This window comes from Elaeis guineensis, chromosome 13 (genome assembly GCF_000442705.2).
Source record: "Elaeis guineensis isolate ETL-2024a chromosome 13, EG11, whole genome shotgun sequence".
Classification (NCBI taxonomy): domain Eukaryota; kingdom Viridiplantae; phylum Streptophyta; class Magnoliopsida; order Arecales; family Arecaceae; genus Elaeis; species Elaeis guineensis.
The window spans coordinates 70,365,995-70,438,083 of record NC_026005.2 but is presented as its reverse complement, the minus strand read 5'-3'; the positions used below and the strand labels follow the sequence as shown (position 1 = coordinate 70,438,083).

At 36.4% G+C, this 72,089-nt stretch overlaps 3 protein-coding genes and 1 pseudogene across 3 annotated transcripts; all 4 read left to right on the top strand.

Annotated features, from left to right (window-relative positions):
• The first annotated feature begins 16,781 nt into the window (after positions 1 to 16,781).
• On the top strand, positions 16,782 to 19,464 carry LOC105056019 (uncharacterized; annotated as a pseudogene).
• A 29,240-nt stretch (positions 19,465 to 48,704) lies between these two features.
• On the top strand, positions 48,705 to 60,259 carry LOC105056020 (uncharacterized). The gene is given in 5 exon segments (XM_010938083.4): positions 48,705 to 49,197; positions 54,757 to 54,983; positions 55,305 to 56,121; positions 57,981 to 59,510; positions 59,513 to 60,259. Coding segments are annotated over 4 exon segments (3,135 nt in total). The 5' UTR covers positions 48,705 to 49,197; positions 54,757 to 54,758; the 3' UTR covers positions 60,076 to 60,259.
• A 3,546-nt stretch (positions 60,260 to 63,805) lies between these two features.
• On the top strand, positions 63,806 to 64,508 carry LOC105056021 (uncharacterized). The gene has a single exon (XM_010938084.4). It carries the CDS (start codon positions 63,826 to 63,828, stop codon positions 64,321 to 64,323), a length of 498 nt encoding a protein of 165 aa, XP_010936386.2. The 5' UTR covers positions 63,806 to 63,825; the 3' UTR covers positions 64,324 to 64,508.
• A 144-nt stretch (positions 64,509 to 64,652) lies between these two features.
• On the top strand, positions 64,653 to 67,409 carry LOC105056034 (pentatricopeptide repeat-containing protein At4g21300-like). The gene has a single exon (XM_010938096.4). The coding sequence runs from the start codon at positions 64,691 to 64,693 to the stop codon at positions 67,097 to 67,099; it is 2,409 nt and encodes an 802-aa protein (XP_010936398.3). The 5' UTR covers positions 64,653 to 64,690; the 3' UTR covers positions 67,100 to 67,409.
• The last annotated feature ends 4,680 nt before the right edge of the window (positions 67,410 to 72,089 follow it).

The window sequence follows — 72,089 nt, the reverse complement described above, 5'->3', positions numbered from 1 at the left end:
ACATGTTGTATTCTTGAAATTCTTTTAGTGGATTGAATTTTCAAGTAGGTACTTGGAGAGTGGATGTAGGTGCAAGATTGGCATCAAACTACTATAAATCTCTTATGTTTGTTGTACTTACATTCTTTACTTATTCTTTTTACTTTATACTTGCTTACTATCATTTATGATTGATTTTATTTATAGCTAATCAATTCACTCCACTTAACAAGTATAATACATTACTTGAGTGCACTAATCATAAAAATTTTAAAAAGATTCAATTCACCCCTCCTCTTGGGCTCCATATTTGGGCAACAAATTTGTCCGAACAAGTCTGCAGAAATGCAAAGTGCCAGAGTTTCTCCTTCGAACAGTAGAAGCAGTGAAAAAGAGGAGTTGCCATGGTCCTTTTATAGGACTCCAGAATGGCTTCGATCTACTGATGATTTACCTCCTTCATCCGATGTTCGACAAATATCACCCAGTAATTGGTCAAAGCATGGCTCCCACAGATCCAAGGAATTGGTGCTTCAGATTCAGAGATGGTTCACCTCAACCATCCAATTTTTGACATGTGTCCTCCACGAACAGTTCGATCCTCTTATGCCTCAACCTCGGATCAAGTACTCTCTTCGGCTGACCTATTAGCAGCTCAACCTCAAGAGTGGAGGTATCTGTTATAGATCTGTACCTTATCTCAATCCCAACAATTTTGCTATCGCTGACCTAGTCATACCGAGCTGTCGGAGATGGATATCAACTTCACAGGATAGGATCTTACTCTTGACATCAATAGGTCATCCTGAACGACCTACAAGTTATCCGTTACGATCAACTTGATCGACTATAATTGAGCTATGCAAAATTAATCTTCAAATTGAGAATGTTCAGATAAGAAAGAACTTCTTTTGTAGTCCAGTCTCCCATAAAAGGAAAGTCCTTCTCTGAATGTATCTCTGCGATAATTTCAGAATCTGTTAGGACTCCGAGATGGATATGTCTCTAACTCCTCTCCTATAAATAAAGTTCGAAGAACCTCCAAAGGTATGCAATCAATCGACTCCTAACTCTCTCCTCTCACCGTTCTCCATCTTCTGACTTGAGCATCATAGGGTCTACACCGAAGTCATCCCTCCTAGTGTGGACTTGTTTTGCAGGTGCTCGAACGAAGCCCCAGCGGTGGATTCACCATGGCCACATCCACCTCAGCATCTGACCTCAGGTGAGGAGATCGGCAGTAATAGTTTCCTAAGTATGATTTATATTTTTTGTGATTTTGATTGGATTTGATGGATTTTTGAATTTATGTTGGTAATTTACTTCCTAATCGCTTAAGATTTTTAGGCACGATTTTGAAGTCATTTGTGGTGTACTTCAAATAATCTCATTTGCTACATTGTTTGATGCTATAGTGCATTAAGTACCAGCACTGATGCATCTTTATGAACTCTTGTTATGTTCCATATGAGTTGATAATTTATTGCTTTCATTCTTTTTAATATGAGGAAAGATCAAAAGATAACAAAATAGAAAGACACAAGCAAAGGGAAGAGAAAGCTAGCAATCTGTCAAGTATTTAGTTGGATTACTTGCAGATATATATTTGATTCAAGAAACTCCCCGATTCAACTTCTAAATTCAATTGTTCTTAGGAGAAAGCCAGTAATTTGTCATCTTACTTTCTTTCTGATTCAAGTTCTAAATTCAATTGTTCTTAGGAGAAAGTCAGTAACTTATCATCTTACTTTTTTTCCTAATAGTTAAATCAAAGATTCGAAGAAAGAAGCAATTTTAGCATAAATCTTCTAACTAAGTGTTTGATAAAAAATTCATACCCCTACTATCACCCAAAATGAATCTTTGATCAATTTTCTCGAAAAAAATTTGACAAGAAATCCCATTGATTTTTTTCTATATATAAAAGAATATAATTTCTGAAACACAAGCAAAATATTCTATATAAATCTTCTAATCAAGTGTTTGACGAAAAATTCACGCCCCTACTATCACCCAAAATGAATCTTCCGCCACATTTTTCGAAATAAATTTGACAAGAGATCCCCTTGATTTTCTTCTGTTTCTAAAAGAATACAATTTCATAAACACAAGCAAAACATTCTATATAAATCTTCTAACCAAGTATTTGGTAAAAAATTTATGCCTCCACTATCACCCAAAATAAACCTTCCACCAACTTTCTTGAAATAATTGGCTTAATTACTTTAAAAATCTTAAATTTTTTGAGGATTTTCATTTTTATCATAAACTTTAATTCATTGCAATTAGGTCCTCAAATTTTTATAATATTATAATTTCTCTCCTGACTGTTATTTCTATCAAACGATCGTGATAAAAATGTTATGTGCTATCATATGACCCAGTGAAAATTGATGTGACATAGAATTAGCTGATATGGAACCATAAACTTTTTCTTCTTCTTTCCCATATTTTCTTCTAGTTATAGTTTTTTCTTTCCATTTCATTATTTGTCCTTCATTTTTTTAGAGCATGACCCAGCTGAGAAGAAGAAGATGGAAGAACAAAGCATGAAGGATTATGATTGATTGTTCTTATCTTCTTGGTTTTTTTTTAAATTTAAATTATCTAAGGTTAGCTTTGTGAGTTTACAAGATTAGCTACAAATCAAACGAATCAATAATACAAATCATTACAAATCTAGAAATCCTAGCAATTATATAATTTTCAAGCAAATATAAATAACAAAAAAAGAAGACAACTAAGATCTCTATGACCTTAAAGTTTGAATTTTTCAACACTTGATTAAAAGGGGTGATGAAAGCAGCCTTGGTAATGGTTTGTGGCCTCCATAGAGAAGAGTTTAGAGATGGTGATGGTATAGATGGAGATGACCATAGTGGTGTAGGAGGTGGTGGAGTTTTAGAAGAGGTAGCCAGAGAGAGAAAATGATGAAATTAAAAGTAGAAATCTAACTAAAAGGAAAAATAAGAAATAAGATATTTAGGATTCTATATCAACTTCCATTATGTATCACATGATAGCATGTGACATTTTCATCATGGTCGTCAGATGAAAATAGTAATCAGGTTAGAAATTGCAATATTATAAAAGTTTAAGGATCTAATTATAACGAATCGAAGTTCAGGATAAAAATAAAAACCCCTCAAAAAGTCTAAAATTTTTAAAGTAATTAAACCAAATAAGTTTGACAAAGAATCCCTTCAATTTTTTTCTGTTTACAAAAGTATATAATTTCAGAAACATAAGCAAAACATTCCATATTGTTCCTTCCTCTGTTGAAGGCTGATTAATGCCATCCTATCAAGGTATCAATAATCGTAGATAATCTATTTGAAAGCACATTAATGAATATCTTTAACAAGCAGTACAGAAGACTAATAGGTTGAAATCTTTGATAGTGGAGCAGACATTGTTATCCTAAAGGAAGTTCATCACATCATCTGTTAAAATTTTCTAGAAAGAATAAAAAAAAATGCATTTGAAAGGCATCTAAGTCCTGTTAATTTTCTTAAGCCAGGCCCAACATAGCCTCTTTTTCACTCCTTCCTCAAAAAATTTCTCATTAAGATGAATCAATTATCTAAATGCCCAAATGCAGGCCAGATATTCAGACCAAATAAGTTTAGCATAAGAGTCATAAAAAATCTTCTCTATATCACTATTCATTAATCTTAGGTTGCATTTGGTAGCTGGCAATCTATCCAGATTGTTGGTAATTTAAAATAGGCTTACCAGATTACTATATTTGGTATGCTTTTTGGATAGTAATCTAGATTGTCTTGGGGATCGGAGAAGTAGCTATCTAGATTACCACTTATTTGGCAATGTACAAAAAAATTTTGAGCAAAATTATTTTCAAAAAAAAATTAAACAAAATCCATCCCTCCACCCCTCCCCCACGGCTCTCACCCTCTCTTTATTATATATAATAATATGATATAATATATTATAATATAATATATCATTATATATCATTATTATATTTTTATAGTAACTATATTATATTACAATAATATAGTATATGATAATATATTATAATATATATTATATAAATCTTATTATATATAATAATAAATTCTATTATATTATATTATATTATTACAATATTATACTACTATATATTATTATATTATTATTATAATATTTTATGATAATGTATATTATATTATATTAATATCTTATATTAATATAATATAGTAAATAATATAATATTATTATATAATATAATGTAGTATATTATATTATATGATAATAATTTATTATTATATTATCATATAATATTATATACTATATTTATATATTGTAATATATATTATATAAATATTATTCTATGTAACAATATATTAATTTTATTGTTATATTATTATATTAGAATATATTGTAATATATTAATATATGAATATTATAATATATTATAATAATATATTTTATTAATATAACAAAATATATAATATAATATTATATATAATAATATAGTATAATATATTATATTAGTATATTATCTTATATTATATTATAATAATTTATTATAACATCATAATATTATATTATAATATACTATATTAAAATATATTATATTATATTATATTAATTATATAAATATCATTAATATTATATTATTATATTATTATTATAATATATTATAATAATAAATATTATATTATATTAATATCTTATATTAATATAATATTGTATAGAATATAATTTTATTATATATAATAATATGATATATTATATAATATTATAATAATTTATTATTATATTATCATATAATATTACATATTATATTAATATATTATAATATATGTTATATAAATATTATTCTATATAATAATATATTAATTATATTGGTATACTATTATATTATAATATATTAATATTATAATATTTATAATAATATCTTTTATTAATATAACATAATATATAATGTAATATTATTATATATAATAATATAGTATAATATAATATATTATTATATTATTAAAATAATATAATATATAAATATTATTATATATAATAATATAATATATTATTATTATAAGGTTAAGAAGATATTTTAGGAATTTGATTTCATATTAAAGTAATCTGATTGTCATACCAAACATATCAATCAAGATTTTCAGTAATTTTACTGCAATTGCCTACATATACCAAACACAATAATCAACATTACTGATAATTTAATGATGGTAATCTATCTTGAAGACAATCTAGATTATCTTTCAAGATTATCTGCGATCAATGCACCAAACACAACCTTGGAGTGCCAGGATGAAATGAATAGGATGTATTGTATGTTTTTTATTTTATTTTTACAAAATGAAGGCTTTAATATCCAACGGGAACTGGTTTCTATAGAACCTGGATCTCTCCTGCAATAACTTCTCCGACAAGTTTCTAGCGAGCCTCGACCGCCTCACCGACTTCAGCAAGTTCAACATCTCCGTCAACTATTCCTTAATTTCCAGCATCATTCCAATCACGGACTAATCGTCACCTACGACAATGACTCCTTTCTCGACGACCCACTCATCTCCTTCTCTAAAGGCCACACCAACCCCTTACTGACGACCGGCGGCTCGATCTCTGGCCACCAGAAAGATTCTCCATGGATGTTGGCATTCTACGTCTTCCTCGCCCTTACCATCTTCTTTTAATGGAATTGCTACAGTGGATTTTCCTTTCTTTTTTAGAATAAAAGTGATCAAACATAGTTGTTGATAATCTAGGGCTACACCGCAATGCTCGCCCCTCCCTCCCCACCCCTAGATCATACAGTCATGCCTTCTGCCCCCTATTTCCGGTTTGCCGTAATGCCACCCTCCTCCCTCTCTCTCTCTCTCTCTGATTCCTCCCCCGACGACCTCATTGAAAAAATTTATTTTTTTTGAATAAAAAATTTATTTTATTTAATTTTGAGACATACTATTGAGTTATCTTCTTCTCTATATTCTTTCCTCTTTTCTCTCTTCTATTGTCCCATCTTCTTCTCTTCTCTTCTTGTTCTGTCCTTTGGCATAGAGCTTGTTTTGTCCTATGTCTCCTTAATCCCATCCCCCTCCCTCTCTCTCCAATCCTGTCCTGGCGATGTCACTTTTTGCTTCCTCCCCCAATGCCCCTTACTCATTTTTTTTTTTTGGATAGAAGTGGGTGGTTCCCTAGATTTATTATTAACTGTCAACCTGATTACAAACGTCTTACTTGATAAGAAACTAGTTTTGAATCCATACGTTACGCACGGATCTTAAATCTGATCATATTAAAAAAAATTATATAAAAATAATAAAATAATATTCATTCAAATTTTAGTATCATTTCATATTTTCAACATATATATAAACAGATTTTAATTATAAGAATACAATAATATCATATATTAATAATATAATTTAATTATATAAATAAAATTTAATGTAGTTTTTTATTAATCCAAGAGTTGAATTTAATGCTTGAAAGATTGTTAAGTAGAAGGACACATGGTATAGAAAAATTTTTTATGTGGACAATCTCAAATGTAAGGACCGGTGGCTAGCGGGTTAAGAGTTGGTGGATCGACGATATTTTAGGCTCCCAAGTCAGCTAGTGGTCTTGTGTTGCGCCACAGGCGATGGATATCTTCAAATTCTTCTCCTTAAAGTCGCATAGACGTCCAAACTAGTAACAGAGGTATTGTTTTTTTCTCCTAGTGGTTTTGGTGTGATGGCTTCAAAGAGAAAGATTCGTTGGTTCCATACCTTCCATAAGCACTAGCTTACTGTTGAGAATAAGCAATCCCATGCTGTCCTCTTTACTTGAATTGTTGCTCTCCATTTTTGCCAGCATTCGTGTAGTGTTTACGGCAGTGGTGCAATGCATGATCTGCTTCGGTGAATTTGCCACACGGTAGTGCTGAAGGAGCATAGGAGAAGGAGGTGATCGATTGTCTCTTCTTTTTCCCCACATATGCCCCTCTCTCAATCTCACGCATTAATTCAACATCCCAAATCCTCCATCGCTCTCTTGCGTTCAACATCCCTGATGCCCCGTCTCTCTCTTGACTCTATCTCCCTGACCTCACCTCAAATCTGAGACCCCCCTGTACACTGATACAAATCAATGCAAGTCCTCACCTCTCCCCCGCCAGAAGCATGAGCAACTCCTAAAACACTGATTGCTCGGAAAACAGATTCTCTGCCAAACCCCCCCACCCCACTCCCTAAAAAAACACAGAACCTTGCTCGAGAAACAAACCACAAAACGAAAAAAAAAAAAAAGAAAAACTGACGCGAGGACCTTCGTCTTCCGACTTGGCTCGAGAACGAACAGACTGCCGCTGTCGCCGTCGGAGAAGAAGCGGAGAGCCTCCTCGAGGCGCTTGAGGACGGAGAGGTAGCCGGGGAGCCGGGGAGGTCGGCGTCGGGGTCGGAGAGGAGGGGCCGCAGCAGCCGCTCGAGGCCGTGGACGGCGTCATTGCATCAAACACCTTGAGAACGGCGGCAGCGGGACTGACGGCGCGGTCGATATGGCCGCCGACGGCAGCGAGGGCGTCGCGGTGGGCGCGGATCGGGCGGACGGAGGCCTCGAGGGAGGGGAGGCGCTGGTGGATCTCGTCGAGGCGGGGGCCGACGCGGGCCAGCGCTGCCGAGTGCCGACAGGCGGCCGGAGGCGGAGCTGCGGTCCCGCGGAGACATGGAGGCGGAGCCGCGGAGCGCCGGAGGCCTGGAGGGTGGCTCAGGCGGGACCAGGACGCCGGAGGCGGAGGCGGGGGGCCTCCTGGGGGCGGGGGCCTAAGGCAAGGGCTTCGGTGGCCTTACCCTTCAGCCGCCCCTGCGCGCCTACGAGTTGGGATGGATACATCTGTGCAAACTGTATTATCATATAAATCCTATGTAGTATAATACTATTGGTAACTTGGTTTAGTATATTATATTCAAAATATGTGCACAATTTTCATGATAACATGTGATAAAAGTTCGCAATTCAAAGGGTTTTACTTTATAGTCTTCTGTTCATGATTTTTTTTTTTTTTCTTCCCACAACATTCTTAAACTAGATCACATTATTTTCGTCTTGTTGCTCCAAATCCCATTGACGCTGTTTTCATTCAAGGTCGGCTTCCTACCAGGAACTGGTTTTTCTTGGTTACTACGTCACAGATGATGCGAATTATGTCGGCTAAAAATTTATTAATTGACATTGTATAACAGAAACCAGTCAATAGATATATTCAAGATAAACTGACTAGTATGATCAAAGCTGTATGTTGACCCTTCTCAATTTTACTAGGTGCACTATTACTTTGAAAGGTAAACCAAAATAGCCTTAGTTACGAGAGTAGCAAAATATGACCCGATCCGTATTCGAATTGCCATAATCAAATTTGGGTTTAGGCTAAATAGGGTCGTAAACAGGTTGACCAATTTAATCTATTTATTATTTGAATTGAATTTAAATTTTAGTCGTCCAACTTGCTTAGTCTGTTTAACCCATATAGTCTTTAGGTTGGGCAGGTTAGACCATATAGTCTTTAGGTTGGGCAGGTTAGACGGTCTAACAGGTTATTTAAATGGATTGAGTAATGGATCGATTAAAATCCATCGCTCCTACCACTAGACCTATGCTGCGTGCTGTATCTTTTTCCCAATTCCTTCGGTCCCATCCATCCCATACCCATCATGGACCATGGTTAAGATTTTCTCTGTTAGGATTTGATGTCTCGAGATTCGATTTACATTGAGCCCACAACGAGATCCGCGATGACGAACGAAGTCCAATGAGCTCAAGATCAGTCCAAATGGAGATCGGATGAAGGAGATACGCTCGATAGAAGATAACAAGAAATCAAAGTGGTGGAGGCTGGCGGAGCGGGCGTGCGGCGTCACGCGGGATGACCGCGAGCATGCAGCCCAGTGTGCAGATGCATGGGTGCACACGATGCATGGCCCAGGCCCGAGCGGGCGCATGTGCAGGCGAGGCCCAGGCCCAAGCGGGTGCATGCTGCGCGGTCTATGCGATATTCCTCACACGGTCTACACACAGTGCGTGGACTGACGGTCCACGAGGACCCACATGAATCAGGTGGGCATTTTCCCTTGGTTTCGCATAGTCCACCATGGACTGAAGGTTGTTTCGGGCTAGTTTCTCACGGTCTGCAAGGGTTTTTCATGGATCGAGGACTCCTTGCACGATCGGATGGCTTGGAGCATTGTTGGTCTTGATCTGACGGCTGGAGAGACACTTTGACTCAAATAGGAGTTGGTTTCCGATCCTGTTGGGTTCAGAAGGCTATAAAAATTACTGTGGCAACAGAGCGACATATGGCGGCTTTGGTTGTTCAGCAGAAGACCCACAGCAGTAGCAGAGCGAGAGGCGCTTACAGAGAGTAGGAGCAGAGTGCTTCAGACAGACTGTCAGGCAGCGAATAGCGGTTACTTCAAGAGTTTAGAGGGTCTTCTTAGAGAGTGCTTTTGTGAGGAAGTGTTCTTGTGAGTGGGAGATTGGGTGTACAAGAGTTGAGGGTGAAATCTCCTCTTGTAATTTTTTCTTTTTCATAGTGAAGCTTGCATGCCCTATAGAGACGAGCCTTTTGGCTGATCCACGTATTTGATTATGTTTCTGTTTTATTTCTTCTTTCTTTCTGCTATGATGTGTGGTATCAAAAAGATCCTGTGGATGTGGGGTCCTGGCCAGACATCTCCAACAAGTGATATCAGAGTAAGGTGGTACCAGAATGCAGACTACGGCAGTGGTGAGCAAGATTGAAGATGGAGAAGATAGGATCAATCAAGATGGAGATCAATAGATTTGATAGAAAGAGCAATTTCTACTTATGGCAGGCAAAGGTGAAGGACGTGCTCATCCAACAAGGGTTGATTAATATTCTCTTGCGCGAGGAGAAGCTGACTACCATGGAGGTGCAGAATTGGAGGTGGCTCTAAATGCAGACGGTGAGTATGATCTACTTGTATCTAGCAGATGAGGTGGTGATCCATGTGCTTGGCGAGACTTCTCCAACGATACTGTAGTCGAAGCTCGAGAAGTTGTACATAGCGAAGCCTCTTACTAACACTCTCTTCCTCTGGAGGCAGTTCTACTAACTACGGATGATTGATGGACAGAGCGTGTAGGAACATCTCAACCACTTTCAGAAGATCCTCACCGATCTCTTTAGCATTGGTGAGAAAGTTGAGGAGAAGATCAGGGCACCGGTCTTACTAGCATCGCTTCTTCCTTCGTATAAGTCTTTGGTGACTGCTCTTCTAGTGAGAAAGAGCACCATCAAGATGGACGAGGTCACCATAGCGATTCTTCAGAAAGAGACTCTCAAAAAGGAGAACTCAACTTTGAGCTCAGGTGACAGCTCAGCTTTGGTGGTTTCTAGAGGAGTAGAAGGCGGTAAACGGAGCGACAGAAGATCGCGATGAGGGCGGTCTAAGTCCAAGATGAGGGACTTAAGCAAAGTCAGATTTATCGATGTAACGAGTTGGGACATCTAGCCCAGTAGCGAGTTAGAGGGTGATGCCCTGGATATATCTGATAAGGTATCTACTTCTTTCCAACAGTGAATTTTAGATTATGTATGTACCTATCATGTATGTTGTAAAGAGGAGCAGTTTGACTCCATGGAGAGCAATGAAGGTACTATTATCTGTTAGATGGATCGAGCTGTGCGATCAGAGGCATCAAGACAGTCAGCTGGAGGACACATGATGGTGCAGTAAGGAGATTGAGGAAGATCCGATACATATCCGATTTTAGATAGAATCTTATCTCACTGAGCAGACTGGATTCGAGAGGCTACAGGACGGTAGCTGGTAGAGAAATCCTAAAGGTGTTGCACGATAATAGAATTATTCTGGAGGAAAAAAAGAGAATGAGACGATATTACTACCTGATGGGGAGTCCAGTGTGAGGTGGAGCTTCAGGAGCCAAGAGGAGCTCAGAGCGAGGTGGAGCTCCAAGTGGAGGTAGATCAGGCATGAGATCCAAGATTCGGAAGGATGAGACGCGATATCGCAATGTGAGATTTCTATTGTCGCAGGATAATATCCCGAGCAGGTCTTAGATCAGGAGGAGCACAGTATACAATGAAGATGGGATCGAGCGATCTGGCTCGACTCCCATGTCTGTCCATCCATGATCAGCAGGCAATTATCCCAGGGCATGAGGGCGAGGAGATCCAAAAGCTCTCAAAATTAGGAGGAGACAGAATGTCGAGTCGAGATGGAGATTGTTAAGATTTGATACCTCAAGATTTGATTCATATTGAGTTCACAGTGAGGTCCGCGATGACGAACGGAGTCCAACGAGCTCAAGATCAGTCCAAATGGAGATCGGATGAAGGAGATACACTCAATAGAAAATGGCACAAAAATTGGAGCGACAGAGGTTGGCGATGGTCGGTGGAGCGGGCGCGCATAGTGGCGCATGGGATGGCCACGAGCGCACGGCCTAGTGTGAGGATGTGCGGGGGTGTGCGGTGTGTGGCCCAGGCCCGAGCGGGTGCATGCTGCGTGGCCCGTACGATATTCCTCACGCCGTCCACACGCAGTGTGTGGACTGACGGTCCACGGGGACCCGCATGCACCGAGCCGATGTTTGCCCTTAGTTTTGCACGGTCCACCATGGATCTAAGATCGTTTCGGACTAGTTTCTCACGGTCTACAGGGGTTTTTCATGTATCGGAGACTCCTTATGCGATCGAATGGCTTGGAGCATTGCTAATCTTGATCCAACGGCTAAAGAGGCACTTTGACTCAAACAGAAGTTGGTTTCTGATCCTGTTTGAGTTCAGAGGCCCATAAAAATCATCCTGTGGCAACAGAGCGACGTACGGTGGCTTTGCTTGTTTGGCAAAAGACCTACAACGGCAACAGAGCGAGAGGCGCTTACAGAGAATAGGAGCAGAGTGTTTCAGACAGACTATCAGACAGCAGACAGCAGTCGCTTCAGGGGTTCAGGAGGATCTTTCTAGAGAGAGCTTTTATAAAGGAGAGCTTATTGTGAGAAAGAAATTGGGTGTACGAAAGTTGATGGTATAATCTCCTCTTGTAATTTTTTTTTCATAATGAAGCTTGCATGCCCCGTAGAGGCGAGCCTTTTAGCTGATCTACATATTTGATTATGTTTCTGTTTTATTTCTTCTTTCTTCCTGCTGCGATATGTAGTGTCGAAAAGATCATGTGGAGATGGTGTCTTGGCTAGGCATCCCTAACATTCTCCTTTCCTCCCTTTCCTTCTTCTTTGCGTCACTACCATTCTGAAAACATTGCTAAGGCCATGGAGCTCAACTATAAGAGCGGACGATAGAGATCGTCCGAACCCTCACGATCTGAAGGCAATAGAGATCGTTTAAGCCCTCACAATCTGAAGGCGAAAGAGGCAGTGTGGCATTTACCGTAGGTCTAGAGCCCAGAGATGATGAAGGTCCGAAGTCCTCTTCTCTTCTCTCATCACCCTCAAGACTCAAACTGCTCTGCCCTTGAGGGCATGGTCAAGGGAGGTGGTTGAGAGCTCTGATTGGAGCAAAGCCGGAGATGATGAGAGCATGGATTGATGGAGAGGCTACCAAGAGCATGTCTAGGGCAAAGATGCAGTGATGGCAAAGATTGGAGAGGTTTTTAATTTTTTTTTTCTCTCTTTATTTTTTTTTTAAACAAGGAACGCAAATGGGTCGGGATCCGTTTTGACTGAACCACCTTACATGTACAATAAGTAGTTTGGATCGTTGAAAGGTGACCTGTTACTACTATATGCATGGATAGATACCCACATTTACATTTATATACAGGTACCTATCTACATGTATACATACATACACACAAATTTGCAGAGCATGCATATATAAACACTAGAATTTATAAACTAAAAAATTACAAAAGTTAGAGAAAATAGGAAATTTGAAATCAACTCTGAGCTATCACCTGAGCATTAAAGATAAATGGGAGCAACGCTTCTCCCATTAGAATGATGGATTATATGGTGAATTAGAATGATGGATTATATGGTTGTTTTTGAAAAACCATTTTTGTCCTCGTTGGAAGTGAAACTCAACCACATTGTATATCCTATATTTGAATTTCAAAACTTAAATACATTATTTGAAATTATCTGCATTATATCTTAGAGATGCCCATGCCTCCGTACATGGTATTTTCAAATTATATGTGGAAGTTATAATGTATGTTGTATCATTCCACGTACATTTATGGTACATAGTATCAACCTCATGGAAGGGAATTGTATGAAGAAAGGCAAGGCACCCATTGATTGCCATGATGAAGCAATGCATTTTTTTTTTTGGTAAATAAAATGAAAGTTGGAGGGGGGCGATCTAGCACAACTATCTCTTCTGAACGTGACCATGGAGCTCCAACCCCTGCTGGAAAATGTTCGATTCAGAATCGAATTTGGATGAATAGACGGCCTCCTCCCCACTATATGGACGAATCTACCACACCGAGGGTTAGAAGACCAGCAGCCACTTTCAGTGTACATCCTGGCATTTAATTGAAGTCCGCATCTACCGTGACTCGAACTTGGATCACTTGGTTGGTAGTAAGTGGCCCATTCTATTAAGTTGCCACCTCGGTGGCAAGCAATGCATTTAAAATCCACGGACACAATAGCTTACCTTTGAGAGATAATATTGACAACCTTTTTCTTTGAGAAAGGAGGATATGAATTTTTCAATAAATATGCAAAGTATTATGGGTCTAGTATCGGGAGAGATACGGTAAAACAAAACACAGAGAACGGTGCAATCATTGACCAACCCTTTGTTTGCTCAAGGGAGGGCATATGAGAAGAGAAGCATGTGGGTAGGGTAGATGGGAAAAGAAAAAGACCTGCTCACACTTGATGTGATTGCCCCATACATTTCACTATTCATCTTGATTCTCATGCAAGCAAATGTTTTGTACATGACTTTGAAGAAAAGCATAATCATCAACTAGCTGGACCAGATGAGATCCTATTTCTCCTATCACATCGCCAGATGGACAATGTTTAGAAAGCCCATATTTTAAGCTTAGCAGTTGTCCGTATTTGAAAAAGTAAAATTTTGAATTTTTTGGAACATAGAGGGGGTAGGAATGAGAATATAGGGTTCACATCAAAAAATCTATACAACCTTCACTACTAGAGTGCTAGGAAGAAGATTTAGAAATTGATGCTAAGGAGGTGTTGAAATACATGAAGGAGATTGTGAGAAAGATGCACAATTTTTTTATAGCTATGAAACAAATGCTGAAGGCACATGGCCAATTTATTTTGGTCTAACATGCAGTATTGCCTGGATTATAATGCTTTTAGTGATATTTTTCATCTTTGATATTACTCGTTGCACCAACCAATGCTTCATGCTCTCCATTCTCTTTATTGAAATAAACCATCGTCATAAAATTATTATTTTTGGATGTCATGTTGTTTCGAATGACACTATAAATAGTTATAAATGGTTACTACGAATATTTCTAAGAGCAATGTACCAAAGTCACCGACAATTTATCACCACTACTAATGATCGTGCAATACACAAAGCATTGTTCATATAGTTGTTAATATGCTGAAACAAATATCCAATCATATAAAAAGCCATGATCTACTAAACGATGTTAGGGCTTAACGTTTGAAGAATGCACTCCATATCAGGTTGAGTGTAAATGGAAGGGGCTCCTTATTAAACATAATATTGCAGAAGATCATGAGTATATAAATAATTTATATAAAATAAAGAAATATTTGGCAAAAGTATATCTTTATGGATAAGTTATTCTTGGATATACAATATACAAATAATCAATAAAGTGAAAGCTTCAATTTGAGCGTGCGTAGATATTTTGATCAAAAGATACATCTAAAGGACCTAATTGCCCACTATAATCTGTGTGTTACTCATATGCTTCAGAATGAGGCCAGAGATAACTGTAAAGTCTCACAATCAGTCCCTTGTTGTTTCATTGATTTGTAATAGTTAGAAATGGATGTTGCAAAGATGTACACTCTCGTCATTTTTAAGCTTGAGACAGCAAAACATAATGTGATTGTCTGATTGTATTATGACATGAAAAGAAATTTCACATCTAAGTCCAATTCGGAGCAGAAAAAATTCGGGGCATGCAAGGGTAAACACTATCCATTCACTTTTGTCGAGCATCTTCAGACTGTTAAGGGGTTATCTCCATGTGTATTAGACACATGTATCAGAAGGTGAATATTGTAGTAGATTGAGTTGCCTCTCTTTGGTTAAGCATTTTGGAGAAGTACTTTGGACTAACACAAGAATTGCTTCAAATCTGCTTCGTGATATTTTATTTTTTGATATTTTAAATTATATTCATATCAAATATGTATGAGTGCTCTATCTTGTTAAAAAGAAAAGAAGAAAGAAACAATTTCCAAGCCCGGCTCGTGCAGACTGTGGCTTGGACCAGGCCTGCCAGTCCTAATACAGGCTGTCCGGCCAGATTGAACCGGGAGTTGAATAGAAATTTTGGGTCTAAATGTGGTCCGAAGCCTAAAAATATTTAGACCCAACTTGCGCAGGCTGTAGGCGGGTCCAGTCCGGCCGGTTCCAGTCCTACTTGGAGCTACGCACCTTTGGAGTAGTAACGGCGTAACAACTTTGAGGGCCATCCATAGTAATTAAATAACGGCGTTATTCAAACGATACTGGTTAATACTAACGGCGAACGAGCAATTCATTTCTCCTCCTTTTCCAGTCCTCCCAAGTTTGCTTCCCAGAAGAGCACTTCTTCCTCTTTTATGCCTCTAGTGTTAGGGTTAGGGTTTCTTTAGGCCTTGGGAGCTCGGCCTTTCTGGCTCTTCGGTGGCTAATTCTTCATCACGATCCAAATCATCTCAAGATGATTCCTTGGAATGGCTCGGCTCCGAAATCTAGGTATAACTCGGCCCTTGCTTCGTTTCTATATCCTTTCACTGCCTTTATTTGCAGCGATGTTGCTTTAACTCTTTGCAGATTAAATGCTCTTTGTTGCCTAATTGATGTGACAATCTGGTTCTAGGGTTCAAATCTCTCGTTGGCTGTTGCATTTAGTTCGAAACTTGGACGTTTTCTAACTATTCATCCCAAGTGGATTTGATTTCGGGGGATATTTGTAGATTTTCCTTGTAGTTTCAAAGTGTTGCATGATTTTATGTTTTGATTGTTCTTATATTATGAAGCATTGCTGGTCTGGAGATCAAAGTTCTGGACTTTGGTGCATTGACTTATTGTAGCTTATTCTTCATGACTTTGTATGTTCTTGATGTCATTTATTTCGAACGTTTCTAAGGTTTAGCAGTGATTGCGAAGGCTAGATTGACAGATCATGTGGTTTTATGGAATACTAAGTTTCTGATATATTCCTTGTTTGCCTAATTTCAACATGCTTAAAGTCAGCTCACTGTGCTGTTGTTTCCTTTAATGGAATTTTTTTTCCCGTTGTTTGAGCTTGCTTTATTCATTGAATGCGGATCAACTTTTAAATATCATAAGGCATGTCTGATTGTATGCTCCTTTAGGTTTTGGTATTGTTTTGCATATCTCCGATTCTTCTTAGTAAAGCTGTTTGAATGAAGAAATGAATTATACATAAGATATCTTAGCTTACTTTGTGCAGCATAGGCAATTTGCCCAACCTATGATGGTTCTGTAGGGAGTTCTTATGAGATTTCTAATTTCTGAATTGTTCTTCTGTTCCTCCTATTAGCTGCAGGGCAGTGCTTTTGATCTTATGTCATTTAGATGGATAGTGAAGTTGGAGGAAGTATATAGGTTCATTTGGATGGTCATTTTTGCAGCAGTTTATAATGTGATGGGTCTTCTTGAGAAACACAGTTATCCTACATTTACCCAATCCTGATCACTCAGATATAATATCAGCTATGCTACTTGAGAAGGAGGTTGCACACGAATTAGCTGAAAATGAACAGGCAACAAATGGTTTGATGGAGGCAGCCCTTAGCTAAGAGGAAGTGCTTAAAAGAGAGCTAGATGATCATAAACGAATGGAAATGGTTCTTTTGCAGTCTTCTATAGACTCTGGTTTACTCAATGCAACGTCTCAAGTAAGAACCTGTTTCTTCTTTAATATAGTTTAGTCATAAATAATGTAAGTCTGTACTTGTATTTACATAAATGCAATGGAAGTTTTGAAGGCATTTTTTTGTTTCTGCTGGCATTAGAGTAGTAGGCTTAATATATTGTATTTATTAACATGGCCATCCACATGAACTTATTAGTTGCAATCATTAGCCTTTCTGTTTTGTTTTGTTTATTTTTATAAATTATTTCTATTCATTTTGTTTGAGTTTTCCATTTACATCTGGTATCCAACTTCAGGGGATATTTTCCACTGTTGTGATAATATAGAGCTGTAACAATTTCTCTGTGAAGGAACAGGGTAATCCTCCACAGGTTTTGTGAGAAACCATGGTTAATGAACAGCTGCAGAAAGAAAAGAATTTCTTTTAATCTCTAACCTTTTCAGGACCAGATGCTACTGACTGCCTGCTGGGGTAATTGGAATAAGAAAAATGGAAGGATCTTCCTTAATGAATATTTGAAATGCTGAAGCGATTTATCTGAAGATGGTTGGAATGCTGAATGACTAGAGATATCCGGTTCATAGGAAGCAGGTTTTTAACAGAGTGGTCGATCTTTTGTAGAACCTTGTATTTGTTGCTTCCCAATTTTCTTTTTCCTTATCCTTTGACTCCTTTTATCTGTATTCTTTACTCTATTAATTACTGGTTGGATTACCCTCCCTTTTCCATCAACAAAAAGGAGTCACATGATGATCGCTTTGGGTTTTCTCCTTCATTCAGCTCAAGGATATTTTAAGTATTTCATAATTTATAATATTCTTGTGCTCTGAGTTTCGTTCCCTCCTCTCCACCCACTTTTGGCATCACTTCTTTCTTGTTCACCGAATATCATGCCATCTTTGTATTACATTTCTATCTTTCTTATGATACTAATTACTTGTTAGATGTCATGTCCGCCCTTAGATTTTTATCTCTTGAAAACTTGGTGAATTACGGATTGTATTTTGAGATCCCATTATGTACCCAAGGCAAGTGCTATTGAGACCATCATTTTGTGTTATGAAGTTCAGTTAGTTGATATATTTCAGGCCTCTTTAGCATTCTTTCATTAACCATGACTTTGACCAATAAGCCATGCTCATCCAGCCATCTGTTTGCCATCATGTGAGTGGGAGCATGTTTGGTGGTTGTGGTCACATGAAGGTCTGGGCTCGCTCTCATCTCATTTTCTTTTCTTTTTCCGTACATTGTTATAATTGAAACATAGCCTTTAAGAACTGAAATTTGTTTAACTTCCCCTCGCTTTCTGTGCAACCAATCACAGCTTAAATTATTGAATATTTCACTTTGAGTTGCATGTTTTCCTTCGTTTTGGAATGTTTTATAACCTGTATTTTGTTCAATTGCTTATGTTACTGGGCAGTCCTCTCTCATTTTTGGAAGTATGCCAGTTTGCATATCTAACCTAGATTCTGATTTTAAGCAATTTCCTATACCTTCAAAGCATTCCTAGGTGTTAACCGCATTGTTTCTTTGAAATGCTTGTGAAGAACCAACTAGAAACATGCATGTATCTTATGCCTGATTGCACATTAATTGTTCTTTTTTGTCCTAGGAAATGCCTCCAAAACAAAGCCTTATAGGGATAAAGCGAAAAGCAGTATCTGAAAATCTACCAGACCAAGCACCCCAAGGAAACCATGATCAATTGCCTTTCCTAGAGCATTCACAGAATCGACAACTTGTTCTCAGACATTCACCGGGTCAACAACCATTGTTGCAACAGTCTGACAGTCAGCGACCACCACCAAACCAGATCGGATCCTTTTGGTGCAATATTTGCAAGATGAATTGTGGTAATGCTTTTAATCTCAACTGTCACTTCCAAGGAAAAAAACACCAGGCAAAATGGATTGAGGTCTCTCAATGCATGTCCTCTGAACCAAGTGGGAATGAGGTTAAACGAAGGAAGAATACCAGAAAGCATGCAAGCAACAATTCCACACCTTCAAACCAGGTAGCATACTTTTGGTGCAATCTCTGCAAAGTGAACTGTGGTAATGCTTTTAACCTTGAGTGCCACTCTCAAGGAAAAAAACACAAGGCCAAATTGAATGAGGTCTTTGGAAGCAAGAAGACCATACCAGATGGGAAAAAGGTCAAGAGAAGCAAGAAAACCAAACCTCCAAAGCCAAGTTTATTGGGATAAAACAAGAAACAGTGTCTGGAAATCTTACAGAAGGAAAGCTCTACGGAAGTCAGGATAAAAGACTGCTGCTGAAACAACTTCAAGATTTGCGGGCCCTACTGCAAGTTGCTATTAAGATGGCCTTCAAAGCACCAAGTCCAGAATCCCTGAACCTTAATGCAACAGTTACAGGTTGCTCGTCAGGATAACTACCAGATTAATTATGTATATACTTGGAAGGGATCTAAACCCACGGTTTCAAGCGACCTTTGCTATGATACAATCGAAAAATAATCTCTTGGCTCAAAAGCTTAAGCTGCTAGGGAATTGATGAAGTGTGTATTAGGTTTTTAGTTAACAAGTTCTTTGGAAGTAAGGTCACTGTGCTGAATGCAAATGAGGTCTGGAGGGCATGAATGGCAAAGCTACATGGGAGTTAGACTGTTTGGTGGAAGGAATGCAAAACGAGTGCTGGTGGCTCAGCATTTTGCTGATAGAATCATGCTGTTCCTTGCCTGGCTTTATGATAGAAGGAACAAAGAAGTGATGGTGCCTATGGTTCTTTGTTGCTGGGGAGTGCAAAATCTGAGTGTATACTTGGATCTAAATATCTGGAATCTTTCAAGAGGAATCGTGAGTCTCTGAATGATGGCCTGCTATGAAAAAAGGGATTTGATGCATGGAGTGATTTATTGAATGGAGGATCATAGCCATTAGCCAACTTCAAGAAGGGGAGGCAGAGGGACTGGGGGCTGGCGGAGTTATTCAGGTTGCTAATGGTGGGATGAAGTGCTTGGTGGAGGCGCTGTATCCAAGGCTGGATGCGAGGGACATGCTGATCATGCTACTTATTATCTCTGTAGATGATGGTGGTGGTGGAAGCAGGGATGGTGCGGTGGTGGTGGCCGATGTGATGGTGTATGAGAGTTGCTTTGATACCAGAAATTAAACAATTCTGAATGTAGATCCATACTGTTGTTTATTTCTATACATCAAGCATTCGTACTCATATTTTGCTGCTTGGATAATATTTCATTGTTAATCGGGTCTTGTTAATCCTGAGAGTTAAAGGTTAAAACAGTATACAATTCTCACAAAACCCTGAAGAAATAGGTTAGGGCCTAAACAAAATCGGGAGTTCTTTGTTTGTTTCTTTGTTATTTCAGCATTGATTGTTTTTCTTTAGCCACTTAACAGGTTTTTGAAGAAAATTTTGAGTTTAATCATAGCAATGACATCTTCAAACTTGACGAAGAAAACTAGCAAATTCTTGGGAACGTGTTATTCACCTATATGATTCTCCATGCTTTTCTTGGTTAATTGAATTAATCAAGAGTCTTTCAATGATTCACAATTTTCAAAATTTTGTTCATCAATCATCCATGATTCATCCAGGAATCAAACACATTGTTCCCGTTATCTAGTTTAAATGAGGATAAGGGGCATAGGTGTCTTTGCTCATTTTTTTAACAAATCAACGGAGCGTCCGTTAAAACCTCAAACTTGGGGTGCAAGTATATCGATCGGATAACGAGTGATCCTAATCTGGTTCATTTTTTTGATTGGATCTGAATATTGGATCAAATCAAACCTCAAAGAAGATCGGATTAGGTCGATTTATGATCAAATTTTTTGACCCAATGAATCATTCAGATCAGATCCATGTATAATCTGTCCTGATCTATAAAGTACAAGTTTGGTTTAAGTCTGAATTCGAATCGGTTCAGATCTAGGTTATAAATAATAAAATCAATAAGTAAAAAATCTATAAGCAATCTTATTTGCACTACTGTCGGACTTAACTAATTTTTTTTGTTAATAAATCAGTCCTTCTTTCATTTATAGGAAATAAGTAGTTAAAAATTTGTTGTATTCAATTACAAATGATACCAGTTTCAAGAAGAAGAATTGTGCATAAATTGCAAGTAAATATTAAAAACTATAAGAAAGGATAATAAAAAAATTTATGTAAGTAATGGTATGGGGTTCACTTCTCATCCAAACTTCTTTTTATGAGTCTATATGTCTTAAACTTTCAAGCGGCACAATGAAGATTGTCTTCTTATAGTCTTGACATATCATCCTAAAAAATCTAGCTTCAGAAAAGTTCATCAAATCTTATAATTAGGGAATTGATCATGAATATTTAAGATACACCTATAACTGAGAGATCCAATTCAATTTTGTTTACATATGTGAAAAAATTCAAGAATGTCAATAAAAATTGAAATTACTGATAAAAATGGTTGAATTTGTAAGTTTTTGAAAAAAAAATTATAATAAATAAAATAAAAAAATATAGATTTGAAACCATAAGATAAAAATATCTGAATTAAGATCAAAGAAATCAATTAAACAGATTAGAAGAAGAAATCTATAAAGTAAAATGTAATAAAACCTATAGCTAAGTAATATGTCAAATTATTTTTATCTTATTATTTTTGTATCCAGATATTAAAAATTTTATTTTTCAATACTATGATTTTAATAAAACGGCAATAAATATCATTGGTGTAGAAATTTGCCTTTTGAGAAGGAAGATTGATCACAAACGAGAAGAAGCTTGGAAGACGGAGAGGAGCGATTAGGAATGGAAAGTGAGCATTATCTTATTTTAAGAGAGTATCTAAAAGGCTGAGAGAGAGACTTAGGATGGGTTCGGATTCAACCATTCAAGTGAGTGTTCGGATCTCATATTGGGTTCAGGTCGGATTATATTAGATCAGATCACTTATCTTAAGATTCAAATCAACCCAAAAATTTCTACGGATTTGGTTGGATCAAATTTCAGTAAATCTAGATCTGATCTGAAAAATGGAATGGGTTTAAATTTAGAATTCTATTCGAATCCGTAAATCCTTTAAAATGGTTCGGGTCAGATCTACGTAAATCTGATCGGGTCGGGTCATGGGTCAACTTGACCCACTTGCAGCCTTACCTCAAATTTTTCATTCCCATTCTTCAGGCATGGTATACCTCAGCATAAACAATTTTTTTTTGCAATCTAGTTTCCTAAGTTGTCCATGTCCATTTAGCTAGTGGGGAGTTCATATTAGATAAGATTTCACATATAACCCTCCTTTTTTTTCTCTTTACACACCATTTTCTTGTAGTTTTTTTTTTTTTTCTTTGGATAAGATGGAGCACTCATACAACACTATTGCAAATACATTCAAAAAGATCATTAAAAAAAAAATCTCAAAAGGACAGTAATATTAGTTCAAAAGATTTCTCGTAAATGCTCGATCACATGGCAACTCAATTGACAGTACTGTTCACCTCATAATAGATATGTCTGATGTCCACAGAGATACATCCTCCCTCATGCCTTCTCAGGCCACTTGCAACTCCATCTAGAAACGATGGTCTCAAAAATGAATCCCACCAGCAGCAATAAATCTAGAGTCAGAACTATGAATTACAAATTCGGCACTACCATTGATGCACTACAGAACCGCAAAGAGAGTCCTAGATGTCCCAAGTCAATAGGGTCGAACTCATGGATGATAGACTCTCTCCAAATGAACCTGTCGGTTGCCACCTCGTCTCAAAGACACTGCTGTTCTAAGCTAGCCACATTTGACAGATGATATAGACGGCCTTGATGCTAAATAATCTGGAGGCCTCTGCTCCCATGCTCCATCGTAACACCTCTAGAAAAGCATGAACCGGCCTCCATCCCCATGCTCTGTCCTGATAGTTCACTAGGCAACTAAAACCACGGACTTCTTCCTTTCCTCTCCAAAGCAAAACCCTGTGCCAACCATTAATTCTTGTTTGCACCCAATTCAGCAGCTTTATTATTGACATGTAATAGCTTGGTAAGGCTGAAATGAATGTGTCGACCAGTGTTAATCTACCACGATGTGATAGAAACTTGCTTTTCTAGGATGCTAATCTTTCTCTCCATTTTTTCCAAGAGCGTATACCAATGCTTAGTAGTCTTTTGCGAGGAGTAAATCCAAGTAGCTAGAGGGGAAGTTGCAAACGTTTCAATTCAAGCACCTAGAAGCAGCCAACTTTTTCTCCTTGCTCATGTTTATACATGTTTTATTGAAACACTCAAACACTCTTATGCAAGTTAATCATCAAGCTTGATTCACCCTCGAAGCCAAGAAGAATAGCTTTTATAAATTTGATTCAGAGACCAAGTGTAGCTCATCATTTTCTCCTCATCTCTTATCTCTCAGAAGCCATCTGTCATCTCACCACACGGAAAACTTACCATCCCTAGAACCAACGGTCACCTACAGCCATGAATCTTACGATTCTCAGAGCATCATCTCGCCTACAGTGGCTAGTCTTCAAGGAAAAGCTCGCAGCCTCCTGAAGAGAAGTGCAAGGCTCTAAAAAAGAAGGCAAAGTTCTTAGGTTTGGAGGAAAATTTGCTAGGAATGGAGGACATCTTCTTCCTCAACTCCCTCATTACAAAAGACATGAAAGAGCTGGGACACAAATGTGGAATTCTGTTCCCTTCAACCACAGCATCTGAAATCAGCAAGCTGAAGAGTATGGAAATGGCATGCTGCAGCCGTCGCGTAGATTTATCTCTCATCAGTCAAGAAGCAGATATAGCTAAATAGTTAAGTGTTTTGTTATGATAGAAGTCATGAAACTTATGTACCACACCTTCTTTTGCTTACAGAGCCACACACAAGTGGAACCCTCTGTATCAAATGACAAATCTGAGTGTTCCATTATCAAGGCTTTGCAATGTTTTACATCTTTGATCAATTGGAAACATATCCATTAATACTTCTCCACGACAAAAGAGCGGATCCCCACCTAGATAATAGTTTGGTAATAGTGTCTTGATAACATGGAATGTACGAGGCCTAGGCCTCAAGAAAAAGAAATGAATGGTGCAGGACACCATTTTATCCTCCTAGTCCAAATAGTATGCGTGCAGGAAACCAAACTTAAAGATGTGGCTCAGAATATCATTTCAGAAATTTATGGGCGTCGGTTTGATACATGGGAAGCTAAAAATTCAAACGGGGCCTCTGGAGGTATTCTCACATACTGGAACTCAAAAGTGATGCATGGTGAATTATTCTATGAGGGGTCCTTCTCCCTATCCACCACCCACTGGCTGCACACCAGAGCACTACACAAGGATGGCTCCTGACCAACGTATACAGGCTGAATGAATCCACTCAAGGAAGCATTTCCTACTGGAACTTCATTTCATCAGGAGCACATGGAAAGGCCTTTGGGTTATCATGGGTGACTTCAACCATTTCAATCGGAAAGAAAGGGACCACCATCAGACCTCAACGATTTCATTGATGGTCTCTACCTAATCGAGGTAAAACTCAACTAACTTTTATATACATGGTCTAACCGTAGAGAGAACCCCACTTAGGTTCCTCTACTTTTAGACGTAGGTAGACCGAAAAAAATCAGCAAGATATTTGGTTTTGAAGAATTTGGGTTCAAGATAGATGGTTTCAAGGATCTGGTTGTCAAATGGTGGAGAGAAGCACCCTCTGCTGACGATGCTGCAAAGAATATCAATATAAAACTACGGTTTCTGAAGAATAATCTCAAATAGTGGAACAAAAGGACGAATGGGAACATTCTCAAAAAGAAAAGAAGTGATCAAATCTAGACTCCAATACTTGGATAGCAAAGAAGAAACCAGCAATCTACAATGCAAGGAAATTGAGGAAAGAAACAATTTAAAAAATCAATTACATAATATTTTGCTCGGAAGAAATAATCTGGAAACAAAGATCACGAGTATCCTAACTAAAATATGGGGATCAAAATACAAGATTCTTCCATGCCATGGCAAGCATGAGAAAATGAAAAAATACTATCACATTTTTGGGCTTGAGAGGGAGGTAACCCATGAATCAAGCCGTATACAAAGAGCGCTCATTAGATATTTCTCGGATCTTCTGGGAACAGCAATGGAGAGTGAATTGAACATTGAATGGGACAAAATCTATCAAGAAAACATCACAAATTTTGAGCACCTTAGAGGAGCCCTTCTCAGAACAGGATATTAAGGAGGCTATATTCGAACTACCAAAAATAAATCCTCGGGACCAGACGGCTTCACTTCAACCTTCTTCCAAAAATTTTGGACTGTCACAAGAGAGGATATTTGCAAACTCTTCAATGCAATACATTCAAACACTGCAGATTTTGGTAGGCTCAACTACACCATATAGTTTTGATCCTAAAGAAAAATAACTGCAAATCTATGAGGGACTACAGACCTGTTAGCTTAATAAATGGTGTGATGAAAGTTTTTTCAAAGGTTCTTTCCAAAAGGCTATCAAAATACATTGCCACACTTATTGCTGAATCCCAATCCGCATTTATTCAGGATAGGCAGATTACTGATGGCTATGCCTCAGCAATGGAATTAGTCTCATTTTAGAAAAAATCAAAACAAAGAGGTGTGCTTCTGAAGATAGATTTTCAGAAGGCATTTGATAATATACGATGAGATTTCCTCTTAACATTACTAAAAATGAGAGGTTTCGGATCAAAATGGTGCTCCTGGATTAAAGCAATCTTGCACAGAAACAAAGTAGCACAAATTGTTAATGGGGAACCTCCATATTGGATTCAAACTAGGAGAGGTCTCAAACAAGGAGACCATCTCTCCCCTCTCCTTTTTATTCTGATTTTAGACATGCTCATCCGGATCCTTAAAACAGCTGTGACCAAAGATCTTATTGTAAGGATTGGCCATCCTCACTCATCTAGAGAAATTCATTGCATTCAATATGGGGATAACACACTCATCCTCAGTGATACCTTTAAGGTACACTCATGCAACATTAAATTTATCCTATACTGCTATGAATATTATACAGGACTGAAGATCAATTTTAAAAAAAGCTCAATAATCGAAATAGGAATACATCAGCAGCAATGCCAGTATTTTGCCAAACTACTCGACCGCTCTCATTCTTCATTTCCAACTAAGTACCTCAGCTTCCCGCTTCAAACAGCCAAACCGAAGACCACATACTGGAATTTTTTGATTGAAAAAATTGACGAAAAGCTATAATCTTGGAAGGGGAGACTATAATCAATTGGGAGAAGGCTGACTCTGATCAATGCTGTTCTAAGCTGCATCCCAATATACTGGATGTCCTCATTCATGCTACCTGTCACGCCCCAACCCGAGATTGTGAATCAAGGGTCATGGCAACCGCCGCATACTCATAGAAAACTCTTCCCATAAGCATGCAAGGCTTCTTATCATGTTATCTTAAAACAACAGCGGAATAATTAGTCAATAATTTAAATTCAAAACATAACGACCTAAATTTTTTTTTCTTTAATGTCTCAATAAATTCAACAATGATTATAGGCTTACATCAAATTCAATAAGACTTTCAACCTAAAATAAAAGTATAGGGATTCTGCTTCTGATCACTCTTCTATTTATATCTTGTATCGTCTTAATTCCTCAACATCTGTAAAAACAATAAAAATATGAGGTAATGAGCTAGACAGCCCAGTAAGCAATGATCACTTTTCAACAGATTTCATCAGGCATTTAAGTAAATCATCATTTATAGAAAATAAGTATATAGAGTTCATCAATTCGAAATCAATTTCAATTATGCAACATAATTCATGCCAAATTCATTTCTTTTTCAAAATTCAAGTTTCTTTCCAAATTTCAATTTCTTTCATTCTTAAATTCTTTTCGTCAACCATGAGCTATGACCATATTTTTTCTGTCGCAGAGTCATAATACCGCGTATCTGCTTGCGGTAGACTGCGAATCATCTGGCAGCCATGTCCTTTGGAACCGCTGGTCTCGCTGGCGGTTTGTCGCTGGTCTCTTTGGCGACATGTCGCTGGTCTCGCTGGCGACATAAACCCTCAGACAATCAATTGCCAACGTATATGCCTCCATTGGCGGAATCCTTTACATAGTCAGATTGTCAATTCATAATGTTTCTTATATCATAATTCTTCATAAATCATATTTCATATTCAAATTTCGATAATAAAACATATAATCATGTAGTATCGAAATCAATCAATATAATGCATCATGAAATCAATATGTTCAATCATGCTTCATCATAACATTTCAAATAACATGTTTTCATAACAAAATACCATTCATCCAATTCATGCATCGTTTCACAAATCATGTCAGAAAAATACATTATAATTTATCGATAAATCTAAAAAAAGTGAAACATTACTTACCTCGAACGCATTCCAATAAATCCACATAATTCTATAAATTTTTCTTCCAAAAATTCTGTTCGTAGATCATATTGCGATATCCCATGGTCAAACATCCACAATCCTATACAGAATCATATTCAATAATTAGAAAGAATACGAATATCATATTTCAACGGTTTAGACTAGGTCTGATCATCTAATTTATCTAATCAAAATCTAATTAGGACATAAACGATCCAAAGTTTGACTATCGAATCAAATCGGATAAGAAGTGATAGGATCGAGATTTCTTCATCGATTTTATAAAATCAAGTAGAGAGAGAAAATCAGAGGAGAGAAAATTCATGAGGTACAATTCGAATTGATCAGATAACACAATCCAACATTACGATTGGTCCAATATCTCGATTAATGAAATCAACATGATCAAATCAAGTCATGGCTAGATCGGAATCATGGATGATCAAATCTAAAGATTCATGGTCTGATTAAGATGGGTGCCAGTACGCTGTCTGACAATCATGGATCAGGATTCTTCATTAGAATCAGATCAGGACTATTAAAAAAAATTCTTCATTCACTAACCTTTTTAGAGAGAGAATCAATCAAGAGAGAGAATATTTCAAAGAGAAAAAATTTTAGAGAGAGAAAATTCTAGAGACAGAAAGCTCATCTTGAATTCTTCAGATAATATGATTCAACAAATTCGATCGATCAGATCAAATCATGCTAAGATTATCATGTGAATAATTTAATAAAATTATAAAAATTAAAATCTTAAAAATACCTGATCTGATCAAAGTGGATGTTGGTGTACCGTCCGACGATCACAGATAAAAAATCCATCACTAGGATCATTTAAATTCATCATCATTCTTCTCAAAATTCTAGAAATCTTAGGAGAGAGAAATAATCTAGAGAGAGGAAGTAGAGAGAGAATGTTCAATTCTAGAGAGAGAAAATACTAGTTCAGGCTGAAGGAGAGAGGAAGAGAGAGAAACTTCTTTCTCATATTTTATTATTTATAAATTAATTTATTTTATTTTTTTCTTTCTTCTTTTCTTTCTTTCTCTTTTTTTTTTCTTTTTCCTTCACGGAAGAGAGAGGAGAAAAATCCTATTTATTATTATTATTATATTATTATTATTTTATTTTTCTTCTTTCTTTTTTTTCCTTTTTTTTTCTTTTTCTTTTCTTTTTCTTCTTTTTTTCTTTTCTTTTTCTTCTTCTTCTTTTCTTTTTCTTTTTCTTTTTCTTTTCCTTCTTCTTCTTCTTCTTTTCTTCTTCTTTTCCCGTGGGTTTCTTTTGGACCGAAACAGGGGACCGTGAGGTCCCCTCGTTGGTGTTCCGACTGGCGGCACTGTCGATGTGGGGCGGCCATCGGCGGAGGGGAGCACCCAACGATGAGAAGAGGGCCAAAATCGGTGGTCGGCAGTGACCACCGGCGTCGGAAAAATGGCAAAAAAGAAAGGTTCTTCCGCAACAAAATCCGTGACTCCGGTCGCCGGCGAGCTGCACATCGCACGGAAAGGAAGGAGGAGAAGAGAGGAAGGGGAGGAGGCTTACCTCCGACACCGGCGAGGTTTTTCCGGCGAGCAAAGTGGATGGGCACAGGTCGGTCTTCCGCGGGAATTTTCGATGATTGCCGTCGATCGGGCTTAGAATCTTCGATGGAAGGAAGAGAGGAGGGATCTCCTCCTTAAATAGGACCGGAGGGAGCTCGTCTCCGACTCCGATTGGGAGCCGACGAGAGGAGGAAGAAGACTCCCTTCGGGAGTCTTCTCCCTTGTTTTTCTGTTTTTTTTTTTTTGGGCTTTGTTACATGGGCTGGGATTTGTTATCGGACCGGGCATCACATTCTTCCCTCTAAAAAAAATTTCGTCTTCGAAATTTTTCTTGTCTGAGTCTTCATAGTTTTTACTTGAATCTCATCCACAAATATTTCAATATTCTAATTCTTGATATAAATTCATTCTTAAATCATTTCATAAGGAAAAAGTCGGTACATCAAATATCGATCTGAAATAGAACCATTCATTTTCTTATTTATCAAGATCAACATCTCAAAGATTTTCAACATTTCAAGATTTTGAAATTATGATCTCATTTTCTATAAAATTAATGTTCAATATCTCATGACTCAAATTAAAATCAAATCTATCTCTTATAAATAGAAGAAGGTCAATGTCTCTATTCTTGCATAAGAACTTCATTCATCATTATTCATTTTTTTTTATTTCAAAATATTAACCACTCTTAATTTCAACCCATCATAAATAGGAAAACATACTTCTATGAATCATATGATGACATCCCAATCAATCAAAATTTAAAAATATTTTCTCTTATTCGTACTTTCAAAGGTTGAAGATTTATTATTTCAATCTCATTCTCGAACTTTTGATATTTTATTTCTTGATGCAACTTCATCATTAAGTCATTTCATAAAGATCAATATCACCATTGTTGATTGAATCAATATCACTATTTTAGTCATCAAAATTTTTTACTCAAACTCTCAAACTCTTAAATATTCTAATTCTTGAAGCAAATTTTATCATTAAGTCATTCCATAATAAAAATCAATAACTCAAAAATTGATCTAAATCAAAACTATATTTTTTCTTATAATTAAAATCAATGTCTCTATTCTAAGTAAGTATATCAATTTTTTTATCTAAATATTAACAACTCTTAATTAATCGATTCATTATCAAATTATGAATAACTCCAATCCATCTTTTATAGAACAATCGTCAATATCAATAGATAACCTCAATCTTTTCTATTCAGTCAGAAAAATAATAATGATCAAAAGAGTCCAAACTTCAAATTTTATTATATCATGGAGATAAATATTTGAGTATAATAATCTAAGATCGAAATCATCATTCATTAAACAATCTCAAATTCTTCCTAATAAATAGAGAATTATAAAATTTAATTCTAGGATAGAGAAAATCTAAAATCTAAAATCAAAAATCAAGGATCCACTCATCCTAGAATTAAGATGCTAAATATTTTTGTAGCATAGTAGGTGGAAGCACTACTTTTAAAAATCACATTAGGATATCTAAAATAATTCAAAATTTTAAAATATTATTCTTTCTAATATCAATAAATTTTTTGTATCAAACTATATCATCTATCATAATTCTTTGACTCAAAGAATCAACATTCCTGACTTACTCAAAGTAGTCAGATTACCATGCTTTCGCTGCGCACTCTGATCTAACAATCAAAATTTCTTAGGTTCGTCAAAAATTTTTTTGATCAAATTATTTTTTATCTTATTAATAAAAAGATCTAAAATTTTAAATTTCAATTGAAGTCAAAGATTAACTTTCGATTCTCATTCATACTTTTACTGGTATGCAATAATCTTGATTAACCCTTGAGTCCAATATCATATTTAAAACCATTATATAGATTTACTATAATCAATATGAATCAAATCTTAATTCTCATATCAATTCAATTCGATAATTTTCAAATCAAAATCTTTATAAGTCAAATCAACGAGAAAATCTTTCGATGCTCCACCAAATTTGGACATAATCAGAATATATAAGAATTTCAAATCATTATTTTTTTTCTAAAATTTTTATAATCAAAATCTTTAATATCTATCACGTATCTTTTCACAACGATCATACAAGCCTCAAAAATAAATCTCCATTTAATAGTAGATTCAATTAGGGACCTCGTTAACAAAAGCAAAGGAACTCCATACCAATTCCTAAATCTAAAATTTTTAAATTATAAATTCACATGGATCCCTTAACCTAAAATAAATATAAATCAGATCTTTTATCTTAATCTGAAGATATCAATTTTTTTCATTAACAACCTCAACAATAATATCAGAAAATCTCTTGATCAACTTAGATACGAAATCTTTAAATTAAAATTTCATACACATCATGTAGTCTCCAAGAGACATAATAAGATCCATTATTTAGATCTAAGGATAATGATTAAAGATTCCAGTATGATGAATATCCTTCAACCTCATAATCAATTTCATCAATAAGAAATAGGTTTCTTTGCAATATCCTTAAATATGCATTCATCCTAATATGCCACTTTATATATGATCCACATACCAAGTTAACTTTCGATAAATATTCCAATCAAGCATCATAAAAAAAAAAAATTCTTAGCCCATTCTGGAACAACATTTTATTATCAAATCTTTATCTTTCCAATAATAGTCAACTTCTCAACTAGAAGTAATATCATAGTATTATTCTCACATCGAATTTGAACTAACGATTCACTTGAATAACCAATGATCAAATTAATAACTATAATGCACAATAAAATTTTATATCAATCCTTTTGGGATTACTTTCGATCAAGATCTAACTAATCATATCATGATCCATAGATTATCCATCATATTTTAAACTCCATATGTCATAATCTCTTGCAATCTTTTTATACATAATCTCAATATTTAATCAAAATTTATAAATATTTCTCCCACTACAATCATCAAAGATCTACACTATAATGTTCCTGGTGTCCATCCACTTACACCCATTCTATATCTGATTCTATGTTTCATAATTCATCCACTTATGCTCTGATACCACTTTAATTATCACGCCTCCGATCCGAGATTGTGAATCGAGGGTCATGGCAACCGCCGCATACTCATTTAAAACTCTTCCATAAGCATGCAAGGCATCTTATCATGTATCTTAAAACAACAGGGAATAATTAGTCAATAATTTAAATTCAAAACATAACAACCTAAATTTTTTTTTCTTTAATGTCTCAATAAATTCAACAATGATTCATAGGCCTTACATCAAATTCAATAAACTTTCAACCTAAAATAAAAGTATAGGATTCTGCTTCTGATCACTCTTCCATTTATATCTTGTATCGTCTTAATTCCTCAACATCTGTAAAAACAATAAAAATAGGAGGTAATGAGCTAGACAGCCCAGTAAGCAATGATCACTTTTCAACAGATTTCATCAGGCATTTAAGTAAATCATCATTTATAGAAAATAAGCATATAGAGTTCATCAATTCAAAATCAATTTCAATTATGCAACATAATTCATGCCAAATTCATTTCTTTTTTGAAAATTAAGTTTCTTTTCAAATTTCAATTTCTTTCATTCTTAAATTCTTTTCGTCAACCATGAGCTATGACCATATTTTTCTATGGCAGGGTCATAATACCGCATATCTGCTTGCGGTAGGCTGCGAATCATCTGGCAGCCATGTCCTTTGGAACCGCTGGTCTCACTTGCGGTTTGTGCTGGTATCTCTGGCGACATGTCGCTGGTCTCGCTGGCGACATAAACCCTCAGGACAATCAATTGCCAACATATATACCCCATTGGCGGGGTCCTTTACGTAGTCAGGTTGTCAATTCATAATGTTTCTTATATCATAATTTTCATAAATCATATTTCATATTCAAATTTCGATAATAAAACATATAATCATGTAGTATCGAAATCAATCAATATAATGCATCATGAAATCAATATGTTCAATCATGCTTCATCATAACATTTCAAATAAGATGTTTTCATAACAAAATACCATTCATCCAATTCATGCATCGTTTTACAAATCATGTCAGAAAAATATATTATAATTTATCGATAAATCTAAAAAAAGTGAAGCATTACTTACCTCGAACGATTCCAATAAATCCACATAATTCTATAAATTTTTCTTTCAAAAATTCTGTTCGTAGATCATATTGCGATATCCCATGGTCAAACATCCATAATCCTATACAGAATCATATTCAATAATTAGAAAGAATACGAATACCATATTTCAACGGTTTAGACTGGGTCTGATCATCTAATTTCATCTAATCAAAATCTAATTAGGACCTAAACGATCCAAAGTTTGACTATCGGATCAAATCGGATAAGAAGTGATAGGATCGAGGTTTCTTCATCGATTTCATAAAATCAAGTAGAGAGAGAAAATCAGAGGAGAGAGAATTCATGAGGTACAATTCGAATTGATCAGATGACACAATCCAACATTACGATTGGTCTAATATCTCGATTGGTGAAATCAACATGATCAAATCAAGTCATGGCTAGATCGAAATCATGGATGATCAAATCTAAAGATTCATGGTCTGATTAAGGTGGGTGCCAGTACGCTGTCTGACAATCATGGATCAGGATTCTTCATTAGAATCAGATCAGGACTATTAAAAGAAATTTCTTCATTCACTAACCTTTTTAGAGAGAGAATCAATCAAGAGAGAGAATATTTTAGAGAGAAAAAATTCTAGAGAGAGAAAGCTCATCTTGAATTCTTCAGACAATATGATTCAACAAATCCGATCGATCAGATCAAATCATGCTAAGATTATCATGTGGATAATTTAATAAAATTATAAAATTAAAATCTTAAAAATACCTGATCTGATCAAAGTGGATGTCGGTGTACCGTCCGACGATCAAAATCAAAAATCCATCACTAGGATCATTTAAATTCATCATCATTCTTCTCAAAATTTTAGAAAATCTTAGGAGAGAGAAATAATCTAGAGAAAGAATTCTAGAGAGAGAGTCCAATTCTAGAGAGAGAAAATACTAGTTCAGGCTGAAGGAAGAGAGGGAAGAGAGAAACTCTCTTTCTCATATTTTATTATTTATAAATTAATTTATTTTATTTTTTTTCTTTCTTCTTTTCTTTCTTTCTCTTTTTTTTTCTTTTTCCTTCACGGAAGAGAGAGGAGAGAAAATCCTATTTATTATTATTATTATATTATTATTATTATTTTATTTTTCTTCTTTCTTTTTTTTTTCTTTTTCTTTTCTTTTTCTTTTCTTTTTCTTCTTTTTTTCTTTTCTTTTTCTTCTTCTTCTTTTCTTTTTCTTTTTCTTTTCCTTCTTCTTCTTCTTCTTCTCTTCTTCTTTTCCCATGGGTTTCTTTTGGGCCGAAACAGGGGACCGTGAGGTCCCCTCGTTGGTGTTCCGACTGGCGGCGCAGTCGGCGTGGGGCGGCCGTCAGCAGGAGGGGAGCGACCCAACGATGAGAAGAGGCCAAAATCGGTGGTCGGCGGTGACCACCGGCATCGAAAAAATGGCAAAAAAGAAAGGTTCTTCCGCAACAAAATCTGGCGACTCCGGTCGCCGGCGAGCGTGCACATCGGCACGGGAAGGAAGGGGAGAAGAGAGGAAGGGGAGGAGGCTTACCTTCGACGCCGGCGAGGTTTTTCCGACGAGCAAATTGGATGGGCACAGGTCGGTCTTCTACGGAAATTTTTCGGCGATTGCCGCCGATCGGGCTTAGAATCTTCGATGGAAAGAGGAGAGGAGGGATCTCCTCCTTAAATAGGGCCGGAGGGAGCTCGTCTCCAACTCCGATTGGGAGCCGGCGAAAGGAGGAAGAAGACTCCCTTCGGGAGTCTTCTCTCCTGTTTTTCTGTTTTTTTTTTTTTTTTTGGGCTTTGTTACATGGGCTGGAATTTGTTATCGGGCCGGGCCATCACACTACCACAAGAGATCATTCAAAAAATAGATCGGAAAAGAAGTGAATTCCTATGAAGAGGAGATAAGCATTGCACTGGAATTCATTGTTTGGTGAGATGGAAAAAAGTTTGCAGACCAAAATACCTAGGGGGGTTGGGGATTATCAATTTAAGAATCTTCAACCAAAATTGTCTGATGAAAAGATGGTGGCACTTATTCACTGAACACACAAAGCCTTGGCAGAGCCTAGTATTGAACCTACACTATAGAAACTGCCCATCGAATGGCATAAATCCAAACCAAAGTAAATATGGCTCTATAAGATGGAAGAGTGTACTGAAGGTGAAAGATTTTTTTTCCACAAAAGTTGTCGTTTCGGGGTGGGTGATGGAAAGTTAGTTTCATTTTGGAGGGATCAGTGGATGGCTGATTCACCACTTCAAGAAACATTTTCAGAACTCTTCATGTTGACATCGGAACTAGATATCTCGGTTGCAAATTTTTTCAATCACAGCGATAAGAGGACACTTTTTAGGGATACATTAAACAGATTCATTGAAGCTAAAGTAAATCAGCTTGCAAACCTCTTACTCGAGGTGACTTTAATAGCCTCACTTGATAAAGTAATATAGAAATAGGATGAGAGAGGGAGAGACTCGACTAGAAATTGCTATAATCAGCTCTCACATGAGGGAATAACGTCCTATATCACATCGATATTACGGAAAATACTTCTTCCATCAAAACTAAAAATCTTCAACTGGCTCTTTTTGAAAACAAAATCCTGATAGCGAAGAATCTACGAACTCAGCGCTTTGTGCAGAAGAGGAGGAAACAGTAGATCACCTATTTGCAGCATGCATCTTCGCCAAGCAAATCTGGACCGTATCAGACGAAGCTTAACATTAATCTTAACTTCAACACCATCGACAATTTTTGGAGAGAGCAAAGACACTCACTTCCAAGCCAAATCAAATCAAAAATATGGGATACCATAGTAGGGACAGTGTGCTGGATGATATGGAAGGAACGGAACAAGAGCCTATTCCATTTTGAAGCCCACCTCCAAAGTGCCATCTTCAGTCGATTAGTCATCTCGGCACAAGAAGGGACGCTGGCTTGCTGCGGAACAAGCGCTATCTTGAGATAGTAGTTTCGATATTAAAGAGGGATAGAAATGGATAAAGGAAAGAAAGCCAGAAGGCTGAAAGAATAGCTTGACAGATGCTCATTCTCTCTCTTTGCTTTCATGTAGAAGGGTAATTGACCCATAACCCAACAGCAATGCGTTGTAAAAGAACCTCATATAAATATCAATTCACAATGATACATCGGATGGACCTCCCTTCCATTTTCCATCAAAAAAAAAAAATGATTCAGAGGTTGAAAATGGAGGGAACTGTAGATTTCTTAAGTGTCCAAGAAGGATTTTTTTCATTCTTTTTATTTTTATTTTTATTATTCCTGAATGGTGAGGGATTCTAAACTTACATCCTACCCTATGCCTGCTCCCTAGATTTTTATTTTTTTAAGAAGTTGGACTCAAATTCTTGTGGTATAGCTTTTATGTATTTGTCCTTGTATAAATTCATAGCTCCCCATCCTTCTTTATCCTTGATCACGCAAACTTGTATCAGAGTTCATTGCCTAGCAGCAAGGGAGGTATCCTGTTTCCTCACTTCTAAATCCTTTAACAAAACCCTAGACTAGGTTCCAACCTCAAGCCCAAACTGCTCCTCTTCCATAAGAAAGGTTCGGCTGAGGGCTCCATAGAACCGTTGGAGGTCATTCTTCTGCTATAACCTGATCAAATCTTCATTTTTAATAGGAATAAAAAATTTTTGATAAAATATTAATTTGTGACCTAACAAAAGAACAGCTTGATATTTTTTGTAAACTTTTTGTTTTGTTTTTTCTTGTATTTGTCTTTTCGGATAATAGGTTATGCTTTTCTTTAAGAGCTTAGGTCCTCTCGGTTTTTTCTTAAGAACCATTAAATATCTGCTCTTAAACACTTTCCTGCACCAACCGCATATCTGTTTCTTGACTTGGTGAGATCAGCTTGTGTAGAATTATTCGGGATTAATTAGTTTCGTAAGACGCTGCATTTATGTTAATAAAAAATAAGCCATGTTGTTCGATGTGGTCAATATCTACAGAATAGTCTATAATCAGGCTCAACAAAATATAAAAATTAAAGCACTATTTGTAATCAATAGTTATTATGAGTTAACCCTTGATGGATTAAATATGGTCAAATATATATATTTATTAGTAATGTTGGTTTTAGATTGTATTAAATGAAGCATGCTTAGTCTATTGGAATCAGCCAGTCTGAAGTAAGTATAAACAAAAGAAAAAAAAAAAAAGGCTCGCACAATTCTCGGTAAATTAAAATACATTATTGAGTTTCTTTAGGGAAATGCCCACAGACTTTGACCCCATAATGATTGAGGGAAATTCTTTGTACACCGCTCGCGGTGTAGAACATCCATCGTAAAACGCATCATTTTATTCTATCGAGTCACGTGATAATTAATTTTTAACATGTATTTAATATTTATATTTTATTTTTTCATTTAAAATTTTGAATAACGAAAATATTTTTTTCTTTCAAAAAAATTATGATATCCTGTATAAATATTATGCCATCTTGCATTGAAATTATGACTTCCTATAAAGGATGTCATAATTTTTTTATGGAATGTCAAAAAGAAGAAAGAATATTTTCATCGCTAAACGAGGTGGTGTGTTCCACGTTGGATTTTTTATACCGCAGGCGGTGTACAAAGAATTCCTCTAATAATTGATAAGTAGTATCAATTCATTGGGCTTCATAGTCTAATAGGGCCAAGTTCACATGTCTGAAGCCCATCTCTTGAGCATGGTAAGTAGTGTTTCTTCTCCGTTAATTTAGAGTTCTAACATCTGCTGGTAACTGCAAACTAACAGGTTGCAATCTCAGATCACAGTCACTGGATGATGTTGCCAAGCCATTAATCAGCTCCCCGAGCTTCCACTCTAATTAAAGAGGTAAGTGGGATGACTATTATTCCAAACTGCTTCATGGCGCTTCACACTTGCATGGTTTGCCAAGAAATGAGCAACTTGACTTGCTTTCTCCATAATATAGTGATAACAGATATTAGGCACCATAGCACAAAGAGTCCTTATATTTCAAAGTATCGTATGCTAAGAAGGATCATGACAATTTATCCAGGATATCTATCACAATTGTTAAGTCTCCTTCCAAGATGATTCTGTCACTCTCCTCATTGCCACTGGGAAGCTCGATGATTGTTTGTATATTCGAGAGGATCGTCATCGACGGGCCCATTGGGGCTGATCGGTGTCATATTCAACTGGTCACATCTCATGTCCATCAAGGAGGCCCAGACAACGAATTTGGACATCGATGCGGGTATTATTGGACCGGCCCTGATCCTTCAGTGGGTCATTGGAGGAGGGTCTTTTCTTGGTGGGCCCCAAAGGTGGGGAGCAGCGGGGTCTTTGAGGAGGTGGTGAAGGAGATTGTATTGTGCTGCTGAGATGGTCAAGAGGAATGTAGTTGGGATGGGTAACTTGAGGTTATTTTATGGGTGCTGTGGTTGGGAGAGCGAGCAAGTTGAAGGAGGAAATAAAAGAGGGATTTTTGGAGGGAGTGTTGGGATGTGGGAGCGGGCCTTTGGCCTTGCTGGGGAACAGAGGGTGTGTGGTGACTCTAAAGGGAGGAAGATCTCCTATACCCTTGGAATCAAGAGAGAAGTGTGGCTCTTAGCATAAAGTGCCTTGGAAGTAATTCTTGAAAAGAATGGTCCCTGGGCTCTTGATCTGCTTACCTAACATGGGGTCAAATGAGACACTTGACCATCTCACTGGATGTAGTTCATTTATTCTTTTCATTTGGTTATTAGATTCCTGCAATTGACCGCAATTGTACATCAAGAGTGAGGACCATGCTGGTATCTGAGGCCAATGATCTTAGTTCATGAGAAGAAGGGCAACCTAACCTCTGGTCATGGTTTGCCAACCATTTAACAATTGGGGCATGTTGATCGAGATAATTCAACAACCGATCCCTCATTTCTATGGTAGCTGAATTTTAAATTTTTTTTTTTTTCACTAGTGTTCAAAAATATTTGTGTGTGTGAAACAAGGCACAAATGTGTTTAGAATTAATCTATTGTTGATTAAAATGAAAAGTAATTGGCTCTAATAGTTAAAAGGACAGTCAAACAAGGGATGTGGAATTAATTTTCTCTTAAAATATGATAGTGTCACCAAATTCAGCTGATCTTCATGCATCTTTTATGGAAATGCATGTTTCAATGTTCTTATGAAATGTTTTTTTTTTTTTTTTCCATTCATAATCAAAGTCATTGGTCACCTATATTTTATGGAATTCCTGTGGGGGGTGCTATTGGATTATGTCATATGTAATTACTTTGTGCTTCCTTATTGGAAGACTAGAGCTCCTATCTATGTTGAACTAGATTTGAATTTGTACAAGACAACTTGGATCTGACCCACATATTGAAATCCAAACCCCAGGAATTGTGACTTGATTTTTGCTTGAGTTGGGTATGGATGCAACAAAAATTTGGAGAAATATATGGAGGGGAAAAATGATCTAACCCAATTAGTCCTGAACAAACCCAACACAACTTATGGGTCTCCTCTATTTCTCAGGCATACATGGTAGGTTATTTGCAAAATAAAACCCTTTCTTTAACCCTAACGAGGTGCCAAACTTCCACCTGGGATCCAAGGGTTGCGTCTCAGTAGATGAAAGCCATGTCATATCCCATTTGAGGACTGAAAGTTTGATCCAACTTTTGAAATTTATATTTTCTAAGCAAATTGAAATTTTCTCTTGTGGCAATTTTAAAAAAAGGATTTAATGGAATATGAAAATTTTGGAATCTTAAAAGTAGCATGGAAAAGCAATGTGAAGATAATAATGAAAACTGAAAAGTATGCCACTTGGCCTCCCAAGCAGAAGAAAAAAAGTTTCCAACAGAAGCATCCTAGTAACTAAGGGAGACCAAACTACCAATAAGGCATGTCAAGCCATCTGCCTTTAAACCTAACTTCCAAACATAGGAATGTGGGGTTCCTCTGTAGCAATGGTTTTAATAGCAAATATCAGGTCTGATAACCCTTAAAATAACTCTGGATGCCTATTATAATAAAGGGAATTTATTCCATCCTCTGGAACAGGGTCCTTTCAAGCCTTGGCTAGCCATCTATATGTGGTCCAATTATTTCAGTTGGCACAAGCTCAATACATTGTACACATATACTCCAAGGCTCAGCACAAATCTTCCAGCTCATATTTCTCGAAGAAAATGTACCATGAATTTTGATGCTACAAAAAGTAATTTTCGTAAACATAGTCTAGGAGAGATCTAATGGTTGGCTTTTTAATGGAATTCACAATCTATGGGGAGCTTAGTCTCCAGTTGAAAAAAAAGAGAAGGAGGAATATCTAGCTCGACCATCCACTAACTCCTAAATGGTGAGGGAGAACAAGACATACTCCAACACTGACAGCAGATTTAGAGTGACATCTAGTCATGGATGAGAACAAGGGAGACATGCACCTTTTGTTCATGTCCTCACATCATTTCCATTTGAAAGGAGCATCCAAGTGCTCCACTGGACAAACGCAATACACTAGGAAAGATCCATAAGCCATTGCCATTCCTCTCTAAAATCTCTCTCTTACCATTTTTATTTCTACTACATATGTTGGAGAGGTTGGAGAGTTTTCTGAGATATTCCAATGGAAGTGTGAGGTTGCAAAGGGGCTCCCTGATTGGACTTCTTATGATAAGGAGCACCTCGAGGAGGAGCTCTAAATAAAGCTGCTCTACCTCATTCAACTAGCAGATGTGTGTGGGCTTGATCTTGGTGAAGCAGTGTTCATGAAACTTGTTGAGAATGCAAGGAAGTAACCAGTTAGAAAGCCACCATCTTTGTCGATGCAACACTGAATTGCTTACCCTTTTGGTTGTAAATTGAGTGTTTTGTGTGTTGCAAGTTTCTTTTCTTATTATTCTATCCTATTTTTCTTGTTCCATGATTGGTTGGCCGTTTTCAGATATGACTTGAGGCCTTACAGTTGTTAGGGGCTGTAAATTATAAATGGGAGTTCAGTATGGAAGTTTTTGATTAGATAATCTATTTGACAGACTATGGTAAAGTGTTAATATGTGGTCACATCTCTTGTGATCAGTAATTATTTCATTTAATTAGATGTTTTCATGAACAAACCTAATGCACATGCTTTCTATTTTTTACCGAAAAAATTCCAAAAACCAATGCTTTGAGTTGAAGCATTACAAGCAAAACTAGCATACCATGTCGCCATTCAATGTTAAATACATAAGACTATGAGAGATGAAAATCTTGAAGGTGGTTGGTACTAGGAAAGTGACAGCATTTACGGCAATCTTGTGAGCCCAGATGTTTTGCCTCAAGGGAAGAAGGGGACCATATGTTGGAATGCATCTACATCATACCTGAGTTATCTAGAAATAAACCCTTCATAAACTTTGAGTATATAATTACAAACATTGGTATGCCCATGTTCATCCATGCATGCGCTCGACATACCGATTACTTTCAAACTAGGTTGGATGTGAATTTCATACAACCAGCACTGCAGCCTCATAGCAGCTGGAATTTTTTAAAGCAAATGCCATATTGAAGCTTGAGGAAAAGCAATTTAATGCAAGTGTGACATAATAAATGCAACAATGAAACCTTACACATGACAAGAACTATATCTCCAGACAAAGATATGAAACCAGGATATGCAGAAACATGAAAACATAAATGAAATCAAGATTAAAGAGATCCCAAAAGAAGATCAGAACCACCTGTGTGTATTTATTTGCGACCATCATAACCTCAAAGATACAGCCAAGGTTAAGGGTCTGAATTGAAATAGAGAATCCCTAGTGAACATGGTTGAGACCAAAACCAAGACGGTTTTATACAAAAGTAAGCCATATAAATTTGATAGTGTATGTGGGTCATAGGAGGCCAGATTCAAAATCTATTTTAGAAACCAAGCTTGGATACCTTTGCTAAATATGGACTTGGATTTCGTGAAAAGATGAGCCAAGGTCTTAACAGGAGAAAGACCATTGTGCGCAGCGATTTGGTACTGCAGTTTTTGTTGTAAAAGATGACTCATTTTTGTTCTTTTCTTTCTCTTAAGGAATGGCACCACAAACAAGTGTCCATTTTAACACAATTCTTGGCCATTGCAAATAGATTATAATCTTTAGACATGCACTCATGTGCATGCATGTGTGCACACAAATTGATAAACAAATTGATAGAGAGATAGGTATGGAACCCTCTAGATAGATGCATCACTCGATATAGTTGCATGGCTATAATCGTAGTTAAAGTGTACAAGGAAATTTCAACTGAATTCATAATCTAGCATAATTAGGGCATATTAGGCCTAAACTTGGAAAGTTCAGTAGTATAAATTATTATCCAGCCTACAGTATAGAAGCCTAATCACCTATCTAGCTCCAAACATCCAACTTTTTCTTTTGAAAATAATTACTATGATTCGATCCCAAAAAGGATGCAGGCCAAGATCTGCCAATATATGGTTGATTTCCTGAAACTAATTTGTTGAACTTTTATCAAAAGTCAATATTTAAAAAATATTTTAAAAGAATTATTTTGAAATTTTTTGAAATACTATAATGCATGCTTAGTCTAGCCTAATGTGTTAGAGACACATTTTGCTTACGACGAAAGCACCTGGGTGTTAAATTTCTATTTTTGGATTGGAGAGTCCATCTCTATCCTCTCACCTTTAGTGTGAATCTTGGTGTTGCATCTCAACCTCTAAAATACTTCCAAATGTGGCATGGCGTATGCTCCAACCTACAATATTTAAAATGTGAGCAATGCTTATAATTTACATAAGAGAATGAGAAGAGGATGAAGAAAAATTTAGATTTTATTTCAGCAAAGGGAAAAAAAAAAAAAAGAAACTGTCAGGGTTCTTTTTTGATGAAGCTAATTATTGCCATATGTGTTGGCACTATCTTGATGTTCCTATTTGGTGAAGTTATGGATTCTATTTACAATGCCCTTCATAGACCAATGACCTGGACCACTCTATGCATTGCTTTGTTGTCCTCAAAGATAATCCTAGACTCCAAGACAATTAAACCTGGGTTGACTTGCTAGTCTTCTACTGTGGAAAAGGAATAGGGAACCAAGACTAAGTTGGATTTGACTCTTGATTGCTATGACCTGGACCTCAGGGCAAAAAATGTTTAATTGTGCCATTTATAAGCAACTCAAGCTTGGCTCATGAGAAGTTTCTCCGAGAATTCTCATTTGATTAAAAAGGAAAAGAGATACTCCAGATCAAATTACATTTTAGAATAGTTTAAAAATAACCAAACACAAGCACTCGCTTGCTTGCAACGATAATCTAAGCTTGAGCAACTCTGATTGAGCATACCTTCAATAAAGCCTGAGTTCGAGCACCCTCGTGATATGGTCAAGCTGGCTAAATAATTGAATGCTCAGCTTGGTTTAGCCAATTAGCATCCATAAATTTGCTAGTAATTTGAATTAGTGTGATTAGCAATCACTATTAGCCCAATCATTAGCTTTAGTATAGTGATTGTTATTATAAGATGCCCTATTATATGCTGTAAATAATAGTCAATAATCAAAGTCACTAACACTTGGTCACTAAATCATGACAATAATGGTAATTAATTGACATAGCAATTAATTGACATTTTCATTATTCATTAGCATAATAATATTGTCATACTATCAACTTACTTTGGCAGGCATCTCTCCGTTCGAGAGAGATGGATAAAGTTCAAATTTTGTTGGTGGCATCTCAATATTTTTTTTAAAAAAAAATCAAGATCTATTAAATTTATTAAAAAATATTTTTATTATATTTTTTCTAAAAATATTCTGAACATCTTACTTAGTGTCCATCTTAGATATCTTCATCTCTCTCTGATTCTTTTAATACGATGATGTAAACAAGCTCTTAATTTTTGATCAAAATATTAAAATATTATTTTAAAAAAATTATCCCATATCAACCAAAAAACATATTGTTGTAACTTGTAATAGTGACATAAGTTTTTATCTATTATTTCTCATTATAATATTTGTAATGGTAGCTATTATTTTATTCTTAAGGCAGAAACATGCAAGGAACGGTCGTCATTGTTTTTGGACAGGATCAGCCACAAAAGGGAAACGTCGCTATTCAAGGTTTCGAACTTTGGGCTTGTGACCGCAAATTGCCATAGAAAAAAAGGTTTCTTTTTATGGGAGGGTACGTATCACGTGATCCAATAGCCATGGGGCGAGAATAATGAGGACTGGATGGATCCTGGGAGCGTAGGAATGTTCACAAGTGGACAAAAGGATAGGGGCATTCTCGTCATGCCGGGAGCCGTAATTTCGAAGAAGGACTGAGGGCTATTTGGGAAGAGGGAAATGTTTGGACAGCCCAGGATTTATGGGTGCAGATCGACCTCGGGATGAGGAAAGGGTAGGGGAAGAATTTTCGCCGCTATGGCTTCGGCGTCTGGTCGTACGGACGTGGAAGATTGCACTTGTTGTTTGACGAAATTACGGGATTGGCCCATCGGCAAGGCCTATTACGAAGATACCCCTAGGGTAAGAAAAATTGATGAAGGTTTGACTCGTGCTTGTGATTGGAGTCCTAATCTTTGATTTGATTATATGAGTGAGGTGGACTTGGTGGTTTAAAAATTAGAAGATTGAAGGGGGATGGAGGAATGGTATTTTTATTTTTTTTTCTTTTTTTGAAATATGGGAGACCAAAGTCATCTTGTTATGGTTATTTTTTTGGTAAGAATGTTACGGTCTCATTTTAACACAGCAACCAAGATAAGTGTTTGTGACTTTGATTAGTCAAAGAGTGGATAAATGAATTTAGGTAGAATGAGAAGGTTCAACAGCATAGACAACATTTGGAACTATTTTGGTACTAGAAATGAGTATCCAAAGCTTAAAAAATTTTGTTGGATATTAATCAACATGCACAAGTAATTGCATGCTTGCATCCCAAGCATCTTTTATCATCCAGTTGCTCAATATGTAATAGCTATTTCTTTGACTTTTGATTGTGAAATTCAAAATACCGTTAGATTTATTGTGCTATTGTTAAGGTTGCTTGAAATGTAATCTTATTCAAATATTAATTATTATAATTTAGTTGCAAAAGGATAAATGTATGATAATCTCATGGAAAACTAATAAATTAAGTTTTTAACTAAGTAAAAGATTGAAAAAATTAAAAATCTATACGCTCTTTGCCATTAAATTTTTTTTCATGATTTTGTTAATTGATAGGGATGTAGGTGTAGAATCCTAGATGCCAAATATTCAACTCTATCACGTACATCATGACCAACATGGACAAATGAATTGTTAAACTAGTCATTCTGTTAAATTAATTTTTAGCCATCATTTTTGTCAAAAAATGGTGAACTAGTATGGAATGTTTTATAGAATTACAATTATATAATAAAAATAAAAATGAGTGTATTTGTTAAAGCTAAAATTGGAAAAAAATTTCTGACACTATTTTATTCATACTTTGGTGTGATTATATTGTTGATAAAATGTATATTTTTTGAAAACTTAGATGAAGCTATATAAGCTATTGTTAGGATCTCAATGTATATTTATCTTCGAAAATCAAAGGTAAGCACCATGCGATAAGTACCATTTCGATGAATACTTACATAATCTATGCTATATAGGGTATATGGTGATTAACGATCCAACTCAACAAATTTTAGAAGTAGGTATGCATCAAAATCATCAATACAAATCCTTAACCTATGTAGAGAGAGAGAAAGGTTGATTATATAATTTATATCAATTTATAAAAGATGATGTCAAACTATTAAATGAATCATACCACGCCAAGGGTAGTGTATTAATAAGACAAAATTTACTACCTTAAGCTAGCAAACTAGCTAGTTTGATTCCCAAGGTAATGCATCTTATAGAATCGAACACATGAAATGAATTAGGGAATCAATAATGAAATTAATCATATCGATGTATGTATTTATATGCATCAAATGAATTCAACTGTGTGTTTTGAAAAAGTGAGTTGTACTAGCCAAATGACATGTATAATGTAACTGTAATTATGTAAAGCATCGAATGTAGTTATATGTATCTTCAATTTCAATAACAAATGCAGAATTTAATTACATGAGAGGTTGTTAGTTTGTGTAGCATGTAAAGTTGATGAGAGTAGATCTATTATCCTTCAATGGGGACAAAAGATCTTTCAAAATTTTCAAGGTACCATGTGGCTTTAGTGTGCTTGTGGATAGGAGAACGACTGCTTATATATCAAGCATCAAACTTCCCATTACATAGTATCTTATATGGATTGAGATTATTTTGGCTCTCATTATGATGCAAGTAGATGTAGCTTGGACACAAAATAGGAATAGGGCTTGGGTTATCCTTTTTTTTAAAAAAAAAACTTGAATAAAAGATTGACCGCCATCGATCATTTCCTAGAAAAATTAAAACAATTATTTATTTGAAATATTTCCTATGATTCAAACATAAAATCTTATATTATTAAAAAAAGAAGAAGAAAGGAATGCAACTACTTGGCTATAGTCTTATTTATTGGATGGGGCTATCTATTAAAACACTATAAAACAACAATCTGAACAATTAAAGCATGTTGCATTAGTTTATAATATTATCAATTATAGAGAATTTACCATTTTAAGAAAAAGGTTTATAAGATAATTAACAAGTCAAGTTCAAATAGGTAGGAAAAAGCTTATGAATAATAGTCTACTATTACTTGTGTTACATGTAGCGTAAAAGTGCGAATGTGGGTAAAGGAGAAACAAGTTTCTAAATAGCATAAGAAGTATCAAGATTGCCTCGATTGAATGTGATGGCCATTTTTGAGGGAGTTTGGAAATGAATTTTGCATCAATAACCAGAAGTTAGGGCATGTGTGATGCATGGATAATAATTCAAATAAGTAATGACAAAAGGCAAGATGTCTAGATCTTACATGAAGGCATTTAATCACCAAATTGCCCTTACATAATACAAAGTTGATATACAATTTCTTGGGAAGATTTATTTGATCAATCTTGAGATAAAATAACACATATTCGACAAATTTCTCCGGGATTATGATATAAAGTACTTCTAACAAGATGTAAGAGTTAGATTTTTTTCTCAACTCTCCTACTCTAATATATACACCCTCCCACCAAACTAATTTCCAATTGCAAAAAAACTCTAATTTTGCCATTCTCTATTGCAATATCATACCAAAGTCTTCTGCTTTCATACATCTACACGTTTCTGAACACTTTTTGCTAGTATTTTATTCTCCCCCACAATTGCACATGAATCTTTTGAACCTGGAATTTTCTTGTTGCTTGAAACAGTACAAGGGGTGCCTAGTCAAAGTCTGGTTGCAAGAGTGTTAGAGACACACCCCATGATCTTATAGGCCCTATTGGAGCACAAAGGAATTATAAATGGCACTTTTAAAATTGCTGGCCCATTCATTAATGCACAGTGAATCTTCTTTGCTTTTATGCTTCCTATGGAGCCAAATCTACCAAAGTTCTTTCACCTTCTTACTTTAAATTCTAGCCAACAACCCTCCCTTACATGCTCATTATACCCATTCACAAAGTATATACAATGAAAATGCCATCATCCATCCATCCCAAAACTGAACCATAAATTCCCTAAACCCTATTGGCTTCAAGGCCTCATGGGTTCTTGTGACCATGGAGCAGCCATGGAGCCACTTCAAGCCTTATTGTCTAAGCTAACTTGATTAACTCAAATTTTTTTTTTAACCCATACATGTTCTTTAAGAAAAATAACTAGATAGTTCGAGCATACCGAAAGCATAGGATTTTACCGGTACATGACACGATGTGTCATTATCCATAGAGAGCCAACTAAATAATTTTTTTAACTCTTTGATTAAGCAATCTCCCTTCTTAAAAATACTTAACCTTTCTCACCAACTGAAACCAATAATTAGGGAACTCCCTTTAACCCCACAACAAGTACTTCATTTCAAGCTTGGTCAAATATTTCTCCAAATCTTGGTGATAAATCTATGGTCTCTGATGGCATGGCACATGGGTCTGATAGCATTTCTAATCTGGTAATAATGCCCCAAATGCAGTGGCATCTTAAAATCCATCCTATCCCCCTCAGTGGACCCCACACCAGCCTACTATTCTAATCTGTCCCAACCCCACGCACCCCACCATTTTTCATATATAAATATTACAAAATAGAACTCATTATTCATGAAAATACAATAAAATACAAAATAAACCTGCTGGTCTTGTAGATTTGGGGAGTCTGTTACTGTCCTTTCATTGCAGGAGGGACATCAGTTGCCCTTTTTTTTTTTCTTTTATTTTTTTATCTCTTTTTCTGTACCCAAAAGCAAGAAAGTTGGGTTGACAGTAGCTAGAGAATCTCAATGTCCAAATATTTTTATTAAAAACTAAAAAAGAAATCCAACAATTTATTTCCATAAGAATAAATGAAATAGTTGAAGACAGAAAAAAAAAATCAAAGAAAAATAAGAGAGACAAAATTTATTTTCAGAAAATAAAAAGGAGAAAATCCCATTGTCTTAACTCTCACAACTTCCGATAAAGGAATATATTGCAGGAGGGTAGAAAAATCAAAATGAAATTAAGAAGAGAGAGAGAGAGAGAGAAAGAGAGGAAATAGAAAGAGAGAAGAGAGAGAACATAAAAAGACCAGATGTTGACAAGTTTCCTGTCACTGTTCTTGGAAGGTCGTTTGTTCTTGCGGAGATTTTCTTATCTGTGATCTCCGTCTTCTCTTCCTCTTCTCCCCATCTCTCTCTCCCTCCTCTCTCTCTCTCTCTCTGGCCCAGCGGATCGAAATCTCTCAATCTGATGACGATCTGTAGCCTTTTCTCCCACCAATGGCCCCCGAGGGACTCCTCCGCCACCTCCATTACTGCCTCTTAGTCCTCTTGTTCTCTTTCTCTATTCTTTATTCCATCTCTCTCTCTCTCTCTCTCTCCCCCCTTCTCCTTTTCTCTCTCTTTCTCTTTCTTTGCTACAATCACTTCCACTTTTATTGGTTTTGGCTGCTTCTTGTGACGGCGCTTGAGAATTTTCATAAAGGAGGGGACTCTGGGCTTCAGGGTCCTTCCAAGTTCCCATCTTTGATGCAGAGTGGAATCCTCTGAAGAATTTTTAAAAGAGGCATGGTCGAGAGTATCTGTGGATCGAGGTAATTTGCGTCTCTCCGTGCTTTTTCTTCTCTTATTTTCTGCGTCTTAATGGCTTGTTAATTTGGGTTACAGAGGGTTTATTTTATTTTCTTTGCTTGATTTGATTGTTGAGTATGACTGTTTCTCTTTGATTTTTGTGGAAAGGCGCGATTTTGTCTGTTGGTTTTGTGTTGTGTTTTGGTTATGTGTTGAAGTTTCTAAGTTTGGGGAATGTTGAAGTTTATATCTTTCATTTCTATTTGTCGACATCATAAGTGATTTGTGATGTTTCCTTTCTATGATCTTGTGGTTTTGATACAAATGACTGGGTTTTAGGGGGATGTGGATTCATGCTCGATAAATTAAGGATTTGCATTTTATTATTGTTCTTTTAGCTTGAGATTTAGAGATTTGTCTTTCATTTACTCTGGAGATTTTGTTTGGGATTCTGCTTGTCTATTTGCCATTTAGGAGTACTTCAATCATAGCTGGAATCGAGATTTGTGCGACATTTCCTTTTAGATTTGATATTTGATTTTGCTCTGTGATTGTATTTATTCTATTTTTGGGATCGTATTATGTAGAAAGAATGCAAGCTTGTGGAGTTTGTAATTCATCTCATTTATGTGCGAATTCTCTATCATGTGAAGTCGTTTCGGGATTCTCGCATTTTCTTTGGATATTTGTGCTGTAGATTTTACACTGTCAATCCCGTTGTCATATACTCAGGATACATCAAGATTTAATCCCCGCCAAAATCTGACCAGTGCATTGCTGCTCTATGTAGCTTGTAATGAAAGAGTATCTCATCTGGGTGACTTGCAACGCTTCATAATTTGATGCATGTGAGTTGGTCTCTTCTGATTTTCTTACAAGTTTGATAAATGATATCCTACAGTCATGCATACACGATTTGGTTGTTAATGTAAGTGTTCATTTCTTTTTTGAGCTGGTAACAGTTCTTTCTTCACCACATTGTATATGTTGTCCGCCATGCTTTCTGATGTTCTTTCAAGTGACATTGGGGAAATTTTATCTTAATTTTTTTAAAGCTCTTTTATTCATGTTGATCGTATATACCTTTCTAGTAACTTTCTTGCCATCATGAGATGTTTAACTTCATGGAACCTATAGCATGCTATTCCATCTCTTTATGAAATTTAGGCCTCATGAATGTTTTCTTTGTGACATTGATCATGTGATATCACCATGATGACGATATTGCTTCGAAGTTGACAATGCCACTAGACTTGCATATGATGCAGAGCTTGGTAAAGCAATCTACTTCCATCACCTATTGTATTTGATGTATATTGGTGTTGAACTTAGACATAGGCACTGGGTGTTGGATAAGTTTGAGCTGGCAAAAATCTATGCTTTGACTTGTCTAGTGAAATTGGTTGACACATGAAATCTGCATTTCTTTTTAGTAGTAGTTTGTATTTGGGCCATTAAAATGCATGAAATTTTAGAAAAAATGATGCTTGAAAATCTATAAATTTTATGGAAATCCTACTTGCTTAGGATTTACAAAAAAAGAATATGCTGGGTGGTTGTGGAGTTATCATTATCATCATGAAATTTGTTTTGATTTGCATCTGATAGTACAGGGCATCTGCAAGATGAAGAACCCGCTTTTCATTAGGTCCTATCTTAAAGTGCTTCGATTTTCTAATTAGACTCCTGTTCTTATGTTTCTAATCTCAAATTTCCTTTTACTCAAATGTCTTGCATTTGATAATCTGATGTTACAAGCATGGGCACCAATGAAAGATGGAAAAACATATGTATATGGCCTCAGGAAGTCAGATGATCAATTCTTATTTTGTGCATCAGGAAAAAGTTTTAGCTCGCACCATTGGTCATGGTATCCAATTTAAAATACCTGTCATTGATTTCGTGCCAGCAGAATTGGAGCCTTACCTGTACTAAGGTTTCTAACTTGTGTGGGCTTTTCCTTTTTTAATCAAACAGATTTGTCTGGTCTACTCTTGGGTCTCTTGGTTGATTTGTCTTACATTCATCTCCTGTTCTGAGTCAAGTTTATTTTACTAGTTTATGGAAGTGTCTTTTGTTGTCAATTCATGCCAGTTATCATCTGAGGATTTCAGTTATAATCTAAGGCCCTTCCACCTCAACCACCTCCATTCATTGGAAATCATAGGAAGGCAATGTTTTTTTATGCATAAGTCACTGACATTTTTTAGTATGTATCAAGAGAGAGAAAGTCAAGAATTGATTAAGGTCATAACTTGAAGCATAGTGCTATAAAGGGTTTCAAACATGTCATGCAACAAAAGAACATGAGGCTGGTCACCATAGGAGATAGACACCTTTTGTAATCACCAAAAGAACAAATGTTTTTAGCTTGTTCAGATATCTATTGTAACTTATGGTTGTCTTCATTATAATGATCTTCCAACTTTTGATCTGTATTGTTAAATGTTTCCTGTGATTGTCATGTGTATGGCTTTCATGTCTTTTGCTGGAACTATGATTTGGAATGCCATTATGATTGTTAGAGTTCTCAACTTTTTGAAGTGTCCTGTGATTTGATAATAACCAACACTGTACTTCATGGAGGAGTGTTTGTAATGGTATGACTTGATAAAGGTTTTTCTAATGGTGAATTAAGAAGAGAAAAAGAAGGATAAGAAGATTACAGGATTTTGGGAAAAATCAATCAAGTATATAATCTATAATTATAAAGTTACAAGGATACTTCTCTATTACTTCTTGAAACAGTAATATAGTAAAAACAAGCTCATATTTATTAACTTATAAGAAAGGTAAGACTATCCCAGACCCAGATTCGTAGTTACAAAGGTTGTAACCAACCAGTAAAAGAAATTCCAACAAATTTATAACTATCAGCTTTTGTCTGACTATCAGTATTAATGTGTTATTGCAGCTTAAAGTAATGTAATTTTTTTGTAATTCATATTCTGAGCTGATTTTATAAGCTTTTCAGAGTCTTCATGTGAGACTTCTGTAGTGTTTTCTTCGATCTTGTTGGACTGTCTTTTCGTTTTTGCCTTTTTGCTCTTTTGCCTTGCATCAATTGCATCTCTCCAACGAGCTGTGATAGTTTTTACTGTTGGACAAGCCAAGTATTTCATAATGTACTGGAACTATAATCTTCAAAAAATAGAAGTTCAAACTAGGTCAGTCATGCAATCAAGCACACCATTACGAGCACCTGAGAAATAGACAATTGTGGCCATCTAAAGTTGAAGTACTGACACTACTGTTGCTATTATGGAGTTATTTGTTGGCACCTAAACACTAACAAGTAAATGCTAAATTATTCATGGGATTCTAGTTTAGTAAAATGTTGCTCTAATTTGTAGCATTTCATTAGTTAAAGTCACACTGTTCTATAACTTTTTTTTTTTTTTTTTGTTTCAAGCAATGTTAAATGCTCAAATATTAATTAACAATACTTAAAACAACCTACGATTTTCAAAGAAAAAGAAGAAAAAACCAGGGATAACCAAGTTGTGGATGATATGCATACAATAAAATAAGATGTCCATGTTGTGATGTAACATTTACTGATCAGCATCTATTCGATATATATAGTTTAGTTGTTCAGCTTTCTGTTGCTTTATACACAGTTGATGTTTCTTTTATTTATTAACTTTTCACTTCATCCAATACATCTGCATTTATATATATTATATTCTCTTTTTTTAATGGAAATACCAATGTCATGTCTTCTGGAAATAGAAGTGTCAAATAGCCAGGATTGTGGTTTCTTAAGCCTTAATTTTACTATTTTCATCTGAGCCTTGGACCAAGGAAACAAATGATATGCTAGGTTCAGGCCTAACCAGTTATACCCTTATTTGCAAGCTGTTTTGCTGGACACTTGCATTTCAAGTGTCACCATAACTGGTACTTCCATTTCGTTTTTTTTTTTTTTTTGTAGTTGATGGTTATAAAATATATTATGTTGCTTAATGTAATATGCTTCCTTAATAATAGTGGTTAAGCTATGTTTGAAAACTTATTTTCCTTTTGCTATAAATTGCTCTTCATAGAGGTTTTCACTTAATCTATATACTCTATTTTTAGCAAAGATAAATAAACTTTGATACTTTAATACTAGGTAGAGACACATTGTTCATGTCAATGTTGGTGTAAGATACTAGAACTGAGTCTCAAACTCAAAAATTTTCTGAAGTAGGATTTGTTCACACAACTATATGTGGCTCTATAATGTGTGTGTGTGTGTATCCATTGAAGAGCTTGTTTTAATAAAGTAAAATTAATTAATTTACAGCTTTATTGATGATTATAATGATGTGACTTTGCCTAAAAGGACACATGAACTCATAAAAGAATTATATCATATAAATGATATTGGCTTATCAGTATATATTCAATACAAATCTTACTTCAAGCCCTTCTTTGTTCCATAGCTACATTCCGAATTTAGTATAAATTTAGGGGTTGTTTGGATGCTGGAAGATCTTCCAGCCCGAGGTATTGCAAGAGAAGCATTATGTCCGTTGGGGAAGTCTGCAGATTGTGCAAGACCAAAAGTATGGGATAGAAGTTTCTCAAATGGCAACTTAAATTATCCTCATTCATATGACTTAAATTTCCTATTTTGCTAAAACTCTCTCTCTCTCTCTCTCTCTCTCTCTCTCTCTGTGTGTGCTTGCGTGCGTGTGTGTGCGTGTGTCGGAGAATCCAAACAGGGTCATAATGTTTATGTTTTGAGGGGTTCAAAGATCTACATGCGTGTGCAGATGATTTCTATTTTTATGTGGCATGAACTGCAGCACGACCTTTTGTGTAAACTGCACTAGCCATGCCACATGTAACCTATTGAAAAAATGAAGTGATTCAGATAGCATGTAAGGTGGACTTCATTGACATTTATGCATAGATGCCACATCCCTCATGTATTTAAGGATCTAGTTGGTTTCATAAAATGTGTCGTGTCAGATTTGTTAGGATTTGGTTTATAGAGCACCAGAATACAGATGAATATGCAGAATCTCTTCTGTGACAGATGCCAATACATTTCCATTCTTGGACCTCAACCAAGTAAAATAACTGAAGTAAACATAAGATTCAAGATCGCTATATATCTTCAAAACTGTTCAAAATTACTAATTTTCTAAGGTATGTTTCTATAACTTAACCTTGGATTTGACTGCAAGAAAATGTCTGTAATCCTGCGGCTTCTTCCCAATTGCCTATTCTGTTCCATATGATTCCTACTGAGGATGATGAATAAAGTGAAAAGAATATTTTATCAATGTCATTACCATCATAGCTTTCAACTTCTCCCATATCTAACCTCCTGAAATCCTCCTAATGAATGGGCACTTCCTACTCTTTTATCTCGAGCAGCTTGCTTTCTTATCTATGAGCAAAACTAAATTGCTTTGTTGAAGTGCTATCATATGGTAATATTTCTGGTGGCTCAGTCTTTGTAATTGCAACTAATAAATCATAAGTGGGTTGTGGTTGTTGGAACTAAAGAATCTTCTTTAGTAATTAGCAGTCTTTCTTCTGACTTATGTCAATAATTTCATGTTCTGCTTTTACTCTGGAATTTGCAGGAATGGGAACAAAAGTGCAGTGTAAAAGCTACATTCCGGGATACTACCCAATGACAAATTTAAACAAGGACTCAGACAGTAGTTGGTCTCGTTATCATGAAGATAAAACATTTAGTGGGCCGCTGTACAATGGTTTCAAGGTGAGCCCAGTGAATGAACATTCAGAATATGATAAAGAAATGTTGAAGAGAACAATGCTTGAACATGAAGCAGTGTTTAGGAAGCAGGTAAGTTTCATATTCTATTCATATTTTTTATTATAAAAATAATATGGCACTAACCTGGCCATGGAGCATTTCTTTTCTTAAGTTTTTCATTACTAACTTTTATATGTGCAGTGGATGCGTAGTGATCTGGAACATTATTGAATTTGATGTGGCTGATTGTTTTCGTTCAGAAAATTTTTAATCAGAAAATCTTGTTTTACATTACAATGATGCACTTGCTTATGTGTTCCAAGTATTCTAAGGCTGAAAAATCAACATCTTCCATTTGTCTAGCTAATATTCTGGACTCTTTTCATGATTGTAATTCTATGTTCTAATCAGGTTTATGAACTTCACCGTCTTTATAAAGTACAAAAGTACTTGATGGATGAGCTTAAGAGAAAACAGTCGTACAGATATTCTGCACCAACAGGGGCATCCCACTCAAATATGTTTTCATCTCAAATGCCACATGAAGTTCATGGGAAGGTGTGGCAGATGCCTCATCAACCTTTAGTGCACATGAGTTATAGTAGGGCTTCTGCGCCAGATGCCGATGACAAGAAGCCCCATATGGGTTTTCTGAAGGAAAATAATATGCAGTACACTCCAATTTCACCTGAAAATGGAGGATCTCTTGATGACAGACCAGTGGACCGTAAACTCAAGAGGCCAAAAATAATGTTTGACCTTCATCTCCCTGCTGATGCGTATATTGACAGTGAAGATGCTGAAAGTACAGAGAAGGAAAATGTTGCTGATTCATGTGTTAGGGCTGCTGATCCTCTTAACAAAATTCATGGTATTGAGCCTGAGAAGAATGTGAAGCTAACTCTTGGCACTAGTGATGATGGTAATTGCAGGGAAGGTAGCTGGAAGTTAGATTCGCATCCACGAGGTTGTCTTTCTATTTGCAGTTTGGCTGATTTGAATGAACCCATCAAAGAATCAGATGGCGAGGAAGCTGCAGGTTCAGTTTCTAATTGTTTGAGAACCCAATATAAAGAAGGGCATCAGTTACCAATGAAATCGACTGCAACTTTTGTTCCGCGGGATATTTTCATGGATGGATATAGAAATGAGGGAAGTTGCTCAAACTTTCTTCATGCAGATAAGCGGGAAATTAGACAAGAATGGCAAGCCTTACATAATCATGTTGGTAAGACTTTTATGCCATCTTTAGCCATACTTACATATCATTATCATGTGCTTTAGTAGTATTTTTCACATTGAACTGATATTGAACAATGTCTACACTAGCATATATTTATGTCATTTGTTTTGATGCCATGCATTTATGCATTATCTCTAGAGTACAAATTTTCCCTTTTTTTTTCCTGGCCCCAAGGCATTAATAATGATTTTGTCCTCTTGAGCTTGTATGTGATGATCCCCATCTTCAAAAGCATACTTTGCCATACCAGTTGGTATTGGTGTGTACCGATCATACCATATTAGTATCGAACCTGTATGTAGTACGAGGGGCGTACCGAGTGTCAGTATGCTGAATTGGTCCCTGTATCCGAGCATATGAACACAGTAATAGGATGGTTCTGGTATGGGATTTGGTACCTAGATGGCGAACCTTGTTCAAAAGCACTACCAAATGCAAAATTGTTGATCATAGGGAGTGGAGGAGGATTAAGTTGCAAAAGATAAGTAATCACCATTAGTCAATTGCACCCATGAAACTTAGCTGCTTGTTGATTTGTTAACTCATAATCACATTGATGTGCATGAACAAAGCTGTTGCCTCAAACTTGCAATATCTTTTCTTGATTAAGAATGATCTCCTTCAACTAATTGATCATGTTTTTAAAATTGTTTCCGCGTTTGTGTTATTACTAAAATATGCTTATCTTGCGGAGGCACTTAGCCACCCATTGCACTAGACAACAACAACATAGTACTCATTGAAGACAAGAATGTCTGTTTTGGACTGCCTTTTCTACCCAATATGCTTCAAGTGTTTTCAGTGTCTTGTACACCACCTTGACAGGAGAAAGCAAGAACAACTAAATAGGTTCTTGATATTAAAATTATCCTGGTCAAAGACAAACTTTTCTCAATAGGTTCTAGTACAATTAATCTGATGATGCTCCTATTTCTTGTTGTGCGAGTATATAAATTTTGAAGCTTGAGTGAGTATTGCTGAGTTTTAATTTGATTTGTTATTCACCTTTTCTTGCTTCAACTGGCCTTGCCTTGATCAGCAATGACCTATAGTTCATATTATAATTGATGACATAATCAAGATAATTTCTTCCCAGGAGTGCTCCACAGATCTAAAAATTTACCAATTTAAGAGATAACAGAAGGATGGTTTGAGTTGGATTAAAAACTTGTATTGGCTTTATAAGGTCCTAAAATGCTTTCAGAATTTGAAGGATGTTGCTTTTGGGATCTTCAGATTTACTGAAGAATCAATAAGCTTATTAGTTGCTTAATGCAGTGATCCTTAAAGGTTTTGGTGAAGAGTATATTTTTTCTTCATAGTTCATGTAGTGGTGGTGAATGCTTTTGCTGAAGGATCTGGGATGTATATTGAAAAACAATGGTTCTTTATGTCATGCTGCCAAGTCACTGACTTTATGGCATTGAGTCATTTATGAATTTTATATGTTAGCAATTTAGTCAAAAAGTTGCAAAAAAGGATCAAGAAGAGAAAAGAAATGATCAGCTGATGACCCGATTGCTTTTGTTCTGTATGTGTAGCATATCTGTTTTCATTGCTTTAGAATACTCTGAGTTATAGAATGATTGTCTCATCTAGAATGGATGTGTGTTTATTCCAGTACCTTCAATTTACTTAAAGTTACCCTTACCAAGCTGCTGTGAGGACTTCATGAGTCGATTATCTCAAGCTTAGGATTATGTGCATTTTTCCCTCTTTCATTACTATTATGTTCTTCTGCATATTATAAATTTGAACTCTTTTTCAGTCTTCGGTTAAGTCTTTAGTTCTGGTTAGTGGTACTGTGAGAGTTGACTCTCTTTTGTGGCTGTTTCTTTTGACAGGCAAAAGTAGAAGCAATGTGAATTCTTTCAGTTCTGGTTCATGCATTGAGAAATACCCAATGTCATCTGAGTCGATTCAATTGAAGCTTGAGAAAGCCAATGAAAGTCATTTACCTGATCAGAATAAACTAGATACATATTTAAGGGAGAAAACAACACAACCTACTGAAATTGTTGGAAGAAATCTTCATCTTGTTCGCTCAAACCATTCAGTGGTGACATATTCTCAAATGAACAGTCCACTCTCAGTTGTTTCTCGATCAGCCTGTTCTAGTGCTACATCTCCACCAGTTTCATCTTGGAGAAAGCCAGCCCATAGTATAAGCCACATTCCAATTGCGGTTCAAGCACTCCCATGCTTCAATGGCTCCGTATTGACGAATGCACGGAGCAACAATTCTAATGCTCAAAACTGTAGTACCGCTGCTGACAAACTGCAATGCAATGGCGTTTTGAAGTCACACTCGCATTTGGGGAGTAAATTTCCAAATGGCCTTCATAATGATTTGCAGTTGGATTCTAAATCTTCAACACATTTGCTCCTCCCATCAATCACCCTTGATCGACCAAACCTCAACAGGGGTGGTGATAATTCAGCATATCCGAACTGTGACAGTCATGCAGTCCAAAAGTGCTTAGATGGTTTGCAGTGCCAAGACAATAAATCTGGAACTTCTAATCGAGCTATCCTGAATGGAATTCTGGACAACCTCACTTCCAAACAAGATTTAGCAGGGAAGCATGATGGACCATCAAAGGGGTTACCTTGGCTAAGTACGAAGTCACCCGGCAGTGGGTCTTCTGATATAGCAGTATGTGACCCTCAAATGGAGTTAGGTTTCACAAAGGATTATTCTCGGCTGATGTCTGGATATGAAAAGGTTACTGCAGAATTTGCAAGTAAAGGAGAGAAAGATAGAGGTTCTTCTCTGTGCATTCCGCATCATTATCTATCACATTTTCAGATCAAAGAAAACAAAATTTATAGGCATGAGGCATCTGATGATGACTTGAATAGCAATAGAATTCCTGATTTTCCTCTTCTTGATAAGATTCAGCAGAGTGCTCACTGCTCACCTGTCTCATGTCATAAACAATCTTCAGCTGATGACACAAAGTTCAGTGAAAAAGGAAAGGGTGCTAGAAATCATTGTCTGGGTACCAGAAACAACATTAATTTGAACTCTGCTATAGATGAGGCAGAATCTCCGCCATCACTTTCCATTCCAGGTTTGTCTGCAAAAATTGCTTGCAAAATTGACTTGGAAGCACCAATTGATGCATGGGAAGAAAGTACCGTAAGTTTGCAGGGTAAAATCATGGGGATGAATCATTTCAAGAAGCTCGTCGAGAGCAAAGATGGTTCACAGGAAACAGAATTTTTGCATGATACACCTCTTAGAGTGGCAGCGGAGATTATCATTTCTATGTCGCTAGATGTTTCCAGTCATTCAAATGGCATCACATTTTGCTCATCAACCCCGGCATCATGTGATGATTCCTTGCAATGGTTTGCAGAGGTAGTTATATCCGTGCAGAGAGTGGAGTGTCAAAAGGAAGAGGAGATGGTGGCTCTGAACCTTCGGATGATGATGGGATGGATTCATTCGAGTCCTTGACATTGAAGCTTGAGGCCATGAAGGAAGATGAGTACATGTGCAGATCATGGGAGCAAGAGAAGCCAAAGGATGAGGAAGCAAGCACTGCTTCACTGCTTCTTACGAGACCTCGGAGGGGCCAGGCAAGAAAAAGAAGGCAAAGGAGGGATTTCCAGAAGGATATTCTACCGGGCCTTGCATCATTGTCTAGGCATGAGGTAGCAGAAGATATCCAAATTTTTGGTAGTCTGATGAGGGCATCAGGCCAGCCTTGGCAGGCTGGTTCAGCCAGACGGAGCACCGGCCGAAGCGGGCAGACGAGGGGAAGGAGGCAGCCAAGAAGTTTGGCTGTGGTCCGTGTCAGTCCCCCGCCGACACAGCCTACTAATACTGAGCTTGAGATTGGTGGGACAAGCATGATGGGGTGGGGGAGGACGACAAGGCGATGTCGTAGGCAGAGATTTACCCCTGGAAATGCTTCTGTTCCTCATGAGTAGAGCTTGGAGGGCTTCATTTGTGAGCATAATCTTACGGAGGGTCATCAGAATAGCAATTTTCTGAGTGTTTGGTTGTTTTAACCTGGGGATGTTTTGTATATGTCGGCCCTAATTTGGGCCTTGATTAAGTACTTTGAGTCAAACAGTTTGTACATGTCATAGCAATAAATGCTGGATTTTTTCATATGAATTAGAGCATATAACTGCTGTGAATTTTATGCTCAGAACATAATTTAAGTTTACGAAAAGCTATAAAGGCAAGGTTCTGGGTATATATTTAAATTGGGCAGGTTAGGCTCGGCCATGGTTTGTCTCGGGCTCAACCTGGGTTGCTGGACACCTGGGTCAAGCTCAGAATGGCCTGCACTCAACCCAACAGCTTGCACTCAACTCAGCCCAACAAGTCACAAGTGAGCTCAGGTTGAAATTGGCCCGGTCCAAATTAACAACTCAAAAATCAGGAAAAAAACCTGTCATTCCCCCTCCATAGTCGTTTTATAATTCTAAATCTATATTAATAATTTATGTAAGATTCTTAATTAGAAGAATAATTCCTTAAATGAATAGTATCTTTACATACATCACAGACAATTTTTAGTATTAGATTTTTGCTATATTTGTATATGTATAGGTCAGGGTGAATAGAGATGGCCATAAGCACATGGTGAATCATATTTATTACTAGTCCACCCATAACTTTTTTTTTTTTTTTTTCATTTTTCATTAGAGCACTCACCTTGAGCACATAATCCTAAATATTTGTTTGCAACTTTTCTTTTCTTGTTTTTCTATTTTTGGCAGCTCCAAGACTTCACATTGTTTAGCTCTTGCTGCCGATGGATACCCACAACCATATCCACACAAATTCATGACATGCTCTGAAAAATCTGGCGTAAAGATGCATATCTGAGGCTACTTTCTCGAAGATAGCTTTCAGTTTACCAAGTTCTGCCATATACTTTATGTAGCAAATCCCTAGTTGTTAGGGTAAATAAAAATGACTAATCCTACATTATATAATCTATAAGCTTATATAAACTAAATTACTTTTTTATATTAACAATTAGGGTGCATTTGGTTTGCGATTGGAGTTGAAATGGATTGCAATAGGAATTAGAATGGTATATCCTCCAATATATCCGGTTCATAACCGAATTCAGAGTCGAAACAGAATTTGAATGCTAGAGAAAAATAGAGATTGAATTTTAAGGGATTGGAGCATTTTTATTCTTCTTTGGAATTAAAATAATAATAGAATTCTCTCCAACCAAATGATCAGAATGGGAGTCATATATTTTCATTTTTATTCCAGAGTTCAACTTGCCTGAATCAAACATGCCCTTAATATAATGATAGATATCTTTATTAATCTTTAATTCAGCTTTATTCTTTGAGTTGAGCTTTGGTGAGCCAGATCTAGCTCTAATTCAGCTCTTTTACTAATCTGAATATGCCTCGATTGAGCCAACTTATGAGCCAAATGGTATGCTTGGGAATGGCTTGTTCATTTGGTAGTTGTGTTCCTAATCGGCTCTTCTGAATTAGGATAGCTACAAATTCTTGGCCCAGAGTTTCGGGCTGCTCGAAATCATCCCATACCGATCTGAAATATCGACCCCTACATCTCTCATTAAGATGAAGACTCTGGTTCGGTTCAATTGGCCCCGAAGAAACCCTGGATCTGAGTTTTTTTAGGAAGGAAAGATATCCGACAATTACAATAGTCGATGTTAGTCATTGTAGTAGAGAACAGGAGTATAACTGTAAATTAGCAGTTTATCGGAAGCCTTAGGATCAATGCTTGGCCTTGGCTAGTCATGTACGCCCAACTTCAATAGATGGCAAGGTTTGTGATGTTTCGTAGAGGAAAAAGGCACATACCTTGGGTCCTTGGCAGGTGATTCCATGGTCTCGCCCAACTCAATTTTCTTTTTTTAAAGAGAAGAAGAATTATGCATAAATTTGGAATATATAAAGGAATACTGGCATCATTCTCCCATGGTCTCCCCACACAAAGTGCAAGTAAATTTTTTAGCAACTGGATTCCCAAATGTCAGACCTCCGCATGAAGGAATACCCAAGGGGTAGTGGGACCGGCTCTCATCCCTCTCGTAGGGCCGTTGGCATCTGGCACGGGACAGTATTGCGTTTACTGCAAGATATATTTATCTGGAGGTGATGGGGCTGTGAATTGGATGGCTTTGTTTATTGTTGATCATTCTCAGAAGATGCTGGGATCGATTTTGATTATGATTTGAAAGAACTTCATGGTATTTATTTTTTTAATTTTTTTATATATTTATATCAGAGCAGCATAAAGTGCCCTTGCATACAAAGTGCAGCTACTAGTATTATGACCAATCGGATTATATCAAGCTCTATAAGAGCTAGCAAATTTACAGATAAAGGCTTCAACGGGTAAATATTTAATTTATTTTATCTCATTTACTTGCATGCTCGCTCACAAGATCCAGATGTTTCCATCAATTTTTTTTATAAATTTTCTATTAAGATAATATTATTTTTAACCAAATATTTATATTTATGATAGAATAATTTGACATATTTTTTTATTGTTAAGCCTATTTTAGTATAATTTTATGTCAGATTTAATATCCGAATTAGGATTGGAGGATCATATCTCGTATATTATGTCTAATATATTGTATGGGACAAACTTTAGACATATTAATAAAATTTGTTCCATAAAATTTTCTTTACCCAATAAATATTTTTCAATCCAATATATTTCTATCCGAACAAATATTTTTCTATCCAATATATTTTACTTGCATGTTAATCTTCGAAATATAATTTATTGATCAGATCACTCTTTTCTTTCTTGCTGCATCATAGATAGGGGGAGAGAGAGATCTAAAAAAATAGAGAAAAAATTAGAAAATAAAATTTTGAGTAAGATAAACAAAAGATTGATCAGAAAAAGAATTCATGAAGAAAGATCTACAAAAAGCATGAGTGAATAGGAAAGTGGCTTATCTCAATATGCAGAGACTAAGATATCAGCAAGGATCTTTAGATGACAAGAATATGGTGAGATGAGTCGAATGCTGAAAATGAGAAGATGAAAATAGATGATGAGAATGAATAAAGACAACAAAGAGAGAAAATAGAAGAAGATATAAAGAAAGAGACTAAAGATCGGATACAAAAAGAGATGAAATAAGAGAACAAAAATGCAAAATTCTACTCTAGCGACTATCATTCTTCCAATCATTATATTGGGAATCAAGCTTCTAATATACAAGCTTGTATATTCCTACCAATCTCTTTTTTTTTTTTGGTCAATACCAATCTCCTTGTAGGGTATAAATATATATTAGGATAATATGTATATCGTTTTAAACAATCAAGCGACATGAACTTCTATTACAAAATAGATTATCAAGTGGATCTTTCTCAAAATCTATTTGGATACAAATAATGAGCAAATATAGGAGGATGGTCAAAAAAATAAAATTAATAAATAATAAAATTTGCCATATTTATCGTCATAAAATTCTATAACAAACTTAAAATTAAGGGTTGCCCAGGGAAAGGAAAAAGAGGGTTTCTAAATCGGACATTTGATCCTTGCTTGGGATAGCACAAATTTGTTCTGGTCGGTTGAGGTCATTATTTTATTTTTTTAAAAATATTCAAACAATACTTTTTTGTAAATTAGAAATAGAATATAATATTTAATTTTTATTATATTTTTCTTGATTCCTCTAGCATTCTAATAGAGGCAGGATGGACCACGACCACCGCTTCTCCAACCCTCCTCCGCCTCCACCGCGTCGGAAGTCGAAGCACCACCACTCCTCGATCTGCCTCACCGCCTGCTTCGGAGCCGCCGGTGACGACGGTGTGGCGCCGGACTCCCCAGGCGTCGTCGGCGAGCGGTCGGAGGCGTCTCTGCTCCACTCCTCCTCCACGTGGCTCCGCTCCAAGGTGCACGAGCTACCGGAACTCCGCGGGAAGTGCCACGCCTTCATCTCGTCCCACGCGGCCGCAAAGCACCACCGCCGCCACCATTCGTCGGACTTCAGGTACGACCCCCTCAGCTACGCCCTCAACTTCGACGAGGGCTCGGAGGTCGAGTACCCTGCCACCGCCGAGGACCTCCACCACCGGTGCTTCTCGTCCCGGCTCCCAGCATCGCCCCCGCGTGCCATCGGCGTCGCCTTCGATAAGGCGAGGGAGGGGAAGGGAATCAAGGGAATTAAGGGAATGGAGGCTCCCCTTTGATTCTCTTATCGTGGTTTCTCCGAATTTTCCGAGTTCTTCGATCTTTTGGAAAGCTTGGATTTCCTTGTCTCAATAATCGGATAAAATTAGGGTTTTTACAATTTCTAGGCATCCAGTTTCTCGCTTTTAATAAAAAAATTTCTCCTTTTGAGGCAAACAATTGATATTTGATGCCTTTCTTTCTATTTTGTCTTCCGAAATTTGTCTGAGAAACTATGCATAAATCCTTGTTGACAAAACCAGAGTCCAGTTAGTGAAGCTAGAATTTGATATGGTTGTGGAGAAATCGTGGTTATGTCTGAGGGAAATTTTTTCAGCACAGAATTTAGATGAAAGAAGTCTATTTTAATCGGTAAAGGGATAAAGGATGGCCTTTTTCCCCGCTGGTTTTCGATTATCAACAAGAAAAATACTTCCTTTGGTGCCCAGTAGATTCCATCCAAGGAAAGCATCTGGATTTCATGAAGAGGAATTGGCATTTCAAGAACTCTGTACTGCAGAGAGGTTTGCTTTTTGTTTGTGTTCATGTTCAGACATCAGATCTCTTGGAAAGCTACATGCCTGCATTTTAGCTCATGGATTTGGAGATAACATATATCTGGGGTCCAAGCTGTTGAATTTGTATGCTAGCTTTGGTGGTTTACCTGAATCCCAATGGGTATTTCGAAAGATCATAAACAGAAACCTTTCTCTTTGGAATTCTGCCATCGTTGGGTATTTTAGAGCTAGTTATTTCGAGGAGGTTCTTTGTTTATATTTAAATTTAAAGTCTCAAGGGATTGGTATGGACAGTCCAGCTATTACATTTGGTTTGAAGAGTTGTATTGAGTTTGGAAATGTAGAATTTGGAAGAGGAATTCATGTGGATGCTTTCAAGTTTGGCCTAAATGGAGACAAATTTGTTGGTTCTTCTCTTGTGGGATTGTACTTTAGCTTTCAATGTATGGAGGATGCTCGGCAAGCATTTGAAGAAATCTTAGATAAGGATGTCATTGCTTATACAGCAATGATTACCGGGCATGCACAATTGTCTGATTTTCAGTCATTTAAGGCATTTGAAATAGCTAGTGATATGCAGAGAGAAGGATTGGATGCTAACCGGGTGACCCTGGTGAGCTTACTCCAGGCGGCGGGGAAGTCTGAAGCACTCAAAGAAGGTCAATCAGTTCATTGTTATGCCTTAAGGAGAGAAATTGGTCATTCAGATGAAGTTTTCCAGACCAGTCTTGTAGATATGTATGCTAGATGTGGCGCTAGGACTGCTGCAGCTTCTGTGTTGAGGCAAATGGAAAGAAGAAGTGTTGCTTCATGGAATGCCTTGATTGCTGGACTCATTCATCATGGGCAGAATTCTGAGGCTCTGAAAAATTTCTCACTCATGCAACAAGAAGGGAACATATCCCCTGATTCAATCACCTTAGCAAATGTGCTTTCGGCTTGTTCTGATTTGAATTATACGCACTTTGCCACGAGAATCCACGGTTACTTAATCAGAAGAGATATTCCTCTTGATATAGTTTTGACTACTGCTCTTATTGAAATGTATTCAAAATGTAATAAAACCACTAGAGCCAGGGAATTGTTTGATCAGCTAATTATGAGAGATGTGATCTTATATAATGTAATGATTTCTGGTTATCTACAAAATCATATGATCAATGAGGCTACCATTTTGTTTGGTGAAATGGTTAAAGCAGGTGTCAGACCAAACTCTGCAACTGTGCTGAGTATGCTGTCAACATTTGCGAATCTAGCAGACATAATAAGTGGCAAATGGATCCATGGTTTTGTGGTCAGGTATTGTCTCCAAACAGATGTGGATGTTTCTAATCAGATTCTACACATGTATGCAAAATGTGGACGCATTGACATTGCAAGGACAACTTTCAACTCAATAGCGAAGAAAGACTTGGTTTCGTGGACGGCATTGATGATGGGCTATGTAAATTATGGTCATGCAGATGAAGCTCTAGCACTGTTTCAGCTAATGCAACAAACAGGAGAGAAGCCTGATACAGTGACTATTACAACCCTGCTTCAAGCACTTCCCCAGCTTGGGTGTTTAGAACCAGTGAAGGAAATCCATGGGTACATCTACAGAACTTGTTTGGAAAAAGATACCGCTACCATGAATTCAATAATAAATGCGTATGCGAAGTGTGGAAGGCTAGATACTTCAGAAGCTGTATTCAATAATATGACAGAAAGAGGACTGACCTCATGGAACACAATGATCACAGCATATGGGATGCATGGGTACTGCAAAGAGGTGCTTGAGCTGTTTAATCAAATGCAGAAGGAAAATCTGAAGCCAGATGAGTTAACATTCACTTCAGTGCTTTCAGCTTGCAGCCATGCTGGGCTTGTTGAAGCGGGTTGGCGTGTCTTCAATTCCATCAGTTATGAGCATTCCATTACTCCACAGGAAGAGCACTATGGTTGCATGGTTGATTTACTGGGTCGAGCAGGTCAACTCGAAGAGGCTTACAACTTTGTGAAGGGCTCTCCTTTAAGAGATAAGGTTAGTGCCTCGTGTGCTCTACTTGCTGGTTGCAGAATTCATAGAAACACAAAACTTGGGGAGGTTATTGGAAGTCACCTCCTAGACCTAGAGCCCATGAACTCAGGCACGTATTCACTGGTTTCAAATGTATACGCTCAGGCTGGCAAGTGGAGTGAAGCTGCAAACTTGAGAAGCATAGCTAGAGAAAGAGGGTTAAGAAAAATTCCTGGTTATAGCCTAATAGAATTAGAAGAGCATGTCTGTGGGATATGAACCCCTTGAGAAAACAACTGTTAGATCAAAACGGTGCAACCATGCTGGAATTTCCATTGAAGGCAAATTGACTGTCCTTTCGATTTTGTAGCAGAAATGGTTCAGGCAGGATAGGATACTGTACATTACTGCCATAGGTGTTATATTTTAATATCTATTGTTTCATTGAAAATTGAAGATAAATAAGGTCTTCTTTGCACTTTCAATGCATCAATGTATGTGGTTCAGATTTTTCCTTGTTGGAATCACTTCCTTCTTCTGTACTGAATTTCTTTGCCTGTGGTTTTCAACCAAGTGTAGATTGTTGCTATTTCTTATTGATTGCACATTTGGTAAGGGAACCAACAGGTAACTGGTGCTCTATGTCTAATCTGTGCCTGGTTTCTCTTATGCGTGCATGCATTGCAATACTGTGAACTATTTCAAATTCTGATATTCCAATTTTTGTGCGCACGATGTGATGAAGTTTCTTAATGTGATGACCTTTTCTTGTGCTGCTTCACTGAGTCCACTAATATGTACTAAAGACAGTCTGCCTCGTTATTGATAAAAAATATTACAAAATAATCTAGAGATTATTACACAAGTAGACCCTGTTAATTTAGGCGAGTGGCATCTATTTTTGAATTGATGCAGATGGCTACCACACAAGTGCTCTAAAATGAATTATTCAGAAGATAAAGTTTATATAAAAAATTTACTAGCAGTTGATTCAGACCACTATATTCCAGACTTGAGAACCTAACAAAATGTCTGACAGTAACGAGTTTGCCTTTATTGGCCAAGATTCTGCGAGTTTGAGAGCTGCAAGCCATTCATTGCAGAAATCAATGGTCAGAAAAATGAGCACGAATTTTTGTATAACTTATGAGAAGATCCTGGTAGTGTTCATACAGTATGCTTATATACGCAAAGCACAATTTTGAGACATTACTGTTGGCTGAAATCTATGACGCATGGTTGTCAAAGCAAGAGAAGAAAGCTCTTTCACTGTTTGTGGTCATTTGTTAAGCGGATTCGATGTGCTTTTCTGTTTCACTCTTCAAATGGCATTCTTTAATTGAACAAATGAAGTGATGTCAAAATCTTGAGATACATGTAAAGATCTAAAATCCCTTGTAGTGTTGCACTTTTGAAGCATTCAGAATGACCAAGCATTTATTCACTGGTTGAAGTGTGTAAATATTAAAACATCCTTGCGGTAAATGTGCTTTAGTTGGAAAAGGTATTGTATTTTATTTTAAGTTAATATCATTTGAATAGTTGAACCCCAATTTTACAATGAACTTCTGAAAAAAAGGTTTTGCTCTAACAAAGAGAATCTAGGGAAGTCGAAAACCTGACTCTATTCAATGGTTAGAAAAATGGATCATTGACAACTTTTGTTTAAACGGATTCTTGGACTCGATGTGGATCACTTTGACCGCTATGAGTAAAAGCTGGATAGGATTTACGAGCAAGATCTATCACATTGAAAAGGCGAATCATATATCAAATTTCAGGAGGTCATAAGTTGGTAATATAATGCTCAATTGAGATGATCGCTTTTTTAAAAATTTGATATTTTTTTGAGATTTACAACTTTGAGCAAACCCTTAATAGAGTTAAGGCTAAAATTCCATCATTTGAGCGTGAAAATAGATTAATCAAACTAATTTTTTTTTAGGAAAGACTTTGATCAGAGATTTTCTTTTAATCTATGAATAATTAGATGGAGCGATAAAACATAAAGTTGATATAAAAATCGATATCTATTTCTTGTAAAATTTTAATATTTTTTTATAATTTTATATATTTATTTTATTTTAAAAATTTTAATCATTTTAAACTAGAAAGAAAAGTCTAATCCAACTTGTTCAATAGTAGACGTCCTTCTAGAAGATAAGAAGAAGAATTCGATCCAAATCATGAAAAAGTAGACAAGAAGAAGAATTCGATCCAAATCATGCAAAAGTAGATCTGACAATTATAAATAAGGGTACCTAAGTTTATAATATAGAGAATAAATAAATAAATAAATAAAAAGATTCAACTCTTATTTTTGAAAATTTTTTTTTTTAATAAAATTTAAATTAAATAGGTTGAAAAAAAAATTCCTCCTCTCCAACTGGATCAACTCTATAGATAGGCTCAGCCATCCTAACTACATACTTTTACTGCCTGGAAGATTGAACTGATCCAAAAATGCTAAGCACGTATGCTTTCTCGAAGAAATGAAGGGGATCAGATTGAGAAGAAAGCCTTCTTTCTTCTCATCTCGAATTGGGCGAGGAAGCTTCGGTAACCTAATGAGGAGTCCCCAGACGCTAAACACGAGTTGCATTGCCCCATGATATATACCTCCCTTCCTTACACTTCGTTAATTTATTCTAATTTGTTGTGCTTTTGGTAAATAATTGGATGCTCGTAACCTCACTCCCTTGCCATATTGCTGCACTCCTTGAGGATTCCTCTAGTGGACGTAGAATTTTCTGCCAGAAAGGAACGGATTATATATACTTTTCAAAACACCCCTTTCCGCACGTCTAACCACTACTTGTATGGAATCGTCACTTCAATATGTGGAATCTCCGAGTTTTTGTGGGAAACTCAAGCAAGCTACAGATAATGGAGGGACCAATGTTGAAAGATTAGTCTATGTTCTCTGTTCAAGCCGTTAGGGCAAGTGTTTTTTTGCACCGCAGAGGGTGCAATTCATAAATGCAGGAGATGGACCACAGGCCTCCATCTCCGAACTTGCCTTCTTAAATAGGGTCACACGGTCTATCTTCCACAGGAAAGCATGAAACTTAAACAGATGCTGAATGCAGGGTTGATCTTGTTCTTCCTCTGCTCCTCCTCATGCTTGCTTGGAAATGGGATCGACTATCTATCACTGCTTGCTTTCAAAGATCAAATAATTCATGATCCATCAAAGGATCCAAGGTCATGGAACAACACGATCCATTTCTGCAATTGGGAGGGCGTCACATGCAGCACGAAGCAGCAGCAGAGGGTTGTTGCCTTGAACCTCGGCTCTGGGGCATTGGAGGGCTCTCTCTCTCTCCGTCCATTGGAAACCTCACCTTCCTTCACCAACTCCACCTCAGAAACAATGGCTTCTTCGGTGAGATCCCACAGGAGTTGGGCCGTTTGCGCTGGAATGGCAGAAACTCACACTCTGTTAATCCTCCTAATGAAGTAGTTTAGGACATGCTACTGGAGTGGATTTGTAATCTCAATGGATTCAAACAACATCTAATTGTAAGTTGACAGGCTGCAGTTGAGCTGATTTTGTTCAGAGGCAAAAAGGTAAGCAGTACATATAGAAGTTAATGCTCGGTGGCCGGTCTCTAGGGGCTGTCCAAGCTTCAATCATCCGCTTATATGTTTAGACCATTTACCTTACAATGAAATTTACTTCTTCAGATATTGACAAATAAAAGGGTTGACGATTGGATCACTAATAAGCCAAAACCTTTCTTTCAACACTTGACCAGGTGACTGCTATCATTTGTTGTCTCTCTTAATGTACCTGAGGCTGTCCTGCATAGTTTGTCTTCAACAAGAAACTATATGGAGCAAGAGGACGTAGCACAGGAAACCAAGGAACTTCAACAGATATTGAGCACAAGGTTGTCCTTAGTTCTTCCTCCTCTTTGGGCAACATGTTTCTCCAAACATGCCCTTGACGTGTTGGCACGCCATTGGACCCACGGTTGCAATGCATCCAGTGGCAAATGATCTTCGAAGTAGCAGAATTTTGACGAATCCGCAATTTGAGAAAGAGATAGCGGACCGTATCCTCTGCACGTCCTCACATATGACTACCGGTGGGTGCTCGCCAGCCATTAGGGATGTGCACAGGTCGGATCATGTTGGGTTGAAAATACACTCGAAATAGGACTAGTTTTTCATAAAATAGAAATCGAAACTGAGCCAACCAAAGCCGATTGGAGAAATTCGGTTTAGTTTGGTTTTTATCTGATAAATGTTCCATAAGCTGCGCTAAATAAGTTACGCTAAGTTTAAACATAAGAATATATTTTACATATACGAGAAGATATAAGTAAAAAAATGAAAAACAAGGATATACATATATAATATGTTGATATGCGTATATATATGGATTGGGTTTTTTTTTTAACATATATATATATATATATATATATATATATATAGAGGTCGAGTAAGACTGAAACTGGATTGGATACGGATTGGATATCAGTATATTCATATTCATATTTATTTTAAATGAATACGGATATCAAATACTGGAAATGTAGATATAATTACAGATATGAGATGGATAATTAAACTTTGTGATCATAAAATCAAAGATATTATTAAATAGATGATAAATCAAGTTAATAGTATGTTTATATGATTGTATATTTTTTTTAAAAATTAATAAATACTATACAAAATTATATAGGATTATAGGTATATTCGGATATTTAGATATGGATCGGATAGTTGTCTATCCCTGTCCATATCCATATCTTTTCTTTTTTTCTTTTTTTTGAAAGATATAGATATAGCTACAGGTATTAATCGGATTCTTAAATTTTTAATCATATCCGAATGGATTTGAATTTAGATACGAAAACGGATCCAGACCAATATTATCCGTAGCATTTTCACCCTTAAGGTCGAGTGAGGTCAATTTGAATTGATTTTTTTAAAAATTCAAATTAAAATAAAATTTATTATTATTATTATTATTATTATTATTATTATTATTATTATTATTATTATTATTATTATTATTATTATTATTATTTTATTCAAGAGTTCATCAAATCAACATCAAACTTTATCTTCTGGGTAGTTTTTTTCTTTGTACACTCCTACAAGTTATGCCTCCTTAACTTTATCCTCAATTACTTTCTTGTCATATACACGGTCCGTTAAAAAGGATAATAGTTATGCAAGTCATTTGTGCAAACCCAACAAGTCAAAAGGGAAGCATTTTTATTTGATGAACAATTGACTATAGAAACATAGCACA

Excerpts from the sequence above, each read along its gene's own strand:
- LOC105056021 (XM_010938084.4), top strand. The coding sequence starts at position 63,826 with ATGGACCACGACCACCGCTTCTCCAACCCTCCTCCGCCTCCACCGCGT.
- LOC105056034 (XM_010938096.4), top strand. The coding sequence starts at position 64,691 with ATGGCCTTTTTCCCCGCTGGTTTTCGATTATCAACAAGAAAAATACTT.